General features: G+C 37.6%; 2 protein-coding genes across 3 annotated transcripts; both read right to left on the bottom strand.

The window, feature by feature from the left end:
• Nucleotides 1-10,428: 10,428 nt before the first annotated feature.
• LOC127658574 (cystathionine beta-synthase-like protein) lies at nucleotides 10,429-38,205 on the bottom strand. Of its 2 annotated transcripts, none has more exons than XM_052147938.1 (15): nucleotides 38,067-38,205; nucleotides 29,569-29,914; nucleotides 28,757-28,863; nucleotides 21,989-22,123; nucleotides 21,025-21,104; nucleotides 20,582-20,786; nucleotides 20,332-20,423; nucleotides 18,459-18,584; nucleotides 17,262-17,346; nucleotides 17,065-17,170; nucleotides 15,872-15,949; nucleotides 15,513-15,647; nucleotides 13,294-13,402; nucleotides 12,942-13,026; nucleotides 10,429-11,619 (listed from the first exon to the last, which is right to left on the bottom strand). In XM_052147938.1, exons 2-15 carry the CDS (start codon nucleotides 29,910-29,912, stop codon nucleotides 11,483-11,485), a joined length of 1,824 nt encoding a protein of 607 aa, XP_052003898.1. In that variant the 5' UTR covers nucleotides 29,913-29,914; nucleotides 38,067-38,205; the 3' UTR covers nucleotides 10,429-11,482. The 2 variants fall into 2 exon arrangements, with proteins under 2 accessions (XP_052003898.1, XP_052003899.1); XM_052147939.1 differs by lacking the exon at nucleotides 38,067-38,205 and adding an exon at nucleotides 35,036-35,166.
• Nucleotides 38,206-39,505: 1,300 nt separating this feature from the next.
• On the bottom strand, nucleotides 39,506-49,269 carry LOC127658583 (splicing factor U2AF 35 kDa subunit). The gene is made up of 8 exons (XM_052147950.1): nucleotides 49,163-49,269; nucleotides 48,535-48,622; nucleotides 48,101-48,164; nucleotides 47,936-47,985; nucleotides 44,863-44,961; nucleotides 41,674-41,807; nucleotides 41,305-41,397; nucleotides 39,506-39,831 (listed from the first exon to the last, which is right to left on the bottom strand). The coding sequence occupies exons 1-8, from the start codon at nucleotides 49,204-49,206 to the stop codon at nucleotides 39,705-39,707; spliced, it is 699 nt and encodes a 232-aa protein (XP_052003910.1). The 5' UTR covers nucleotides 49,207-49,269; the 3' UTR covers nucleotides 39,506-39,704.
• Nucleotides 49,270-52,348: the final 3,079 nt, after the last annotated feature.

The raw sequence follows: 52,348 nt of genomic DNA, 5'->3' as shown, positions 1-52,348 counted from the left end.
ATCCTTTCCTTCGCAAAACTTATGGCAATCAAGATGCTTCTGTAAAAGCTGTGGTGAAAGCTTCCTTCAAGTTTCAGACACAATAGCTTTCAGTTCATCTCAGCTCATTCAATCAAGTTTGAGCCTTTAATGGTTACAAATTCAGAGCATTGTCATTGTCTAAAACACTACATCATGTAAAGTAGAGCATGTGGGTCTTAACTCTTGTGAACCTTGAGGCTGAATTGAGACGTAAACAGGTGAGGTGTTAAAGACCTACTGACAGAACACGCTCCCTGCTACAGCAATAGTGTTCTGCCACTCACTTTAAACACTTGTTGTGGCTTTGTCTGTCAACAGAGTTTGAATCATGGAGAGCTGTAATGCTACACTCATAAAACTGGATAGACTGCCAAGAATATGCTCTGGCTTCTTAGGAACAATCTGTGGTCAGCCTAACTCATCATTATGCTCTGAAGTTCCTAGGATGTAGGTTTTTTTTTTTTTACTACTTTAGTTCAGATTTTTCATTGGACATCAAGTGGTGACCCCAAAAAATGCCAAAATGGTGTAAATTTTTTACCATTAATCTCCACTTTCATGTTCAAATTCTTCTTATTTTGTATTTGGTGATTCATATTTGTCATACATATTGCCCCCTTCTGGGCAGGAAGGAGATTTTATAGTAAAAAATGACTTAACGATTGATCTATTTCTCACCCACACCTATCATATCTCTTCTGAATATATGGATTAAACCACTGGAGTCACATGGATTAGGCTACTTTTATGCTGCCTTGATGTGCATGTTGGTATGTATTCACTTGCATTGTATGAACCTAAAGAGATGAAACATAAAAATGTTTATTTGTCTTCAGCAGAAGAAAGTAAGTCACATATCTGGGATGGCATGCGGGTGAGTAAATGATGAGATAATTGTAATTTTTGGGTGAACTATCCCTTTTAATTTTTGTGGCCGCAAAAAGCTTGTTTATCTTTTTTGCAAGTAAACCCATATATCATATTATCTGGCTTCTATTTTCTATAACTTTGTGTGTTTTTACATGGGATTTTAAGGAAGAGGGCATGTCATAAAACCTAATTTGATCAACTTAATTTGAAGTATTTGCACCAAAACACCATATATCACATATGACACACATCAACAAAATGAACAAAAGATACGAGAAGCATTTTCTCCACCCAATTAAAATGATATCTGCTTATTTTGTTATTCTTACTATACACAATGCAAATATATATATATATATATATATATATATATATATATATATATATATATACATACAGTGCTGTGAAAAGTATTTGATATATTTAGCGTGTATCTCATTTAGTATGAGATATACACAAAACCAGAAGAAATCTGGAAGGGGCAAATAATTTTGCACATCTCTATTGTGATAAATAATATTTTACATAATTCTGGCTTTCAAGCACATTTTTCTTGTTTTAAGAATGTTATCGTATTTTTATTTTTTTTGCAGAGCATTGTTACATGGTTATCATTCGCATTAAGCATTGTTTTTCCCTTCTATTTCTGTGGTCAAAATCTAAAATAATATATTGAAAACCACAGATTAGATTGATATAAGCCTGCTGTGTCATACAGGGTTTCATGACTGCACACACCTATCTCTAACCTGGTTATCAACAGTTTAATTGGTCTGGATTGCATTTTTTTTCATCATATTATTTAAATGTAATGTTGTGCTGGCCAGTTCTTCATTAAGGGACAATAACAACAATACTGAAACTTATCCAATCCACTTCACCAGCAGCAATAACTGCTCACCATGAAAACACTGACCTGAACCAACCTTTCAAGCCTGTCCAAAGTTCACCGTTGTCATCACCTAAATCAGTCAAAGCAGCATAAAGTTGGTATTATTCAGAAACAGAATATTGGGAAATATGTACAACCCTTTTAAATAAGAGATGAAAACATAAAAACAAGATTGTAGCTTGTACATTTAAAACAAGTTCTTAAAGATCATTCAAATGGGCAAAATAAATCTAGAAATGAAATAGACCAAGCTATCAGACATCAACCGAATGGAACTAAAGTGACAGCAAAGAAAGTCTCTGATTTTTAGTTAATTGAAGCCATTGAAATATTTTCAACCATTACAACAATCAGACAGACAAAACTTTGATCTATTTAAAATATTTACACGTATTTACAGTACTTTTTTTTATGACATCTGTTCATCAGGAAATTGAACATTCACTTCAAGATCAGCCACAGTTATGTGTGTCCATGCTGTAATGTTGACTGAGTGGGGAGGGTTCCTGTATGACTACAAAGCTGGATTTCCCATAACATGCATAGGCACAGTGCCAGGAAGCTTCAAGGAAACAACTAATGACATTACTGATGGTCAGAAGAGATGGGATGTGGACGCGACTAGAATATGAAAAGTTTCCAAAACAACCTTGACATGCGCTCCTGCAGGCCTGCGCGACATCACACGCTGGCCTCTTTTTCTTATGACTTCATGTTTTCAACCAATGCATTTTCTTTACATTTCAAAGTCAATTTCTGTGGCTTGCTTCCTCCCTGCAAAACAGCACACACCCTATCTGGCCCTGGACAATGTGTGTGCACATGAGACAAAGGGGACTTTGGTCATTAAGAGCCTGGATTAACAGAGGGCACAGAACTAATGAGAAATTAGGAACAAACGTACCAGAAGTGCAAATGGTAATCTTAATAGACTCTCAACATACAAATAAACAAACAAAAAAACAGGTGCCATTAATACAGTAAATAATTTAACTTTGCATAAACATTTAAGTCATACTGTGTAGTAACTAGGACAGCTAATCTCATTTATCACAAGGTGTCAATACTTGAAAGCCATCTATTAAAATATAGAGATTAGCTTAAGGAAATTTAAGATAAAAGTGTTCAGGGTTGATAATGACAGAGATTCAGATACTAAGGTTGTAAAAAAGACATACACTTGTGAGCTGACTGTCATCAATATATTCGTTAACAGTGTGTAATAAAGAGAACTTTACAAAATGTAACTGTGGACTTTTCATACACAAATTGTATTATAATTCTTAAGAATACTTGCAATAAGGTTGTATTCATTAACATTATTTTCTAAATTAGTTAACATGAAATAAACAATATAACTTTTACAACAGGCATCAATCAGTTAATGTAAAATTATTTTAAAGTAAAAACGTTTATATATTAGTTAATGCATTATAAAACATGAAGTAACAATGAATAATGTATGTTTATAAATTAACATTAACCAAGATTAATACATATTGTAATATATATACACTGTATACGGTGTTTCCCACAGGATTTTGTGAGACTATGGGGGGTGGACCTCCGACCCTGAAGGGGGGTCCGGGGGCATGCTCACTCATAAGACATTTTTTTACATTTCAAAGTTAAATACATCCATCTGGTGCACTTTGAGTGCACAATTAAGAGGCTAGTGTTGTGCTCTTGTAAACAGGTTTGTGCTCTTAAAGCTGCAGAAGGCATCTTTGAAATAAATTGTATTGTGAGAAACAGTGCCCCCAATTCTTCCCCATATACATGATGCTCTTCACCCCCAGCCAGGGTTTAATTGACAGCTGTTCACAAACATAGCCAAGGCCTGCCTCGCCAAAAGCGATTGGCTAAAATGAGCTGGATTGAGAGCATGTGAGCGGAAAGGAGCGGTGATAATTCCACGTCGCCACGGAGATGAGGGCCATTCTCATGGATGCAGGGGCGCTTTTGTGGTGCGTTCTGCATCTTCTGGCATCCAGTACAAATTTTTGTGATGTCCTCAATCTGTTTATCAATGGCCACCACACATAACTGCGGGCTAGGCTCTTCATTTTTACCATGCCCAAATGTCCTTCATGTAATGCATCCAACATTCGAGTGCGCAGTTTTGGAGGAATCAGCAATCTTGAGTCGCACATCTGTGTTCCTTGACACACTGACAGTTGCTCTCTCCTTGCTGAGAATTCTGGATACATGGAATCTCCATGTGCTGGCCATCCATTAATCGTAATGCCATAGACTTTTGCCAGTACAGGATCATTGCTTGTTTCCATCACAATGAGTGCATTGGTTACTGGTAGAGTTTAAACAATTGTAGCATGAAACACCTCTGCTGGATCAACTGTTGATACCTTTTCTGAATTCTCCAATGGTAAATGTGACAAACAGTCCACGTTGGCATGCTGTTTTGTGCATTTGTATTCAATGTCGTACAGATGTGCTCCCAAGAATAATGACCACCTCTGCAATCTCTGTGCTGTCATTACCGGAACACCTCTCTTTGGATTGAATATTGCCACGAGAGGTTTATGATCAGTCAGCAGTGTGAATCTTTGTCCATATAGGTAATGGTTAAAATGTTTAACTCCCCACACAAGACTAAGTGTCTCTCGATCAATCTGTGCATAATTGCGATCAGCAGCCGTCAGTGATCTGGAAGCGATCTGGAAGCGAAAGCTACTGGTTTCTCTGTGCCATCTGGGAACTTGTGTGACAACACTGCTCCAATCCCATAATCTGATGCATCGCATGCCAACTTAATGGGCAAGGAAGGGTTGAAATGAGCCAGCACTTCTTTTGAAGTGATTAGTATTTTAGTCTCACAAAATGCTTGTTCACACTTTTCAGTCCATTACCAAGCTGTCCCTTTTCGCAACAAAGCATTCAGGGAATGGAGTACTCTGGATAAGTTTGGCAAGAACTTGTGGTAATAGTTCACTATCCCAAGGTAAAACTTTCAACTTCTCCTTTGTCTTGTGAAAGCCCTTACTGTCTATCACATGTCCACAGTATGAAATTTATTTCTTGAAGAACTCACACTTTTCTTTATTAGCTCGGAGTCCATACTCACTCAGCCATGTCAGCACTTGCTTAAGATTGGAAAGATGCTCTTCATCATTTTTGCCAGTGACAAGTACGTCATCTAAGTAACACTGGGTTCCAGGAATGCCCTGAAGCACTTGGTCCATAGCCCTCTGCCAAATTGCCGGGGCTGAGGCAATATCAATATATAGTCCATTGTGTGTGTTGATCGTCAGATATTTCTTTGATGAATCATCAATCTCCATCTGTATATTGGCTTGAGCTAAGTACATTTTTGTAAAGCGTTTGCCTCCCACCAGGGAAGTGAAAAGGTCCTCAATGCGAGACAAAGGACTGGGAATCTGGGTGTTGCCCATTCACTCCATTCCATCTTGGACAAGGGACCACTTTGTTCCAAGTTGTCAAGTTCCGCCTCTACAGCTGGTCGTATGGAATAAGGTACAGGTCGGGACTTGTGAAATTTTTGGTTTGCATTGTCCTCTACTGTAATGTTCGCCTTGATGCCTTTCAGTTTTCCCAGTCCTTTTTCAAACAATTGTCCTGAGTCCTCCAATATTTTTGATAGTCTCCTACAGGTGTCACTGTTGCCATTCTCTGTTGACGCAACCAATGCATTAACTGCGTACAAGTCCAGATGGATCTTCCTTAGCCACTCATGTCCAAACAATGGCAGTCCACCATTGCTCCTTCTGGGCGCACTAGTTGTCCAGTGTAAGTCTTTAACCATTTCTTTGTCTTCTTTAGTTGTATGTGTGAGTATGACTTTTTGTAATTCTCTGTGGAAAGAGACTGTGTCTAACTCCATTTTGAGTTTCACTCCTGCCACTCCTTGTGGTGAAATCCATATTAATTAATGGTCTTCTGTTCTTTCACATTATGCAGATCAAGGCATGTCGAATCTCTTTCTGAATCTGTGAAACTTTTTTGTTCATCAGAACTCTTTCAATGTGACCTTGACATTTTCTGCTCTCTTTATATTTAAACCAACAGTCATTTGGACCATGGGAAGTTTTCCCACAACGGATACATTTTCTATTTGTTTTCAGTGACATTTTATTCATAGCACTTTAAATAGCTTTTTGGTGAATTTCTGATACCCCCTTTGCTAATGTTTCCATTGATATAGCAACATTCATTGCTTTTTCCAAAGTGAGGTCTTTTTCAGATGGTAACTTATTTTGAGTGCCCTCATTATGCAAGCCACAATCTAGCCTGTCTCTTAATCCGGCTCCAAATTGACAGTGTTTTGATCATTTTCTCAATTTGGCCACATACTCAGAAACGCTTTCACTTTTGCTCTGATTTTGTTTGTGAAATGTAAATCTTTCAGCTACAACCAATGATCTTGGGTTTAGATGCCCCTGTAGAGTTATTTGTCTAAATGTTTTATCCGCTGGCTTTTCGGGGGGTTAATAGACTCCGCAGTAGCCCGTAAGTCTTTGCTCCCATAACACTTAGCAGAAATGTGGCTTTCCACAGTTTTCTTTTTTAACGTTCCACTCTTTTAATATATGTAGCCCAATCTTCAATGTTATCATCAAATGCAGCGATTGTTCCTATCATCGGCATTTTCTACCGTTCCCCTTTACTTATCTGTCTACAAAGTTTCTCTTTGTGCTCAATTACACTGCAGCTCACGCCTCCATTAGCTTGATTGGCGCTGCCCGTCATTGCGAGTGTAGCCTTTAGCTCTGTTTTCTTCTCCAATCCTCCGTGTTTATGCAGTTTTTCAAGAGGTGTGAAACGCAGGTTCACATTAACTTTCCTCATTGCCAATTTGTTGCGTCGGTGGCCTTAACTAACACAACTACATAATAATAAACAAGCAGAGACGGACTTGCTGCTTTTCACAAGTTTTAGTTGAACAGTCGAAACTCTCATTAGAATGCAGACATCACATTGGATATTAATCTGCTACATGACTACATGAGTGTAATAAAGTAGTGTCTTAAATATACATAAATTACAGAAGGTCTGGTAGACCCGATTATCTAACAGCCATTGTAAACCAGTTTCATATACCAAAAAAGCAACAATACAATCACACAATTTCAGATGTGTACATTACTAATCATTTGATCATTTAATAAATGTAGGCCTATAGTCTATATTTCACCCAGAGGGGAACCTCATCCCATGTGGGCAAAGTGGCAGTTGCTTGGGACACTGTAGCGACCCCGTGTGCGTGTTTGGAACCAAGAATACTATAGAGAAATTGAATGTCTGAGCGGGATTTGAGCGAACACTTTTTTACCGGTGAGCGTGAGCGGTACTTGAGCGGAGTGTTCGCTTGGGCCTTGAGCGGCTGAGCGGAGCCCACATGCATGGAGTGGGTTATTGAGCAGTGTAACACTGCTCCACTTCGCTTACATGCTCTGATTGACACTACCCGGCCCACAATTTTCACTCAGAGCTAGAGTCTGTGGTGCTAACTAATCACTAACAGGGCCTCATTTAACTTAGACACCATGTTTATATTGGGGTGTCAGTTTCAGTTTTTATCTTTTAACGTTACCTCAGACTGCTAACAATAACTAGCTAGTGAAGCCATAAGCAGTGTAATGTTATGCCAATTAACCTAGTAACGCTAACGTTAATTTTCATGAATCATCATGATACTACCTTCGGCAGTAATATTATCTGTTTGCTCTTGTACACTGATGGTGATAAATTGTGTGGAGTAGTTTATAAATGCAGTTGATACATTTAAAGTTAGTTAACGTTACTTACCTCAAAGATTTGTCTTCCTCCTTAACCAAATAATGTTAGACGGATCCAGGAATACTCCAGTGCATGTATCTGCGAGTGTGTGTGAGCATGTGAGTTTAGGCGTGAGAGAGCGCAAAACACAAACTTTTTTAATGTTATTATTAGACTGAGAAGTGAAAAAAATATTTTAGATGAGAAGTGCTCATTATGAGACTGTGGCGGGCCGCCAGAGTCTAGTCAATTAATGGGAAACACTGGTATATATATATATATATATATATATATATATATATATATACACACACTATGTATATGCACTCACCTAAAGGATTATTAGGAACACCTGTTCAATTTCTCATTAATGCAATTATCTAATCAACCAATCACATGGCAGTTGCTTCAATGCATTTAGGGGTGTGGTCCTGGTCAAGACAATCTCCTGAACTCCAAACTGAATGTCAGAATGGGAAAGAAAGGTGATTTAAGCAATTTTGAGCGTGGCATGGTTGTTGGTGCCAGACGGGCCGGTCTGAGTATTTCACAATCTGCTCAGTTACTGGGATTTTCACACACAACCATTTCTAGGGTTTACAAAGAATGGTGTGAAAAGGGAAAAACATCCAGTATGCGGCAGTCCTGTGGGCGAAAATGCCTTGTTGATGCTAGAGGTCAGAGGAGAATGGGCCGACTGATTCAAGCTGATAGAAGAGCAACTTTGCCTGAAATAACCACTCGTTACAACTGAGGTATGCAGCAAAGCATTTGTGAAGCCACAACACGCACAACCTTGAGGCGCATGGGCTACAACAGCAGAAGACCCCACTGGGTACCACTCATCTCCACTACAAATAGGAAAAAGAGGCTACAATTTGCAAGAGCTCACCAAAATTGGACAGTTGAAGACTGGAAAAATGTTGCCTGGTCTGATGAGTCTTGATTTCTGTTGAGACATTCAGATGGTAGAGTCAGAATTTGGCGTAAACAGAATGAGAACATGGATCCATCATGCCTTGTTACCACTGTGCAGGCTGGTGGTGGTGGTGTAATGGTGTGGGGGATGTTTTCTTGGCACACTTTAGGCCCCTTAGTGCCAACTGGGCATCGTTTAAATGCCACGGCCTACCTGAGCATTGTTTCTGACCATGTCCATCCCTTTATGGCCACCATGTACCCATCCTCTGATGGCTACTTCCAGCAGGATAATGCACCATGTCACAAAGCTCGAATCATTTCAAATTGGTTTCTTGAACATGACAATGAGTTCACTGTAGTAAAATGGCCCCCACAGTCACCAGATCTCAACCCAATAGAGCATCTTTGGGATGTGGTGGAACGGGTGCTTCGTGCCCTGGATGTGCATCCCACAAATCTCCATCAACTGCAAGATGCTATCCTATCAATATGGGCCAACATTTCTAAAGAATGCTTTCAGCACCTTGTTGAATCAATGCCACGTAGAATTAAGGCAGTTCTGAAGGCGAAAGGGGTCAAACACAATATTAGTATGGTGTTCCTAATAATCCTTTAGGTGAGTGTATATATATATATATATATATATATATATATATATATATATATATATATATATATATATTTCACTGGCGGCCAAAAGTTTGGAATAATGTAGAGGTTTTGATCTTATGGAAAGAAATTGGTACTTTTATTCACCAAAGTGGCATTCAACAGACAATGTATAGTCAGGACATTAATAATGTGAAAAATTACTATTACAATTTGAAAAAAAAAATCTGAACTTCTTAAACTACTTCAAAGATCCTCCAAAAATCCTCCATGTGCAGCAATGACAGCTTTGCAGATCTTTGGCATTCTAGCTGTCAGTTTGTCCAGATACTCAGGTGACATTTCACCCCACACTACATGTGAGGTGTCTATTTCTCAAACTAGAGACTCTGATGTCCTTATCCTGTTGTTTAGTTAAACATCTGGCCTTCCACATCTTTTTCTGTCCTTGTTAGAGCCAGTTTGTCTTTGTAGACTGTAGCATACACCTTTGTATGAAATCTTTTCAAGCATTGTATAGCCTTCATTCCTCAAAACAACTATTGACAGTTTTGTAGTACCAAATTAGCAATTTAGCATAAATACTCAAGGATAAGGTGTTGGAGTGATGGCTGCTGGAAATGGGGCCTGTCTAGATTTGATTTGAATTTGGTGTTGTTTTTTTACAACAGTAATACTTTTCGATCAGCTGAATGCCAATTTGGTGAATTAAAGTACCAATAGTGATGCCTAATGCATTGACTAATGTTGATTAATAGAAACTTATTTTAAGTGTTTCCTTTAGAAGATGGTAATTTAAGATATTTAAAGGTGTAAAGATTTTTTTATTTTTTTTTAATTTAAATTGCAGGTTTGATAATTATAGGATTTCAGATCATGATAATGTTTTAACAGTAGAGTCTGGAGAAATATTGGGAAACTCCTCAGTGGGGTCCAAACTCTGAGATCATATTAAAAACATTTTCTCTCAATTTAAACCAATAAATTGAAGGTTTAAGTATTTTAAAAAATAAATAAATAAAAAAATAAACATTATGACATAAACTAAAGAAATAAAGATTCTGCACTATTTCTAGGTCACTAGTCAAGAATATATGTTATATACAAGTAATAACATCATAAATTGCTCTTAAGAACACACAAATCATGCTGGACAACATGAATCGTCAGTGTTTGAGTCCATACAAACTCAACTACGTGCTGTCATACGTAGTTGACAGTCAAGTGACTAAGAAAATAAATTATTCTTTAACAATTTTCAATATAAATATTTACTTAAATTCTTATGCGGATTAATATAATTTGCAATGAAATCATATTAGGAAAGTATGAACACTAATAGACACATTGTCACTTGTTTCTGCAGTCAAAATCACCTCTCCTTCAGGAAATAAAGCCTTTATTTGTAGCCAGTACTTATTACAGTAACCAGATTCAAGAAAAAAGCTAAATCAACTTATGCTAAACAACATTATGCTAAACAACATAACAGAAGAGACACAGACATTCTGAGGGAGAGACCTCCAGCAGCATGCACTGAAACCGTAAACATGAGCTACCTAATGCACCCTCACTTACATTCATTCAATTCATATATTCCTAGATACATAATCATATTTCTTTACTAAAGAATATTATCCAGTCTCTACAAGTTGCAATTTTTCTTAACAGGAGGTCAGAATGATAGAATTGTTTTTATTTAGCTTAAGCCAGAGCAGTCCGTTTAAACCTCTGTACTGGCCAAGTCCATACAACGCTATTATATATTTACATTCAGCATCAGATCTTTTAAATCTTGTTTCAATACAAGAAACATCACCAAGTCACCCTGCTTGGGTGCAGTTTGGTTTGCAATACTCTCCTTTTATTTGCTTGGTCAGTCATTGTTAATCATGCCTGCAAACTCCCTACACACTCCAGAGATCTCTGTGCTAAGCAGAGCATGAATGGTGAAATTATATCACTGTCTGTTGTAAACAACTGCAGTCACTAGGAGGCAATATAGACCTAGATTAGAAAGGGCCTGAATGCAGCCCCATCAATTACTTCAGCTAAACTAAATCCTGAACTATACTGCATGCAAGATTTTTGAAAGAATGAAATACATTATAATTTAAATATACACATCTTGAGAAAATCAAAGTAATACAAATCTGCAAATAGTGGTTCACTGAATTGTAAGACTACTTCATTATGGCATTTAACAAAAGAATGCACATGAGGACCAAAGAAGAATGAGATCTAGCAAGAGAGACGAAAAAGTACAGAAAGAACAAAATCTGTCAAATGACCTGTAAAACTGTTGATTGGCTCTTGCATAGAAAAGCATTGTTCTTATTTATGATTGAGCATGCTACTTGCAGAACAAAAATAGTATATATAAAGAAAAAGAAACACTCCATGTTTGGTCATTCACAGCTCTTCAGACAGAGAGCACTCGGACAGAGAGCGTTCCCTCCTCTCACGTGTAGCCACGTAGTTCAGCAGGTCAATGGCTGTCACAACCCCAAACACCATCTGCCTCATCTTGGGGGATCCATCACTCATGTCTGTAACACAGGAACTGTAAGTGACACCAGCCACTGCAATGACAACTCAGACAACAATTTACTGCATTTTATCTGCTTGGTATTTTTTCAAAATCCTCATGGTATTCCAAAATGCTGATCGTGAATGCTGCCATTTTTTCAGTTAACAAAAAAGGAACCTTTTAAAGCAACTCTTTCCTACTCAACAATATAGTAAATCACAGTGACAAAAATCTGGCAAGCTTCAAAAATAAAGCACCATAAAAGTAGTCAATACAACTTGTGGACTATATTCCAAGTCTTCTGAAGCAATAGGATAGTTTTAAGTGTGAAATATGATGTAATATTCATTGATAATAATCTCCTCGGTTGCAGTTTTCAAATTAAATATGGCATTTATGGCATTATAGGCACAATATGTGATTTGAGCTCTCGAGTACCAGCGGAGGGCAAGATTTTCAGCGAATAACAATTGTGTTCAGTTCCTCACAAAAAACTTTCAAATGACTTTAAATGTAGTCTATAAGACTCTTCTATTATGCTTTTATATTGTTTTTGTCCTTGAAGCTTTACAGACATGGTCACTACAAAATGTTGCAAGGAAAGAGCTTTGTTTCTTCAAAATTCTCCTTTTGTGTTGCATGGAAACCAAATACCAACATACGTTGAAATTACAAAAGGCTCAAACAGGTATAATCTCGAGAAAGTATTTAAACAAAAAAAATCTTAAGCATTTACAGGCTTGGGAAAGTTCTGAAAGCATTTTTTAAAGGCCTAAAATAAGTACATAGCCTAAATAATGTACTGTTTGTTAAGCTTGGTTCAAAACATCAAAGTTCAGTATGGTGCCATGCAAACAATTGGCAGAGTATGCCACAGTAGGATAAATGTCCTTGAACAGGAACACAATGTTGCAACATTCTGCCAAAAAGAGGGCATGATTATCTGGGATCCAGGAAAGCAAGTGTTCAATGTCAGGACTCTGTACTGTCCTAGAATAAGATCCATGAATCAGACTCTTGTTTTAGAATAATGCTGCTGTTTGTGAGGATAAACTTGACTAATTTTTTACCTGTTATTCAATGTTGTGATTATAGATGATTGCCTTACAATAGAATGCTGTGTGCTACTTCCTTTTCACACCGGAGATTTTGAGAACAGCGCAACATCTTATAAATAGTTTGATTTTATATGCCCACATGTAGCTAAAGACCAGCAATTTCATTTCATACTTTTTATTATTTATCACACATTCTTTGCAGCCCGTTCAACACGTAGGACCAATTTAAGACAAAAAATGTAAAAGGGGAAGATGTGGAAAGTTGAGGCACTTTATTACTTACACTGAATCTGTTCATGCACAACAAGGGCGAAATGGTCTGTCTCAAGGATACGGGAGAGTTTTCCCAGGTTATCAGTTAGACGCACCTAAGAGGAGAGACATTTTTCCAATCAAGTGATCTGATTACCTCTGTACTACAAATGATTCATTAATTCTACATGGAATTATTTGCTTTTCCAAGACCAAGTAGCTAAACCAACAGCTATATTTACTAGAGTGATCCAGCAGTCATTTAGTGCCAGACAAGAAAAGCACACACTGATAAGACTGTCCTTCACATGTTGTGTGAATACTTCTGCATGCTCCTTCTGCTTCATCTACAGTATGACAGAACGTTATGTGTGTGTGCTCACCTGTTTAAACTGTTTGTAGAGAACTTTACTTATAGGATCAGATGGCCTCACTTTCCCAGCCAGAACAGTAGAGAGCATGTTCCCCAACGTGACCATACCCAGAATCTGCCTACAGAGATAAAACCAGACACCACACTTAGACAGGACTTACGCTTCACATCTTATCATTCTGATTCGTTTAGGGTCAATGATGTGACACTCATTTTCCCCCAGGATCGTTAAAATGTCATTAGAAGTTTAATTTATACAGATAATGACTTTCATTGACTTCTTTTATAATAACATGACTGTAAAAATTACAATATAAACAACTTTATAGCACAAATAATAGACGAGTTTTAACAGAAATGAGAAGCTTAGAATTTTATAAAAAGCACTTGCATTAATTCTTCTGTTTAAACCCTCCAAAAACTGTCTAAAAAAACCCCCCCTCCATTCACTTCCATTGAAAGTCCCTCATTTTAACCCAGATTTTAGATTTTTTTAAAGAAAAGGCAAAAAAACAATTTTTGTGGTAATCAATATTATTCCAAAAATGCGGTCAATTGAACTTGTAAGGCTGACATCAAGATGTCGTAAAAGTCAAATAACTCTTCGAGAACCAAGTCATAAAAACTCATACAGAAGAACATTTTCACCTGAGTCAACACATCTGAGCAAGGACCATAAAACACAAATCTCACATCTGACCTCTACCTCACCTCAGGCCAATTTAGGCCCATTCTCGAAAAACTCACAAGACTTCCAAACCTAACCACTCCCAAAATTCCCTTTGGGTATTTAAGGAAATGTGACACATTGTTCATGGTTCTCTGTAGTCAGATGATCTCCCACATAATGAGTGTAATTTTAATAATGGGAATCTGCATTCAGATCTCCCACAACATTGTTGTGTAGTCTCTCTACCAGGTATGCAAACCTTATTTCTTATGTTTTGATAAATTGTTTAAATTTGACTTATTATTGTCTAATTGAATTGATAAATGTATTTTGTCACCTGGTAAATAAATTGTTACATTTGAATTTATTATGATTGATTCTTAAACTATTGTCTTTAGTAGATTCCGTTAAGTCCATGTTTCCGCAAATATTCGACCAGGTTAGCAGCGGACTAAAGCCGGTTTTGAGTGGAGCATAGGGCACACCGACTGAGACTTCATAGCTCCGACTAACTAATAGGCATTATTTCAAGTGTACTTAGTGTGTACAGGCTCGATAGGGAATTTCTGTTTAGTGTCGACCAAGCCTAAATAGGGTGAAGTGTAAACCTCTGGTTATTATAATATTTTCTAGTTAAGTGTACATAGGAAACTATGGCATGATCATAAATCTATTTTAACTTGGGTATGTTGGTCTATCTTTGTAAATTTAGTGGTCATGACCTCTGGGTAGAAATGTTACTCTAATTAAGTGTTTACTATCTAAGGGGACTAAACAAAATACTTGTAGATAAAAGGGCAAGCAGGAGCAGCCATCTAATTAGTATTTAGTCAATTATTGTTGTAATAACCAATACTGGCATATTTGTGACCGTGAGATCCGCGTTCACGGCCCGTGCGAGACTCTCTCTAAGCGACAGGAATCCGAATGAACAAGTACAATATAAAATAGAGTTTAATATGATGATTCAATGTTAAATCAAATGTAATAATAATAAAGATTAGAACATTAATATATCCTTAGAAACTTTTATAATTGGAGTCAGATAAAATAAACGAGGATCTTAAAATGAATAATATATTGATTTAATTGGAATGAAATAAACTGAACGTGCTTGATAAGACAGAACACGCAGGAGACCTTCATCCACGCTGTTGGAAGCCGCCATTGGACCAACAGGTGGACCCCCCTTACAAACTTGACTTGTTTTGAACCCAGAATATTCCTTTAAAAAGGCAAAGAATAGAAAAAAAAAAAAAGTCAAATGGAAAAAAAAAAAAACATCTTGATAATCATGATCCAAAATTATATTTTTTTTTACCTTGAAAAATAGGTTTGAATTTTTTTTTAATGTTTACTTTGTTCCATCACTCAAGTCATCAAGTCATTATGTGTATAGCACTAATATTTCTCTTGAAATGTCCTTGTGTGGCAATAAATACACATTGTGACATTCCATTCATTCAAGTGATTAGTACGGATAAGTGATTTCCTCAAGGACGGATGATTGACAAACTGGTCAAGTTCTGGATTAGCCGGTTTCTGGATGAATAACCTACCCGGCCTCGTTCACCACAGGTGCTTGGTCAAAAGCCTTCACTTTCAGAATCTGAATGGTCTTCTTAATGGACACCGAAGGGAGCACCGTGAGAGGGGCGGAGAGCCGAAGTTCCTGCAGAGTCAAGTTCCACCACCTACAGAGAGAGGGGGCAGGGAGTAAAGCCCATGGTAAAAAGAGACACACATACCGTAGTAATTTATGGGCCTGGTATCCTGCCTCTACATTTAGAAACTTAATTGTAACATAACTGTAGCCTCATGTAATAATAGACTCAGATTTTTATCTGCAGAGAAACTCGTAAATGACAAGGGTGCTTCCACAGAGAGCATGTGTACGTGCATACGAGTATGTGCTCACCATGGCTTGTTGACAACAAGATCCTCCTCTCGCAGGAAGCCCTTTTCACACATCCACTTATCGCTAAGAAATTTGGACCTGGGGGGACAAATGAAGCAATCAGAGAAAGTATAAACACACAAAAATGTACTTTCTGCACAGTACACATTGCATACCATTTCAAATTGGATGATTAAGCATGCAACAATGAATGTTTAAAGCTGTAGTTCTTTGCAGGAGAAGTCCTGTTATCTTGGAAATAAATACAATACTTGTACATGTTTTTAATCCAATTACGAATACAGTACATGTCCTTACTGTTAGCAGCCCAATGACCCAAAAACAAATAAAATAAAAAAAATGTAAATTGCTTCCAGTTCCATTAGTCACTGTCAAAATAAGAGTCATAAATTATGTTTTAATAATTAATTGTTTTAATTAAAATATTTATTTGCGCACTGAGGGCGCACTTTTTTTTATCTAAACTAGAAATTACGTCATCCTTTTATGTAAAGTAATTCAAAATTTTATAAATATATTAACAAATAATCTGAATAATTAGATTTATAATTTTACATTCAATTATTATTATTAATTAGAGAATTTATAACTGATTAAATTAAAGATAAAATGCATACATTTTATGTGATAATACCTATACTTATAATAATACCAATACCTAGAACAAAATATTAAATGAATAGTTCACCCAAAAATGAAAATGCTGTCATCATTTGCTCACCCTCGTGTTGTTATAAACCTGTATGATTTTTTCCCCCAGTATAATTTTCTTGTGAGTTCCATGGAAGATAGAAATTCATATGGGTCTGGAGCAACATGAGAGGTAAATGATGACAGTATATTTATTTTTGGGTGAACTATCCCTTTAAGAAATGTATCAGATTATACAAAATGTAAACAAACATTTTCTTTTTTTTTTTTTTAACCACACCTTTACAGCTGCATTTGTCACTTTCAGTGGCATTTTTAACTCAAGTTCTCAAGAACTTCAAACACTGGTGAAGTCAGTGTGTTTATATACTGCATTCATAGTGGATGAACTATGGTAGCATGCAATTCCTAACATACCAGCCATCTAGGTTGAAGTTTAAAACATCACAGTAGCATTGTGGTAGCTTAATCTACCAGGCAACACAAAACACACATTCACAACACGCTAAGAATATTAGAACCCTGGGAACACTTAAGCGTACATGTAGTTGCGGATGGAGTCAGGCAGGATCACTACACAGCGCTGGCCTTCCTTCAGCTCTTTGGCTACGTGCACCGCTGCAGACATGGCTGTGCCTGAACTGCCTCCTACACAGTGAATGAGATTAGCTATGCGTCTATCATTTCACACACATTAAATGTGAAAGACTACATGTAAATGCAACTTCAAGTCGCATACCTGAGAGAAGCCCCTCCTCTTTGATGAGCATTCGAGACATGGCAAAAGACTCGTCATCATTGGACTTGTACCAACTATCCACCACCTGAGGCAAAGCAAAAGAGCACATACAATAAAAAAAAAGTAGCTTTTCATGCACCACCGACTCTTCGCTAAGCTCCAACACCCTTCAGTTACTGTTGCTCACTTTAACACATTACAAACAGTGTGATTTTAGTCGGTAAAGGCTCGTTTTTAGATATTATTATTAAATGGGCTAAATAAAGTGTGACAATGCAAAGAATGATTCATCAGAAAGGGTTCAATTCCATAACAACGTGATTAAACGCTGTGGAGACTGCATATCATGATCGAGTCAAAAACGATCAGTCAGTTAAAAAGATAAGAGAAAAAGCTTGACTAATAATATCAAGGCGGATGGTAACAGATGCTTAGATGGGATTGATCATGTGGTGCTTAAAGGGTTAGTTCACCCAAAAATTTTAATTCTCTCATAATTTACTCAACCTCATGCCATCCCAGATGTGTATGACTTTCTTCTGCTGAACACAAATCATGAATTTTAAAAGAATATTTCAGCTCTGTAGGTCCATACAATGCAAGTGAATGGGTGCCAAAATTTTGAAGCTCCAAAATCCACATATGGGCAACATAAAAGTACTCCAGACGACACTGGTAGTTAAATCCACGTGTTCTGAAGTGATATGATAGGTGTGGGTGAGAAACAGATCAATGTTTATGTCCTTTTTCCTTCACCTTCTGTTTTTGGCGATTCACATTCTTCATGCATATTGCCCCCTAATGGGCAGAGAGGAGTATTTATGATAAACAATTACTTAAATATTGATCTGTTTCTCACCCACACATAGCATATGGTGCCTGAACACATGAATTAAACCACTGGAGTCATATGGATTACTTTTATGGTCCCTTTATATGCATTTTGGAGCTTCAAATTTTGGCACTCATTCACTTGCATTAAATGGAAATACAGAGCTGAAATATTCTTCCAAAAATATTTTTTTCTACAGAAGACATACATACACATCTGGGATGACAGGAGTGCGAGTAAATCATGAAAGAATTTTAAATTTTTGGGTCAACTATCCCTTTAAGCGAAGGCTCAGTTGCCACCAGTAAACATCAAACAGTCATTTCAAGCATGCATCAAAATCTGATGTGTAAATACACACTTACAGATCGGTCCAGGACAGTGGGGATGAAGTCATAACCGATGCCCTCCACCTCATACTGAGTTTTATCAGTCTTATTAAGCTCCTCTGGCTCAGCAAGAATAGAGCCCTCAGGGTCCACTGCAATAATCTGAAGCACAATGACACAGACATTTATTATCCATTTATGACAGACAGAAGTTGTGGCACAGCAAGTGCATTTTTTCTCAGTATGTGTTGTATGCAGATAAATCTGGAGGGAATAGAGGGAATTCCTCTAGTGTCTACACAATACGTGTGAGTTCATTCAAGGGCAAATTAATGTGGTTGAGCCGCAGGCTTGGAAGTCCTCCTGCTGAACAGACACATACTCTATAAGCTATTTTTGGGTCAATCAATGTGAAATGACAAGGCCTGGGATGATGAAAAGGGAGGAATTCTGTATAAATGTGTATTAACTGTTTTAAAAACAAATTTTATAAAATATTCAGTGTTTCAATTTAATCACTGTAATTGTCAAGTGTTGTAACCAAGTAATAAAATATTTCCTTACACGCTGAATACATGCAAGCGTACACATCTCGATCATATAATTTGACATTTTTATTTTTTTACAAATATCCTCAAGTTTTCATGGGTTTGTTCCTTTTGAAATAAAGGTCAAAATATCTCATATTTCTTGTCACTTAACCACTTTTGACTGGCAGTTAACTGTTCAAATATGAATAATATTTTATTTACAATCATTGAAAATTGTTTTCTTTAATGAGACTTTATCATAGAAGAGGTGTTTTTAAGTCTGATTGTAAAACATTTTTTGCACATAATTGAGTGGTTAAATGCACGATCTTACACCAATCATGCTTAACAAGCACACAATGTGCAAGGTCATGTGAACGCCTTAAACAGTGTTCTTAATTTGTCCATAAACACTGATGGTCAAAAACTGTGAGCAAAAAAACGATCAACACTGAAATGTTTTGCCCACAACCCTGATATCACTCAGCATGTAAACATCTTTACATTTTTATCCAATGTGAGCAAGTGTGCACATGACTGTTTAGATTTTGATGTCAATACAGCAGAAAAAAAAAAACAACGATTTCAAACATGTAACAGTTTTATTGCGTTGTTGGATTCTTTGATTAAGCTGATTTATCGGTGTATAGTTGTGCATGTAACCACTCAATTCTTCCTTTAAAAAGGAAGAATATCTCAGCTCTGTAGGTCCATACAATGCAAGTGAATGGTAGCCAGAACTTTGAAGCTCCAAAAAGCCCATAAAGGCAGCATAAAATCCATTAGACTCCAGTGGTTTAATCCACTTCTTATGAATCTTCCAATCGATTTTGGATGAGAACACACCAAAATATTACTCCTTTTTCACTATAAATCTTGACATCAGCAGTCTTCTTGGTGATCATGATTAAAAGCTCGATTACACTTGCTAGCGCCATCCAGTGCTCTGCACATTTGTCAAGCACTAGGAAGTGTAATCAAGCTTGAAATCATGATCAATTCCTAGAGACTACAATTGCAAGATGTACATTGAAAAAGGGGTTACAGATTGGTCTGTTGTTACTTAAAACTGACTGGATCACTTTAGAAGACATGGATTAAACCACTGGAGTCTTATGGTCTTTTATGCTGAATTTATGTGCTTTTTGAAGCTTCAAAGTTTTGGTCACCATTCAGCTGTATTGTATGGGCCAACAGAGTGGAACATTTCTTCAAAAAAAAAATCTTTATTTGTGGTCAACAGAAGTCAGTCAGTCAAACACATCTGCCATGGCATGAGGGTGAGTAAATAATGAGAGAATTTAAATTTTTGGAGTGCACGTTTCTTTTAAATAGAATTACAATGATATGCAGAATTTATTAATAGATCTGAGGCTTACCTTGATATTAGGGCATTTCTCTTTCAGCTTGCGGGCGATACCAGTAATGGTGCCACCAGTGCCAGCTCCAGCCACCAGCATGTCTATTTTACCTACAGAGAGCAGACACAACACATAGAATCAACAAGTTGTAACTGGAGCATCCAGACATCTGGAAGCAATCGAGCCAAATGACTCATGACGGAGACGGTGTTTATTTTTGACAAAGCACTAAGACACAGAGCTGCACCGGGACAAATATTGTAGTTACCGTCACACTGCTCCAGAATCTCTTCTGCAGTTGTGTCGTAGTGAGCCAGAGGGTTGCTGGGATTGCGGTACTGGTCCAGAATGTGGGCGTTAGGAATTTCATTCTTTAAACGCCAAGCCACACCAACATGAGACTCAGGAGAATCAAAGTGGGCTGAGGTAGGGGTTCGAACAATCTCAGCACCAAGAGCTCGGAGAACATCCACCTGAGAGCATGTAAGGAATCGAAATTAAATTGACCACACCTAACAGGATGCTGAAATGGAATTTTAAATGGAATTTAGTGAACTGGACAATGGATGAATTTCATTAGTCCAACACTACATTCTGTTTACTACAATTAAAATTTAGGAATTTAAAAAAGGCACTCACTTATGAATGGCACAAAACCCAGGTAATGGATGCACAAAAACAGATGCCCACAAACAGAAAAAACAGTCTCACCTTTTCCATACTCATCTTCTCAGGCATGACAATGATGCAACGATAACCTTTGACTGCCGCTGCCAGGGCAAGACCAATACCTGACAACACACATACAAGACAGAGGGCAAGTCGTTTTACAGCACTGTCTGAGATCTAATAAAATAAATGATACATGTATTGAATAACAACATGCAGACTGCATTTTTTGTTGTTCTTTCACATGTACAGTCTGGATGGCACAGAACTGGTTTAACTGCTACTAAAAATGAGTAGAGACAGCTTTTCAGCATTGCACAGTTGAACATAGTCAGTAGTTGATTTAAAGGCCAATAATACACACACACACACACACACACACACACACACTGCATTTTTACATTTTCAATAAAACATTGTTTAGTATGATTTTTAAGCGATTTGAATTATGGGGACACTAGAAATGTCCTCATAAATCACATTTATAGCATAATACCCTTGTAATTACTAATTTGTAACTTACAAAATTGTCCTCGAAATCACAAAACACACACACACACACACACGTTGTGTTTCCATGTTTTATGGGGACTTTCCATAGACATAATGGCTTTTATACTGTACAAACTTTATATTCTATCCTCTAAACCTAACCCTACCCCTAAACCTAACCCTCACAGAAAACTTTCTGCATTTTTACATTTTCAATAAAACATAATTTAGTATGATTTATAAGCTGTTTTCCTCATGGGACCACAAAATGTCCCTACAAGGTCAAAAATTTGGTTTTACTATCCTTATGGGGACATTTGGTCCCCACAAAGTGATAAATACACACACACACACACACACACACACACACACACACACACACACACACACACACACACACACACACACACACACACACACACACACACACACACACACACACACACACACACACACACACACACACACACACACGACAGCCTAAATGGTGGTGCACACATACATACATACACACCTGTGTTTCCTGATGTGGGCTCAATGATGGTGTCTCCAGGTTTAAGTAACCCATCTCTCTCAGCATCCTCTACCATGCGCAGACTGATTCTGTCCTTCACGCTGCCGCCGGCATTGAAGAACTCACATTTAGCCACTGAAATTTCATTCAGAAGATACTGATATGAACAAGTCAGCAAAAAACATTTTGTAAACCACCATTGCCTTTTAGGATTAAAGATGTTCTGGGTCAAATTCAAATTAAGTTCTATCGACAGCATCTATGGCACGTTGTTGATTACCACAGACTATAATTTGACTTGAAATGTAACTAAAATTACATTTACAATGGATGACTTTGGGGCAAGACATTTCAGAGTTGAAAAGTAGAAATGTGCAGCTATGTGCTGTTAAGGCTCTTATATTAATTCTTCTGGTGGAAACAGTGTGTGTGTGTTTTGAGCTGTAAAATGGTCTGAAACCATCCTTTTAGTAGTGAAACAACTGTTCTATGTGGATTACCTTTTGGTAATGTGATAATGACATAATTTACAGTATGTGGGTGAAGTTTTCTCCATGTAAATGTAACTTTGAGAATAGTTACGGCATGTCCTTTTCTGGCATCCTTGATCAGGTCATTAAATTTTTGCAGTCATGATAGGGGTTGAAAGATTGGATTACAACTGCACAGACAAAATTTGTAAAAGGAATATCAGACTAGTCTCATGACAAGCAAAATATTCACTCTCATGGCTAAACTTTAAAAATGTTGTGCATTTTAACATTCATTCCAATGCCCCTTCGGGGAAATTGTATTTATTTTTCTTTTAATTTAAAAGAGAGAACCTGAAATGGTTCCACAAACTAGGAAATGTTCTTGCAGTGGAAACTAAAACATTTCTTTAATGTGGAAAAACTTTTTATGGTGTGAGCACAACAAGCATGTGTCCCCATTTTGCTTTATAGGCCCTTTTCTACTGTCAGTGCTAAAGCCTGTTTTAGGTACTTTTTCCCAGGACTAGTGCTTTTCATTCCTTTCACATCTGAGGAACTATAGTTCCTTGAAGCCGTTTAAGGGGACATTTTTAGCTTCTACTCCGGGGTAAATACTTTTGGTGCATACAGGAACTGTGGAAATATTGGAGGTGCTGCAGCCTGTAATTGGTCAAAAACCTGCATTGAAAAAGGTGAGGAGCTCCACAGCCACCATCAGTATCTGCTAGCCTGCTACTCAGAGGATTGCACTAATTTTACAATTCCCTTAACAGAAATAACATACAACAAACAAAGTATCCAAAGCAAATCACCCGTTTCACGTATGTGTGACTTCATCGGGGGACACGATTTGACTTTATTTCATCTGTACTGTGTGACTAAAGAAAATGGTGATTTCTGAATTACTACATTTACACATTTTCTCATCTCTCCGGCGGCAGCACGGAGCACCGCATGTGCGGATCACAGTCTTCAGGTTATAGTTTAAACTAAGCACATGTTGCATCCAAAAACTGAAAAATGCTGCCTTCGGAGGCTGTATAAAAGGTAGGATGAAATAAAGTGCTTTTTAAACTGTTTAGAGCTCGTGCAAACAATGTCACAAGAAAAATAGTCGATACTAGATGACGTCACTACGGGGGTTACTTTGGTGAATGCGAGTGCAAGAGGGGAAAAGTCTCAGGTGTCCCATTCCTTGTTAAGAGCTCTCATCTAGAAAGTTACTAAGGGAAAAGTACCAGAACTGTGGGTGGGAAAGGATCTTAAAATCTCTTCTCCCCATCTCTCACACACACACACACACACACACACACACACCACACACATGTTGTGTTTCCATGTTTTATGGGGACTTTCCATAGACATAATGGTTTTTATACTGTATAAACTTTATATTCTATCCCCTAAACCTAACCCTACCCCTAAACCTAACCCTCACAGAAAACTTTCTGCATTTTTACATTTTCAAAAAACATAATTTAGTATGATTTATAAGCTGTTTTCCTCATGGGGACCGACAAAATTTCCCCACAAGGGCAAAAATTTCGGGTTTTACTATCCTTATGGGGACATTTGGTCCCCACAAAGTGATAAATACACGCTCACACACACACACACACACACACGTTGTGTTTCCATGTTTTATTGGGACTTTCCATAGACATAATGGTTTTTATACTGTACAAACTTTATATTCTATCCCCTAAACCTAACCCTACCCCTAAACCTAACAGAAAACTTTCTGCATTTTTACATTTTCAAAAAACATAATTTAGTATGATTTATAAGCTGTTTTCCTCATGGGGACCGACAAAATGTCCCCACAAGGTCAAAAATTTCGGGTTTTACTATCCTTATGGGGACATTTGGTCCCCACAAAGTGATAAATACACACACACACACACACACACACACACACACACACACACACACACACACACACACACACACACACACACACACACACACACACACACACACACACACACACACACACACACACACACACACACACACACACACACACACACACACACACACACACACACACACACACACACACCCCTAATTCAAAGTCTCCAATTCCAAAGCCTCTCATCTCAGCTGGCCAAAGAGTAATCCGTTTCACATGAAATCGCTAGATGTATTGAATCCCCATTATAAAGCTTATTAAAGCATTTAGAATCCAAAGGCTTTGACTTCTACACAATAACACTTTCAAACATTGCTTGTTAAACTAAAGAGGGGATTAACTGCAGGCCCAGACACTTTTCACCATGTGGCTAAACTCGTTCACCTTTCACTAAAGGCAAGAATGACTGCAGCCATTTTGTGAGCTCAATTATGGCACGGAACAGACTACAGAATCCTGTTCAAAAAATATTAGATACACTTTTCCCAAGTATGCTTGGGTATAGATCCTGGGAATTGAAAATCCCATAACTCTTGTGACCTTAGCAGTCTTCTCAGCAGGGTGTGAAATTTGCCAAATGCGGGAACTTTTTGTGCAGTGGTAGGTAATATTGCCTAACTACCAGTGCCAGCCAACGTGTCAGGCAACTTGTTAGACATCTTCAATTGAGATTTGACAGGAAATGCAGTTGCTTCATATTCATATTATATATAGTAAGTTCTCTTAGGTTTCAACTGGAAATATATTGAAATGGCTGGAAAAAAAAAAAAAAAAAAAAAGAGAAGAAAATATCCCTCTTAGATTCTGCTAATGAATATAGTCAGTCTGGCAACGTGCACTCTCTCACATCCTCCTCAGTCACAAATGAAACCAAACACCTGCATTCCTCATACCAGTACAGCAACTCCTTACTTCCCATAAACACAGCTACTAAACCTTGCCACATGTGCCGACATGCATTTTAATGGCTGCCTTAAACAAACACATGATCTCTCAGGTCCTCATAGTACATACACTACAAATAATTAAATGCTTGCTTCTTGAAACTTAACACCACACCTATATTTGTGCTTGAGCATTTATTTTCAAAACCATGGACATAATAGAGAGTTAATCATTCCTTAGAGCTTCCACTCTTCAGGAATTTTTTCCACTAGATTTTGAAACATGGCTGTTTGGATTTGCTCCCCTTCAGGCACAAGAGCATCAGTGCCCTCAGGCAATGCTGTTTGGTGATGGGGTCTGGCTCGCTGTCAGGATTACAATTCATCCCAAAGATTTTCAACGGGGTTCAGGTCTGGGCTTTGTGCAGGCCAGTCAAGTTTATGCACCATATGGTAATCATTTTACTGGTGGGATCCAATGACAGTCCCACTTTGAGAATACCAGAGCTCTTTGGAACACCCCATTCTAGGTTTGTCTAAGACTGTATGATCATATGGTTTAAATTTATACTTGGGCTGAATCGACTAGTCGATGTTATTGACAATATAAAAAAAAAAATAGTCGAATAGTCATTTCATCTAATTTAATGCGAGATCACATTAAACTAAATATAACAAGCGAGAGCAGCACTGCAGTTGGTGCCTGACTGAGGAGAGGAAGAATTACACAGCTCACAATCCAGAAGCACTCAAAACTTTTCAAACAGCTTCAGGTGATGTAGATCGCAAAGTATGAGGGAATAATATAAATTAAGTAAATAAAGAAGCACTTTTGTTGTGGAATAAGCGGAGTTGGAGCTGCCGCTCCGCTGATCGTAAAAGCAGTTATATTTAATGCGTTATAGCTTTATTAAAAGTTCAAATAATACAGAAGCTGGTCATATAAATACTACAAACTCTAAAACTGGCATTTCTCTGTGCGGTCAGCGCCTCTTCTACGAGTTGCGCGAATGTCCCGATTTAAGGGGGAAGAGATTGAAACTGCACCCGGCTGAAACATATACATGGGGACGCTCATCCCTCGAGGGCACACGCTTAATGCAGCTAGATTATAATGTGATAGCTCGTGACTTATTGAAATCATATAATATATACTTCACTGTGTGTTTATTATCATGAAGAAAATTGGCAATACGCAGCTTTGTTAATAATAGAGAGTTTGTTTATTTTGTGAGTTAAAGATGGAGAGAAGAGAACAGAAAGATGAGAGAGGTGAAGTCTTCACCCCATTATACAATGCAACAAAAAACGTTTATGATTTGTTTAGGCTTTTTTTCTAACTAAAACTCATTTAAAACGATGTACATTTACTTTAGCAGCTATAATGCAGAAGAAAATAGTTATCTGAGAATGTTGAATATAATATTAAAAATACAAATATTTTAAAATATCTAAAAATTCTTTAACAAAAGATGCATTCACCTGAAAAGTATTACATAAGATATTTAGACTTGCTTTAAGAGAATTGATTGAAAATAAGTAGATTTTGTCTTTACTGCACTAGCAGAAGTATAACCAAGTGAAAAAAATACACATATACAAAATACTCTTAGATTTAAAAGAGCACCTATTGTGCCCCTTTTCACAAGATGTAATACAAGTCTCAGGTGTCCCCAGAATGTGCAGTTTCAGCTCAAAATGCCCTACAGATAATTTATTATACCATGTTGAAAATGAACATTTTTGTGTGGGAATAAAAACTAGCTGTTTTTGTGTATGTGTCTTTAAATGCAAATGAGCTGGTGCTCCCCACTCTGTATCCAGAATAGGGCCGAGTTTTGCAATGATGGATCTCTCTCTCTCACACACACATGTTGTGTTTCCATGTTTTATGGGGACTTTCCATAGACATAATGGTTTTTATACTGTACAAACTTTATATTCTTCCCCTAAACCTAACCCTCACAGAAAACTTTCAGCATTTTTACATTTTCAAAAAACATAATTTAGTATGATTTATAAGCTGTTTTCCTCATGGGGACCAACAAAATGTCCCCACAAGGGCAAAAATTTCGGGTTTTACTATCCTTATGGGGACATTTGGTCCCCACAAAGTGACACGCACACGCGCACGCACGCACACGCACGCACACGCACACACACACGCACACACACACGCACACGCACACGCACACACACACACACACACACACACACATCAGCAGTGTCAGTCGCCAAATAATCGTCCTAAAAGTTGGAGCCCTAATTGATACATATGCTAGTAAAGGGTGTAACTGAAATAGCAAAACCTGTAAAACAAGAACCTATATACACTGCATGCCCGATTATTTGGCAAGTGTGTATTCTGATGTTATCATTAAAGTGACGTCACTTTGTACAGAATCTGCGAACGGCTTGTTCTGAAACAGTGCTTATGATTAATGGGGATTAAAAATAAAAAAGTACCGGGTGGATTTGTATCATTATAGGGTGGTTTTGTACACACTGCCTACACACATTTAAGTTCAAACACCATGTAAAAGTGCATTTTGCATAATAGGTCCCCTTTAAGATACATTCTCATAAAACAAATATCTTACATTTTGCTTCTGAAGTAAATGTATCTATTTTTAAGGATTTTTAGATAATTTTATATGGCTTTATATGGTTTACTGACTTAAACAAAACCTTTGGGGGGCCGGGGTAGCTCAGCGATTAAAGACGCTGACTACCACCCCTGGAGTTCTGAGTTCGAATCGAGGCAGTGTCGAGTGACTCGGGTCCTAAGCAATGAAATTGGCCCAGTTGATAGGGAGGGTAGTCACATGGGGTAACATCCTCGTGGTTGCAATAAAGTGGTTCTCACTCTCTGTGGGGCGTGTGGCGAGTTGTGTGTGGATGCTGCAGAGACTGCGTGAAGCCTCCACATTCACTATGTCTCCAAGGTAACGCGCTCAACAAGTCATGAGATAAGATGCGTGGGTTGAGGGTCTCAGACATGGAGGCAACTGAGATTCATCCTCTGCCACCCAGATTGAGGCAAGTCACTACGCCACCGCAAGGACTTAGTGCATTGGGAACACCAAATTGGGGAGAAATAAAACATGATTTTGTCCTCTAAAGTACAATCTTTATTGTTAGTTAGCATGATTAATACAACCTTTTAAGTAGGGCACAAGGTGAATAATCGGTTAAAAGCTACTGATTAATTGTTGTGATAATCGCCGAATAATCATTCAAATAATCATTAGATTAGTCAATAATTAAAACGAATTGTTAGTTGCAGCCCTAATTGATACATATGCTATTAAAGGGTGTAACTGAAATAGCAAAACCAGTCAATTAATAGACAGTGTCCACACACTTTTGGCCATATAGTGCTTTTGTTTCTGCTTCGGTTGCTTTTTAAATGTTCTTTTAAATATAAATAACTTAACTTGAAGGCTCAACCCAGTGTGAAGACACATTTCCTCTTCACCTTTAACATTCAGATACTCACAGAGCTCACACTTGAGGCCAAATGTTTTGGGAATCTTGTTCATGCGGACCAATGGGGTCCCTCCAATCATACTCAGGATGTTGGGAAGGATCCTGGGAATCTTTTTCCTGGGAGAAGAGGGAAAATATTTTGGTTACATACATGTATGCTACTGCAAACACGCATTGGGGCAATTGTTAACCATCACCAACAACAAACTTTACAAAATGACTGAATTCACAATGACTCTGCAGACTGTGGATTACCACACCTGTCTTTCTCTCTTAATAGTGTCTAGTCATTCATCCTGAGAAAACACTGTTTTTAGCCACTCTGCATGACTAAGCAGATATCTCGTTTATGACACTGACTAGCATGTTATACAAAAAAAAAAAAGCTAACAATTAAATACAACATGGGTGAAGATTTGAATATGGACATTTGCCAAACAAATATAAGAAACTGCTGAATAATCTCAACCAATATATCTAGAAACTGCATATGGGACTGAATGTATTGTGTGTCATGTTTAAATTAATAAAAAGAAAGGGCTTTATTTCCTTTTTATTAAATTAAATTAACAGTTATTCGGTGCACTGTCTAGCATGTGGCTATACACAAGGTAAAACAAGGCTGTCTTGTTCATGCTTGATGCATTCAATCTTGTGTGAATCACTACGAACATGCACACGGTCTAATGCACTATTTTACGAAATGACAGGTAGTTGAAGAAAATATCAGCAGAGCCAGCAAGAAACAGCAACTTTGTTTAAATTTAAACAATCCAGGTACAATAAAAAAGTTAAATTGCCTTTATGGTGCCACTTGCTTACCGTTGGTAATGGATGTGGGGCGACTCTGTGTTTTGGTCACCGAGTTTCCAGGTGCATCTGCTGGGTAAGTCTGGGCGAATCCATTTCCTCTCCGTGGTGACCTCAGGTACATTCTCAATATGCTCTTCATTCATGCTCTTTACATTATGACTATTTGTTTCATTCATATGGGAGCTTTTCATACTCAACATGTGTCCAGTCTTGACATTCAAGATTGCTTCTTCTTTCAGCTTGCCATCACTGTTGATCAGAGGTTTTCCATTGGTGGAGTCCCCATTCTTGTGGACCTTGGCAGCATGTGGGCAGACAGGCTCATTTCCAGCAGTATCCGAACTAGATGGCATGCCTTTTCAACAAGAGCAAAAAGATCAAAGAGTCAGCAACCAGGTTTTCCTTATATTATTCGTAGACATTATGCAACCTACATCCAGCCCCCATTAATGTGGGTGTATTGCTGTAGATTTTCACTCCGATACAGTTGAGTGCAGTAGCCAAATCATTCAAGCTCTTGTGTAACATAAACAGATCGCAACATGCCACAAAGCCAGCTAAACCTGTACCAGTGCCACAAATGTCTCTAATACCCTATAATTCTAATACTCAGACATTCACCGAAAATATACTTGCTCATATAAATTCAACCTCCAATCTTTAACAAGAGAGGTGTGCTTTATGTGGAGAAACTGTAATAGCCTAAAGGCATTAACTAAATGAAGCAGCATCCGTGGCTTAATTTAAAAGCCTTTATAAAGTTTCAGTTTAATCTCTTAATAACATACAACATAAACACAAACACATTTACCAGCCTAATCTGGTCTAGACTCCCAGGACAAGCTGGGAAAACACAGCTTGATCAACTTAAACAACCTAATGTTTAAGACCATTAAACCATCATAGGCTGGTTTTAACCATAATAGTATATTTACCATTAAAATAGCATATCTTAAACCACAAATGTGGACCCAACTGATCTTTTCAGCAAGCACAGAGGATAAACGATAATCTCAATGTATGATAATGTTTTGTCTACTTATCAAAGACACAGAAAGGAAGAAAACAACCCTGTATCATTCAGAATGTGTACAAAAACACTCACTTCATAACGATATTAATCTATTAGATTAGACCCATAATTTGCTCTAATTTCAAGACTGTAAACAAGAATCTACATACACTATGTGCCCAATTATTAGGCATGTGAGTATTCTGATCTTATCATTACTTCCATGCACATTTCCAAACTCCAAACCATATTAACGTGAATGCTTATTGGATTCAATCATTTTCAGGTGGGGTGTCCTGAGGCATACAATATGCCTAATAACTGAGCATGCGGTGTTGTTCATTTTGGGCAGTTGTCCAAACTCACTGCCCCATCTACTCCTGATGAAAGCATGGATAAGCAAAGGTTGATCCCTAATAAAAAAAGCTATTCCTATTGATCAAAACATGAGAATGGAACGCCCTTTGGAGATCCATTGGGTAACCTGCTTTGAAACTGTCAGTTATCTCTGTGAAAAACCACCACAAACATTTCTTTCAGTACACAAACACATCCAGCAGGAGCTGGAGATGACTAGATATCACTTGAGAATCGAATGGCTGTGCTCGACAATGTTCATGACTCGCACATTGGTAGGTTTGCCAGGAAGCAACTCTTACGCAAAAAACTGTGCTGAAACACAACACCAAATAAGCTGTTCCAGAAAATTTACAAATTAGGACACACTGAGCATCTGTAAGGGTTATAAGACCCAATAATTGGGTTTTTGTTCTAGGATATCTATTTTGTTTTGTAACTTTTAACATTGTCAAAGTGTATGTTCGCCATGAAGAAAAAGGGAACTCACACAGTCAGTTCCTGACTTGCAAAACGTCTTCTGCTAAAAAGGTATAACCAGACAACCTCATAAGTTACAACCATACCAACATCATAAACATTCTGAAAAAAGTATTCAGCCAAACATGACACATGACTTCTGCTTTTCATGGACACCCTTCAGTGAACTTGTGATGAGTGAATTTCCACACAACTGAGAGGATGCAAAGCAATGCTAATCCTGTACAAAGTGAATTAGTTTGTCAAACAAAGCAGACACAACAACCCTTGAGTCAATTTCTTAAAGTGTAATGCTTCCCAAAAATGTTCCCAACCTGAGCAAATTGTATCACTAGATAACCAAAGATGTGATAACAATAGGAGAACAAGACTAGAAATGTACAGGCTGGTTATTTGAGATCCCAATCACTTCTGAACAAATAACTGATAAGACAAGTAATCCAAATCATTTATCTAATTGCTATATAGACATGATATACTTTGAAATATAGGCCACATGAAATATACAAAAACTATTTTAAACAGCATTCTGTTGATCTACAGTATGTATAGACTTTATAATTAGCCAATCATTAACAGGTTTCATTATATAATTTTTTTTAACTAAATGGAATATTTATGCTTCACAACATTTTTCAAAATGATGTATAGAAATGGAGAAAAGCTTAAAAGAAATTGTAAAGTTCAAAATAATTGTATTGTTACAGTTATAAGGCAGAAGATACTTTCTCTTATATGTACATATTTATTATGTATATTTAAAAAAAAAAAACTACCCATAGAGAAATATAAAAACCAAGCACTCAAATTAAGTCTCAATATGCAGCGTGTTTGTTGGGCTTTAAAAACAATTGTCCAGACATGTGGCTTAAAGGGATAGTTTCTCATCATTTAATCACCCTAATGCCATCCCAGTTGTGAATTACTTTCTTTCTTCGGCAGAACACAAATGAAGATTTTCAGAAGAATATCTCAGCTCTGTACGTACATACAATGCAAATAAATAGTAACCAAAACTTTGAATCTACAAAAATCCAAAGTCAGGGTAAAAGTAAACGATAAGACTCCAGTGGTTTAATCCATATCTTCTGAAGCAATATGATAAGTGTCAGTGAGAAACAGATCAATATTTATGTCCTTTTTAACCATAAATCTTCACTTCACTTACATTCTTCTTCTGTTTTTTGCCAACTTGCATTCTTCATGCATATCACCACTTACTGGTTGGAGCTTGTTAAAGGTGGAGATTTAAAGAAAATAAAAAAAGGACTTAAATATTGATGTTTCTCACCCACACCTATCATAGCGATTCAGGTGATATGGATTAGACCACTGGAGTCATATGGATTACTTTTATTATGCCTTTATGTGATTTTTGAAGATTCAAATTCCTGGCCACCATTCAATTGTATTGTGAGGACGTACAGAGCGGAGATATTCTTCTAAAAATTTTCATTGGTGTTCCACAGAAGAAAGAAAGGCATACACATCCAAGATTGCATGAGGGTGAGAAAATGATAAGAGGATTGTATGGGTGAACTATCCCTTTAAAAAAGCGTTATACAGTGAGGAAAATAAGTATTTGAACACCCTGCTATTTTGCAAGTTCTCCCACTTAGAAATCATGGAGGGGTCTGAAATTGTCATCGTAGGTGCATGTCCACTGTGAGACACATAATCTAAAAAAAAAAAATCCAGAAATCACAATGTATGATTTTTTAACTATTTATTTGTATGATACAGCTGCAAATAAGTATTTGAACACCTGAGAAAATCAATGTTAATATTTGGTACAGTAGCCTTTGTTTGCAATTACAGAGGTCAAACGTTTCCTGTAGTTTTTCACCAGGTTTGCACACACTGCAGGAGGGATTTTGGCCCACTCCTCCACACAGATCTTCTCTAGATCAGTCAGGTTTCTGGGCTGTCGCTGAGAAACACGGAGTTTGAGCTCCCTCCAAAGATTCTCTATTGGGTTTAGGTCTGGAGACTGGCTAGGCCACGCCAGAACCTTGATATGCTTCTTACAGAGCCACTCCTTGGTTATCCTGGCTGTGTGCTTCGGGTCATTGTCATGTTGGAAGACCCAGCCTCGACCCATCTTCAATGCTCTAACTGAGGGAAGGAAGTTGTTCCCCAAAATCTCGCAATACATGGCCCCGGTCATCCTCTCCTTAATACAGTGCAGTCAGCCCTGTCCCATGTGCAGAAAAACACCCCCAAAGCATGATGCTACCACCCCCATGCTTCACAGTAGGGATGGTGTTCTTGGGATGGTACTCATCATTCTTCTTCCTCCAAACACGGTTAGTGGAATTATGACCAAAAAGTTCTATTTTGGTCTCATCTGACCACATAACTTTCTCCCATGACTCCTCTGGATCATCCAAATGGTCACTGGCAAACTTAAGACGGGCCTTGACATGTGCTGGTTTAAGCAGGGGAACCTTCCGTGCCATGCATGATTTCAAACCATGACGTCTTCGTGTATTACCAACAGTAACCTTGGAAACGGTGGTCCCAGCTCTTTTCAGGTCATTGACCAGCTCCTCCCGTGTAGTTCTGGGCTGATTTCTCACCTTTCTTAGGATCATTGAGACCCCACGAGGTGAGATCTTGCATGGAGCCCCAGTCCGAGGGAGATTGACAGTCATGTTTAGCTTCTTCCATTTTCTAATGATTGCTCCAACAGTGGACCTTTTTTCACCAAGCTGCTTGGCAATTTCCCGTAGCCCTTTCCAGCCTTGTGGAGGTGTACAATTTTGTCTCTAGTGTCTTTGGACAGCTCTTTGGTCTTGGCCATGTTAGTAGTTGGATTCTTACTGATTGTATGGGGTGGACAGGTGTCTTTATGCACCTAACGACCTCAAACAGGTGCATTTAATTTAGGATAATAAATGGAGTGGAGGTGGACATTTTAAAGGCAGACTAACAGGTCTTTGAGGGTCAGAATTCTAGCTGATAAACAGGTGTTCAAATACTTATTTGCAGCTGTATCATACAAATAAATAGTTAAAAAATCATATATTGTGATTTCTGTTTTTTTTTTTTTTAGATTATGTCTCTCACAGTGGACATGCACCTACGATGACAATTTCAGACCCCTCCATGATTTCCAAGTGGGAGAACTTGCAAAATAGCAGGGTGTTCAAATACTTATTTTCCTCACTGTATGAAGATTAGTTCATGATAAATAATACATTACTCCAATTCTACATTAAAATCTCAATCGCAGGTGCATGCATGTTTGTATGAATGGCATGTTAAGCCTCATTTAACATGACATTAATTTTTTTTTTTTTTTTTTAACATGACATTAATGAAAGGACACTAAAACGTAAGATGACGCAATCGCGGCTGCACTAATCGTGATGCTGTGACGCAGGGGGGGCGATTTAATCATGCTCGCACCACACTCAACACTAGCATCGCATTCTCATCATTTACAACGGGCGAACAACATTTCATTAAAATATAAAAACCAAAATAGCTTCAGACCTATTCACCATCTCAATACATTGTATTTTGTGTGGCATGTTGTTCTCCCGTGTCTTTGAGTAGATATTTCTTAAAAAAAATGCTTTAGGGTTAACAGCGGCTTCCATGCAAACGGACAATTGTACTCACCTGCGTATCAGATAGAGTAGAAGTCGAAAGCCGGTGAGGTATGACTGCACAGATGAACAGTCCGTATGTGAAAAGAAGTCGGCTTTCCAGTTCCTCACATGCGTTAGAGGCAAGCAGGCGTCCAATCGTGAAGCAGTATGCCTTGTTCGTGGACCGCTGATTGGCTACGGTAGGGTTGTCCGCGCTCCCCTCTTAACCAATCACATATTGACATTTAGTCGTGCCCTCGACGCGTTTAAAAGCCCCTTTCTGCTGTTCCAGTCTACCCTCATGTAATTTTTTAGCTCAACATCAAGTTCTCTGAAGTATGCACATATTTTAGCTTAAAACGCACAAGTTAAAAAAAAACTCTTAAAGGAATCTTCCGGGTTCAATTCAAGTTAAGCTCAATCGACAGCATTTGTGGCATAATGTTGATTACCACAAAAATATTCTTACTTGCCCCTCGGTTACAGTGAAGCACTTACAATGCAAGTGAATGGGGACCAATTTCGGAACGTTAAAATACTCGCTTTTTCAAATGTATAGCTACAAAACAAACAATATACATGTAAACGTGATTTTAGTGTGATGAAATCACTTACTAACGTTTTCTGTGTAGTTAAAGCCAATTTTACACCTTCATTGCTATGACGATGTAATGTCATCAAACCTTAAAATTACGATTTAAACAACTTTACAGCTCAAATATCTCTGTGAAAAACCACCACAAACATTTCTTTCAGTACACAAACACATCCAGCAGGAGCTGGAGATGACTAGATATCACTTGAGAATCGAATGGCTGTGCTCGACAATGTTCATGACTCGCACATTGGTAGGTTTGCCAGGAAGCAACTCTTACGCAAAAAACTGTGCTGAAACACAACACCAAATAAGCTGTTCCAGAAAATTTACAAATTAGGACACACTGAGCATCTGTAAGGGTTATAAGACCCAATAATTGGGTTTTTGTTCTAGGATATCTATTTTGTTTTGTAACTTTTAACACTGTCAAAGTGTATGTTCGCCATGAAGAAAAAGGGAACTCACACAGTCAGTTCCTGACTTGCAAAACGTCTTCTGCTAAAAAGGTATAACCAGACAACCTCATAAGTTACAACCATACCAACATCATAAACATTCTGAAAAAAGTATTCAGCCAAACATGACACATGACTTCTGCTTTTCATGGACACCCTTCAGTGAACTTGTGATGAGTGAATTTCCACACAACTGAGAGGATGCAAAGCAATGCTAATCCTGTACAAAGTGAATTAGTTTGTCAAACAAAGCAGACACAACAACCCTTGAGTCAATTTCTTAAAGTGTAATGCTTCCCAAAAATGTTCCCAACCTGAGCAAATTGTATCACTAGATAACCAAAGATGTGATAACAATAGGAGAACAAGACTAGAAATGTACAGGCTGGTTATTTGAGATCCCAATCACTTCTGAACAAATAACTGATAAGACAAGTAATCCAAATCATTTATCTAATTGCTATATAGACATGATATACTTTGAAATATAGGCCACATGAAATATACAAAAACTATTTTAAACAGCATTCTGTTGATCTACAGTATGTATAGACTTTATAATTAGCCAATCATTAACAGGTTTCATTATATAATTTTTTTAACTAAATGGAATATTTATGCTTCACAACATTTTTCAAAATGATGTATAAATGGAGAAAAGCTTAAAAGAAATTGTAAAGTTCAAAATAATTGTATTGTTACAGTTATAAGGCAGAAGATACTTTCTCTTATATGTACATATTTATTATGTATATTTAAAAAAAAAAAACTACCCATAGAGAAATATAAAAACCAAGCACTCAAATTAAGTCTCAATATGCAGCGTGTTTGTTGGGCTTTAAAAACAATTGTCCAGACATGTGGCTTAAAGGGATAGTTTCTCATCATTTAATCACCCTAATGCCATCCCAGCTGTGAATTACTTTCTTTCTTCAGCAGAACACAAATGAAGATTTTCAGAAGAATATCTCAGCTCTGTACGTACATACAATGCAAATAAATAGTAACCAAAACTTTGAATCTACAAAAATCCAAAGTCAGGGTAAAAGTAAACGATAAGACTCCAGTGGTTTAATCCATATCTTCTGAAGCAATATGATAAGTGTCAGTGAGAAACAGATCAATATTTATGTCCTTTTTAACCATAAATCTTCACTTCACTTACATTCTTCTTCTGTTTTTGCCAACTTGCATTCTTCATGCATATCACCACTTACTGGTTGGAGCTTGTTAAAGGTGGAGATTTAAAGAAAATAAAAAAAGGACTTAAATATTGATGTTTCTCACCCACACCTATCATAGCGATTCAGGTGATATGGATTAGACCACTGGAGTCATATGGATTACTTTTATTATGCCTTTATGTGATTTTTGAAGATTCAAATTCCTGGCCACCATTCAATTGTATTGTGAGGACGTACAGAGCTGAGATATTCTTCTAAAAATTTTCATTGGTGTTCCACAGAAGAAAGAAAGGCATACACATCCAAGATTGCATGAGGGTGAGAAAATGATAAGAGGATTGTATGGGTGAACTATCCCTTTAAAAAAGCGTTATATGAAGATTAGTTCATGATAAATAATACATTACTCCAATTCTACATTAAAATCTCAATCGCAGGTGCATGCATGCTTGTATGAATGGCATGTTAAGCCTCATTTAACATGACATTAATTTTTTTTTTTTTTTAACATGACATTAATGAAAGGACACTAAAACGTAAGATGACGCAATCGCGGCTGCACTAATCGTGATGCTGTGACGCAGGGGGGCGATTTCATCATGCTCGCACCACACTCAACACTAGCATCGCATTCTCATCATTTACAACGGGCGAACAACATTTCATTAAAATATAAAAACCAAAATAGCTTCAGACCTATTCACCATCTCTATACATTGTATTTTGTGTGGCATGTTGTTCTCCCGTGTCTTTGAGTAGATATTTCTTAAAAAAAATGCGTTAGGGTTAACAGCGGCTTCCATGCAAACGGACAATTGTACTCACCTGCGTATCAGATAGAGTAGAAGTCGAAAGCCGGTGAGGTATGATTGCACAGATGAACAGTCCGTATGTGAAAAGAAGTCGGCTTTCCAGTTCCTCACATGCGTTAGAGGCAAGCAGGCGTCCAATCGTGAAGCAGTATGCCTTGTTCGTGGACCGCTGATTGGCTACGGTAGGGTTGTCCGCGCTCCCCTCTTAACCAATCACATATTGACATTTAGTCGTGCCCTCGACGCGTTTAAAAGCCCCTTTCTGCTGTTCCAGTCTACCCTCATGTAATTTTTTAGCTCAACATCAAGTTCTCTGAAGTATGCACATATTTTAGCTTAAAACGCACAAGTTAAAAAAACTCTTAAAGGAATCTTCCGGGTTCAATTCAAGTTAAGCTCAATCGACAGCATTTGTGGCATAATGTTGATTACCACAAAAATATTCTTACTTGCCCCTCGGTTACAGTGAAGCACTTACAATGCAAGTGAATGGGGACCAATTTCGGAACGTTAAAATACTCGCTTTTTCAAATGTATAGCTACAAAACAAACAATATACATGTAAACGTGATTTTAGTGTGATGAAATCACTTACTAACGTTTTCTGTGTAGTTAAAGCCAATTTTACACCTTCATTGCTATGACGATGTAATGTCATCAAACCTTAAAATTACGATTTAAACAACTTTACAGCTCAAATAATACAGAAGTTTTAACAGAAACATTAATGCTTAATACATTTATAACCTTAACATTTCTGCCTTTAAACCCTACACAAATATGCCCCTATTTATTTCCGTTGTAAGTACCTCATTGTAAACTCAATGTTTGCTTTTTTCAAGGATGGATGAGTCTACATTTTTTTTTTTTGTAGCAATCAACATTATGCCACAAATACTTGAGTGAGCTTAACTTGTATTGAATCCGGGATATTGCTTTAAGTTCAAATTGAGGACTAAATCTCTAGTTTAACATGTTTTCAATCTATTGAAATAATTGTGTAAAAAAAAATCTTCATTCAGAAGCAAATCACTTTGTCCTTAATTGAACTTTGATGTGTTCATAACATTTCTTATCTCTTGAAATGTAGAACTACGGGTTACCACGTTTGTTTTATTGGGTCACTCAGTGAGGGGTGGTTTTGTTACATGCACTTTGATATTTACAGTTTGAACTCCTAACTTACCCACTCCTTTAGCTGTGTGACCTGACACTGTTTGGTAGATGGCCATTGCCCTTCCCTGCCATTAAAGGAGCATTTCAGAGATGTATTATTAGTCACCTCCATCTACTAATCCTTAGTAAAAAGAATTACTACAACTTTGAGAACAGTTTGATAATTTTCATAAAACCCGAAAGGATACAAGCACTGCCTTCATTGTTAGAAGGTAAAATTAAACTCAGAAAAATAAGACACACTGACAGATCACTTCATTAAGACTGCTGATTTGATCCGAGGATTATATACTCATGAAACGAAGTAAAACCACTAAGGTATCTTTTATTGAAAAGCAAACAATTTGTGCATAAAAAGAAGTGGGCAAAGAAATCAGGGTGGGAAATAAATTCATCATCACATCAATTTAATCAAGACTGAGTTGGATAGGGATTCGGGGAATGAAAGTTGGCTTTGGAAACAAGAAAAAAAGGGTTAAAATCGTCCAGAGCGTTCTCTATCTCTCGACTTTCGTTTCTCTCTGTCTTTTCCACCACCACCACCTCTATTGCGGTCCCTAGAACGAGAACGTCGCTCACGTGAACGTGAGCGGGAGCGATGCCTGTGTAAGAGAGAATACATTTTAGTCATGAGGCAAAAACATGCCCATTTAGATATAAAACTTGCCATACAAAAATGTCAGAAGTCAGTTTACAATAATGCATTTGGCAGACGTTTTTCTCCAAAGCAACTTAGTGCATTCAGGGTATACAATTCATCAGTTTGTGCTTTCTTGCGAAGCAAAACCAAGATCATGGGTTTGATAGAACCACGCTATACACTCACCTAAAGGATTATTAGGAACACCATACTAATACTGTGTTTGACCCCCTTTCGCCTTCAGAACTGCCTTAATTCTACGTGGCATTGATTCAACAAGGTGCTGAAAGCATTCTTTAGAAATGTTGGCCCATATTGATAGGATAGCATCTTGCAGTTGATGGAGATTTGTGGGATGCACATCCAGGGCACGAAGCTCCCGTTCCACCACATCCCAAAGATGCTCTATTGGGTTGAGATCTGGTGACTGTGGGGGCCATTTTAGTACAGTGAACTCATTGTCATGTTCAAGAAACCAATTTGAAATGATTCGAGCTTTGTGACATGTTGCATTGTCCTGCTGGAAGTAGCCATCAGAGGATGGGTACATGGTGGCCATAAAGGGATGGACATGGTCAGAAACAATGCTCAGGTAGGCTGTGGCATTTAAACGATGCCCAATTGGCACTAAGGGGCCTAAAGTTTGCCAAGAAAACATCCCCCACACCATTACACCACCACCACCAGCCTGCACAGTGGTAACAAGGCATGATGGATCCATGTTCTCATTCTGTTCACGCCAAATTCTGACTCTACCATCTGAATGTCTCAACAGAAATCGAGACTCATCAGACCAGGCAACATTTTTCCAGTCTTCAACTGTCCAATTTTGGTGAGCTCTTGCAAATTGTAGCCTCTTTTTCCTATTTGTAGTGGAGATGAGTGGTACCCGGTGGGGTCTTCTGCTGTTGTAGCCCATCCGCCTCAAGGTTGTTTATGTTGTGGCTTCACAAATGCTTTGCTGCATACCTCGATTGTAACGAGTGGTTATTTCAGTCAAAGTTGCTCTTCTATCAGCTTGAATCAGTCGGCCCATTCTCCTCTGACCTCTAGCATCAACAAGGCATTTTCGCCCACAGGACTGCCGCATACTGGATGTTTTTCCCTTTTCACACCATTCTTTGTAAACCCTAGAAATGGTTGTGCGTGAAAATCCCCGTAACTGAGCAGATTGTGAAATACTCAGACCGGCCCGTCTGGCACCAACAACCATGCCACGCTCAAAATTGCTTAAATCACCTTTCTTTCCCATTCTGACATTCAGTTTGGAGTTCAGGAGATTGTCTTGACCAGGACCACACCCCTAAATGCATTGAAGCAACTGCCATGTGATTGGTTGATTAGATAATTGCATTAATGAGAAATTGAACAGGTGTTCCTAATAATCCTTTAGGTGAGTGTATAGCCCAATAAAACCAAAGTAAAAAGTACAGACCTTTTCCTTCTGCGGCCATACAGTTCCCTTCTGAGCTCCCTTGAGATTGGCTTCAGGTGCATGAAATTGCAGAAGCCACCTCGAGTGCACTCTCTGCAGGAAGACAAGTACTGCAGTCAGTCAGAGAAAAGTATAACAGGATGTTTGTATAGAATGAAAGAGTGAAACTTTATCACAATACACACCTTCACCTGAACCAACAAATCATGTGCAATGTGACATGTCATGTGGTGAAGGCAACAGATATGGAGAGAGGGTGGAAGTGTAAACATGATTATCTGTGGCAGCGTGTGGGGGCATTTTGTTTTGCGTTCCTGGATGTACATGAGAATGTGTGCAATGCTCTCTGCTGGTGATTTAGTCACTTACCCCATTTCATACTGTCGACAACAGGCCTCTCTGAAGTCAGTGACAGGCGAGAGCTCAGCATGGATGGGCTGGCCATTAAACCAGCGGTTATTCAAATTAATCACTGCTTTCTCTGCATCTTCTTCACGACGGAACTACACACAAAAATACAACAGAGTTTGGTTATTTTTTTAGCACCATTTTACAATAAAGTAATAGGTCAGGGGAGGTTGTGTGTGACAGCTATTTTACAACAGGTAAAGGGTGTTCTTAGACACAAGGTTAAACCATAGTAAACTCACTATTGCAAGTGTCTCAATTGGTTTATTGCTTTTATAAAACAGCAGCAACTGCAATTTGATTAAAAAATATGATTACTGAAGCAATGTACAATAAATAGCATTATACAATACACAACAACAACATATTACCGCCAGGTAATATGATTCATTAGCTTAACTGTAGGCGGTTTATGATTGGCAAACTATGTAGCAACTTGGCACATTAACATGAAACGTGCTGTCAAAAGGTGAGTAAATCAGTATTTTACAATATGAACCAGACGCATCCAATCAGAAATTAGGGTCAGAAATAGAGCTGTTGGAAAATATTTTTTCTGCAATGCATCACGATTCATACTCAGAATCGATTCTGATTCTTTTGAGAATCGATTCAGAATCATTTGAGTTCAGTTTAAATCACGGCAGAGCAGTGGTGCGCGCCAAAGACAGACGTGGAAACAAAGACACGAGTTAAGTGCATACACTAAAGTCAAGTGCACAAACATGACTGTTTGCAGACCAGCTGTATCAAACACATGACCATTTGTGCCCGAATGAAACTACGATCCCGAAATTCTTTCCCAAACCCACGCACATAGCAACGGGAGAGTTTATTCGTGATAAGAAGCCAACAAACAACATGAAAGAAGCTCGTACCCATAATTGCACTAATTCGCACACAACGGTGTAAAACAGAATAATGACGAGGCAGCGGTTTGAGATGTTGGTGATAGGGTTGTGCCGATGGACGATATCATCGTCCATCGTGATGGCTGACCAACATCACGATGTAGAGCCACCATCGTGATGCCACGCCCCCTTTTGCGAGTCTTGCTAGTGTGACTCACTAATCCTAGTCTCTTCTATAGTTAACCTAAAAACTTTGCAGGGATTGCTCTGTAAATTCAATTGAGAATATAACTAATGCATATATGCTATTTTAAATACTGTAGTATATGCCAGAGACGTGACGTGTTAGTCTGTGAAAATACCGTGTCAGGCAGGCTACACAAATATTGATCTTGACATTGTTAGCTTCTTGTCTTTTTTTTTTACATGTCTTACACTGTACATTTAGATTAAAATATTTTATGTTGTAGGCTACAAGAAAATAGCCTTTATTAATTAATTATTAGTAGTTGTAGTGTCTCAGAAAATCTTGCTCATTGTCACATACTCTTGTATACACTGAAGCGGCAGTTTAAGATCAACCCAGACCATGCAGCGAACGTCAAATAACTTTTGTCTGGTTAATATTTTTAAAGAAAAATTTCCTTGGCCATAAATCCATAATGTCAAATCAAATGAAAGAAACAAGGTGAATATGAATAACACACATTTATTAAAACATAGAACAACAACAAATAAAACAAGAAAACGGGACTCAGACCGAAACTCGGCATTAACATTTCACTTATAATTAGCAGCACAATTAACTTCAGCACAGGCTACAAAATAAATTATGTTATTGAAATATTGTAAAGTGGTCATATGAACTACACAAATGAACGTTTAAAAAATAATATGCAAAATCGAATAGCTCCGCAACGGATGGCGAAAAATGCGTAAAGAAGTCAAATATCTTTCACCATAGACCATGTTTAAATTTCGATGTTTCTGGCCAGAAATACCAACATATTCACTTTATCTGGTTTTAATAAGCTGCGGATTGGAGTAACTACACTACCCGCTGTGCTGAAGACACGCTCTGATGGAGTACTGGTAGCACATATGCACAGATATTTCCGTGCTAATCTTGCCATGAACGGAAACCTTTTGTCGTTCGTTTTCCACCAAGTCAGCGGGTCCTCTTCCCCATCAATGGCCATTTCCTGCAGGTACATGGTCATTTCTGCCTCGACCTTTTGCTCATCAGTGAGCGTGGCTGTGGCTGCTCTCTTCGCAAGAAGGCTGCCCAAAGACGACTTTTTTCTTAGGCGCAATATATTAAAAAGCCCGGATGAGTAGGCTACTAATTAGTTGGGCTAGTAAAATAACGAAATAGTTTCAGTAGAAAAACAATATCTATGTAAAGAGATATATTAAAATAAAAAGTGCTTAAAAGTGCACAACTCTTCTTAAGTGGAAGAAATATTTTTCCCCCTTACGTGCAACCTATTGGAAAGCGCGGATGAGTCAGTTGGGATAGTAAAATAACGAAATTATAGTTTTTAAGTGGAAAATAGTAATTATGTAAAGAGATATATTAAAATAAAAAGTGCACAACTCTTCTTAAGTGAAAGCTAAAAAAAAAAATGCTTCACGTGTCGTGCAACCTGCTGATAAAGCGCCGACGAGTCATAAGTTGGGTTAGTAAAATAACGTAATTATAATTTGTCATATAATTTTTGAAAATTATATGAAATTATATAACGCCCCGCCCCACCCCACCGACGATATCATCGTCCGTCGCAATGTTTTACTGTCAACATCGTCAACTGCCAATTTAGGGGACATCGCCCAACCCTAGTTGGTGATGTTTTCATTTTATTATTTTGTTCTCTCACCCCACCTGATGCCTCTCTCTACTTTTGGGCGCTCTCCATTGCATTGGCTTTTGTCATTGCCGGTCACTTGTTTGTCAGGACAGCACGCACACCTGATGATAAAGGTTTTGTCTTCTACTCGCAGAGCAAACAAATGGAACAGTGCACACAGAGTAAAAAATTCTCAAGAAATTGAAAAAAGATATTGAAGGACAAGATGTATCGTGATGCATTGATAATCGTTTTATAATCAAATCGTTACCATTTGAATCGTAATCGAATCGTGAGGTCAGTGAAGATTCGCACCTCTAGTTGGACATTTTTAATTTTAACTGCACTGATATTATTAGTGTGTGCATGTTTAGTTCACTAGACAGGTATTTGGTGATAACTATTTAGTTAACAAAAAATAACTGGACAGCACTGACAGTACAATATCTCACCTTCACATAGACATTTCCCACCAAGTGATCTCCCAAATTATCACAAACATTCATCTCCTCCACCTCTCCATACTTTTCTTCCATTTCAGTGAAGACCTCCTGAAGAGAGTAAAATAAATGTGTTATTTGAGAATAAAATCAGCAATTTGTGATATTTGTCATAGAAATACCAATGATGCAACAAACATGAGGCCTCCTCTTTATATATCCATCATTCTGAAACAATATTCTTTTGGTGAGAATCAGGGTTCCCACACTTATTGATCAAGCAATTCCCATGACCTTTCCAGTCATTTGTGATAACTGGAGAGGGATTTTTAAAAACGAATGAAATCACCAATTCACTGAAAATAGCAACTCAAAAGTACAATATGCTCACAAAGATTAGGGATGCACCTATACCACTTTTCTCTTCCAATCTGATAAAAGAAATCTCAGTGTCAGCCGATACCAGTGGTGTTTTTTTGTTTTTTTTTGGCATAATCAGTTTAAAATATCTTTACATTATTGTATGGAACTAATTGGGGGTACTCTGTAATATGTAAAGAAACACAAAACCCTAACTCAGAGGCTCTCAATTATTTCGGGACACACCCCTTGAAACAATAAATTTTTTATTTAGTTTTTACTGAAAAAAAACTGCTTTTAAAAGATTAAACAAAATTTTCTTTCATCTTCATTCAAAAAAGGTTTTATTTAAAAATACAATGAAAACTGAATGAAAAGTTACACATCACTCCGTAGGGGCGATTGGCTGCTCAGAAAACCAAATCCTCATTTAACTACCAAAAAGTTATACATGTCATTGGAGACAATTGTATGCTAGAAGTTATTTTTTAATAAAAAACTGATTCACACCTATGAATGGAAAGAAGCTTCAGCATTCTCTATAAATAAAAATAAAAAAACATCCTCATCCAGTAATAAAAAATGATTGTGATTGTCGCATCCTAGTCAGCGCTGAAAAAAGTATCACGTGACAGCGTTTACATGCCATTTCGGTAGCGGTCAGGACTTTTGGACAATAATTAACATCTGATTAATGATTATGATAAACTTTCATAAAAACAGACCTTTCTGCCATCATTTACTCACCCTCTTCATTCAAAATCAGTATTAAGGAAAATAAATTGTGCACATTGGGTATTATTTTCACTATTTCTTGTTGAACTTGTGAAAGTGAACGGGATTTGGGGACGGGTCAGACTTCCGCGCCCCCTTGCAAAAACTCATACTGCGATTATTTTGAAAAATATTGCGTTTTGAACTGCGATTATGATGGTAATGTTTTCCACATGTTCAACTGCAAAAAGGCTGCTGGGGTTTTCACACTTGAGCCCTCTTATATAAAAACTAAGACCTGAGACCTTTTTTCAGTTCAACCACAAACAAATAAATATATAAACAGTGAAACAAAGTCTTCATATCCAAATGTTTCCATACACCGTGTACCTGGTTTGTCCATTTTGTGACAGAATCTCATCCCACTAATCATCAACATTAGTTTATGAAACAATGAACTTGAATATTAGGGATGCTCCAATCAGGATTTTAACATCTGATACGATCTCCAATTTTCTTTTCATCTCATCAATCGATGCTGATCATTTAACTTTCACTGTCAACTTTCTGCTCAGTCACTGTTAACTACATTTCCCTGTTGGTAAAACCATAGTTGTTGCCTAGTTTTTCTGTCAAAAATAATGTTGGTTGATTGAATAATGCAATAAACACAAAATCTAATTTGTGTATATATATAAATGTTACTCTTTATTCTAGGCCTTAAAAACAAATGACAGGAGACTGGAGGAAGAGAAGTTTCTGGACTCTGCAGGTGTTACTGTTAATTCTGTTTGCTCAGCAAGCATTTAATAAAGATGTTTGAATTATTCCCCACCTTGTATTCTGCGTTATTATTATGATACCTGTGCCTTGCGGAGACTGAGATCAGAGCCTTGCGGAGACTGAGATGCTGCTTCCGTAGATGATAATAAAAAACGCTTCACGCAGGACACGCCAGTTGAGTGTAAATAAACTGTTTAGAGCACGTAAGCAAACAGAACCAAACTCTGAGAACCAAATTAATTGTGCAGCTCTATTGCACACTGTACAATTTTGGCCATGATTCTGCCGTCTGAGACAAATTTCAGGAATCCTATAGGATTTCTCTCGTCGCAGGGCAAAATCGGCAATCTTACAATGTTCAATGTGACATGTTCACAGACGGCCGATTAATTGCATTTGCGATGATTTTAAGCAGCCGGCGAAATTTGGCCAGTGTCTGAAATGTAGCATCGTAGCCGTACAGTGTGATTGCTATTAGGACGGGATGAGATATTCCGCTCCTCTCTCACACCCTAATTCACTTGGAAAGAAACCTGCTCCGCGTCTGCACCATTTCAACATTTGTGCCAAGTTATCACTCTACTCAAGCACTTTCAATGTTTTTTCAAGTCTTTCAATGTGTATGTGAGAAACAGATCAGTATTTAAGTCATTGAAGATATGGATTTAACCACTGGAGTCTTATTATTTTTTATGCTGCCTTATATGATTTTTGGAGCTTAAAAATGTTGAAGGCACCTTGCATTGTATTGACCTACATAGCTGAAATATTCTTCTAAAAATATTCCTGTGTGTTCAGCAGAAGAAAGTCATACACATATGGGATGGCATGAGTAAATGATTCATTAATTTTTGGGTGAACTATCCCTTTAATACGCAGACAATGTGTATGGTCACGTAAACACATTAAACAGTGTTCCTTTATCGATGTAAGGTCGTAAGTGGCGTGAGACTAAACCGATTGAAGTGTGTACACTTTGGTCCATAACATAGATTTGGTGTTGCATGTAAAAACCCTTACCGGCGTACTTATCAGCTTATCCAATGCACGCATGTGTTGAGCGCAAGCCTCTTCGAGGTTTTATGACAAAATCGGAGAAAAATTTGAATATTTTAAATCTCACTTAAACGTGGTTTTCTTGCTTTATTCAATTTTCTTTAAATAAGCTCATTTTTGGAATTAATCAGCATATTGTGTGCATGTAAACAGGCAAAGACAGGACACCTACCTCAAAGAACTCATCGTAGTGTTCCTGCATCTCAACATCACTAACAGCATCTGATAAAATAATATTAAAAAATTATGTCTTTAGTTATCAAAAGGATACTTTTCATATCTGCGAACATTTAGCCAAACCACCCCCACCCACCCGTGTAGGAGAGTAAAAACTTACTTATGCCATCAGCAGACTGCGCTGTGTTTTGTGGGTTCCGGTAAATGTTCAAGAGAGCAATGGTCTGAAACACATATCAAATGTCAAAAATTTTCAATTTGTTCAATATGGCCAATACAATTTTACTCTGGGAGGAAACATACACTAAGCAGAACTGCATTCAATGAAAATTCATGTACATCCAGGGTTTTCAACTGGGGGTCCCTGAAGGTACTCCAGGGGGTCCTTTGAGAAGATATACAAAACACAGAGTTTTCTTAACTTACTAACTAATGTGAAGTAGCACTGATTTATTATGTTCTTAAAGTAATTGACTATAAAGTGTTAAAAAATAAAACAGCCTTTTTTTGGGCGTTGTTTGACTGGCTGAGTATTCTAGGTGGGGGATCCCTGGGTCTGTATTGGTTGAAACCCTTGTGAAAATAAAGTTGTACCTGGCTGAAAGTGGGTTTGTTGTGGAGTCTTGAGCATCGGTCTCCGTGGCGACATGCTCCAATTTTAAAGTAAAAAGAGCAATTAACCCTGTTCAAAACAAGAGAAAAATGTTTTGGATTTGTTTGTGTTCTCACACACACACACACACACACACACACACACACACACACACACACACACACACACACACACACACACTCTTACTTCCTCCACACGATATTCTAATACACCATATCTGCGACCCAAAGGAAAACTATTAACTGAATTAAACGATAAGGGATTATATGTGGACTCGTTTCTAGTTGAAATTATAAATACAAAAGACCAACAAGCAACGCGTTGAACGAGATCACGCGATTAACTATACAACAACCAAAGCTTAATATAAAATGATATAAATACTTATCAATTAATATGCATATTAAACAACTCTATCGTGTAAAACAAACATTTAAAATTATTATTATGGGGCGCGTGGTAGCAAACAATGTCAGCGGATGACCACGCGAGGCATTGGTTAAAAAGCCAAATATATTATCTTGTGCCGATAAATGGCGGTAAGCAAAAATGCTGGCACTTTTTGGCAAATAATCCAATGCAAGCAACATTTCAAGAATAAGCACTTACTTGTCTTTTTCTGTTCCAAAAATCGACGCCAAATACTCTGCCATCTTGAATAAAGACAGACGGTGGCCGATTGTTCTTCTACCGGTGAATCAGTAGCGGATACTCTGAACACGGACGGCAAGACTGCTGCCACCTTGTGTTAAGGAGCAGAAACAGCAGGGGCGAAACATATCGTCACCTTCCTAAAATAATGCATTAAGTCATTTTTTCAGGTTTTTCAGAAATTTTACCAGAGGTGGCCAACATCATGAGGAGATGATTTAGGCAAAAAAAGTAAAATAAAAAAAAATAAAAAATAAAATTACTTAGGACATTATTTTAGGAAGGTGACGATATTTGTTTTTTCATCAATAAAGTAGCCTATTCTACAATTTTTATAATTGTAAACATTGAACATGAATAAAGTGTGTGTGTGTGTGTGTGTGTGTGTGTGTGTGTGTGTGTGTGTGTGTGTGTGTGTGTGTGTGTGTGTGTGTGTGTGTCTGTGTGTCACCTATATATATATATACATTTTTTTTCTTTTTTTACTTGTATAAACTGAATGAATATAGAAATCTTTACTTATATTCATTCAGTTTATACAAGTAGTATACTTAAGTAGAGTTAAGGTTACTTTAGACAACTACAGCCTTTAGAATGTGAAATTATAATTTTGGTGAATTTAGTGATTATTCCTAAAATAATTACAAATATAATTAGACATTTGTCACAAATATGACCTGTAATAACTCATGCATCCCACCCACTTGGCACCTATACAACCTTTGGAAAGTAAAAAGTATAATTGTGGTGATTATTAGAACATTTTTAGGTGCAATAATTGTAAATGTATACTTAGACATATTGGGGGATTGTAGTGAGTTATGCATCCCACCGTAAACCCACTTCAATATTTAAATTTGAAAATATAATTTTGGGGAACCTGAGTATTTTTTTCTGAAATAACTGAATACAATAATGTGTCTGTATAATTGGAAATGCTGGATAAATCTCTTACATTGTATGTCATCCAACACATTGACAGCCAACTACACCTTTAGATTCAGAAAGTAATACATGTTTTATTTCTTATTTTATTTATTTTTTATAACAGTTTTCATGTTAGAAAGTGCAAGTCAACTGAATTTATTGGTTCACCGTTTCAATGACAAATGTAACCTTCGACGTGTTGACACATTTTGTTGACTTTTGTTTGTGGAATATGCAACAAATATCAAACTTGTAATTCAATTTACACCGCTGCTCAAGCGAGAGTTCAACTTACAGGTGAAACTCGAAAAATTAGAATATCGTGCAAAAGTTCATTAATTTCAGTAATTCAACTTAAAAGGTGAAACTAATATATTATATAGACTCATTACAAGCAAAGTAAGATATTTCAAGCCTTTATTTGATATAATTTTGATGATTATGGCTTACAGCTAATGAAAACCCCAAATTCAGAATCTCAGAAAATTAGAATATTGTGAAAAGGTTCAGTATTGTAGTCTCAAAGTGTCACACTCTAATCAGCTAATCAACACCTGCAAAGGGTTCCTGAGCCTTTAAATGGTCTCTCAGTCTGGTTCAGTTGAATTCACAATCATGGGGAAGACTGCTGACCTGACAGTTGTGCAGAAAACCATCATTGACACCCTCCACAAGGAGGGAAAGCCTCAAAAGGTAATTGCAAAAGAAGTTGGATGTTCTCAAAGTGCTGTATCAAAGCACATTACTAGAAAGTTAAGTGGAAGGGAAAAGTGTGGAAGAAAAAGGTGCACAAGCAGCAGGGATGACTGTAGCCTGGAGAGGATTGTCAGGAAAAGGCCATTCAAATGTGTGGGGAGCTTCACAAGGAGTGGACTGAGGCTGGAGTTACTGCATCAAGAGCCACCACACACAGACGGGTCCTGGACATGGGCTTCAAATGTCAAACGTCTTACCTGGGCTAAAGAAAAAAGAACTGGTCTGTTGCTCAGTGGTCCAAAGTCCTCTTTTCTGATGAGAGCAAATTTTGCATCTCATTTGGAAACCAAGGTCCCAGAGTCTGGAGGAAGAATGGAGAGGCACACAATCCAAGATGCTTGAAGTCCAGTGTGAAGTTTCCACAGTCTGTGTTGGTTTGGGGAGCCATGTCATCGGCTGGTGTTGGTCCACTGTGCTTTATTAAGTCCAGAGTCAACGCAGCCGTCTACCGGGACATTTTAGAGCACTTCATGCTTCCTTCAGCAGACAAGCTTTATGGAGATGCTGACTTCATTTTCCAGCAGGACTTGGCACCTGCCCACACTGCCAAAAGTACCAAAACCTGGTTCAATGACCATGGTATTACTGTGCTTGATTGGCCAGCAAACTCGCTTGACCTGAACCCCATAGAGAATCTATGGGGCATTGCTAAGAGAAAGATGAGAGACATGAGACCAAACAATGCAGAAGAGCTGAAGGCCGCTATTGAAGCATCTTGGTCTTCCATAACACCTCAGCAGTGCCACAGGCTGATAGCATCCATGCCACGCCGCATTGAGGCAGTAATTAATGCAAAAGGGGCCCAAACCAAGTACTGAGTACATATGCATGATTATACTTTTCAGAGGGCCGACATTTCTGTATTTAAAATCCTTTTTTTATTGATTTCATGTAATATTCTAATTTTCTGAGATTCTGAATTTGGGGTTTTCATAAGCTGTAAGCCATAATCATCAAAATTATATCAAAAAAAGGCTTGAAATATCTTACTTTGCTTGTAATGAGTCTATATGATATATTAGTTTCACCTTTTAAGTTGAATTACTGAAATTAATGAACTTTTGCACGATATTCAAATTTTTCGAGTTTCACCTGTAAAGATTGATGAGAGAATATACATTTTTGGCTGAACTATCCCTTTAAGCTCTGATTTAGTTCAGTAAAGTTGGATATATATTCACAGATTCGAACTTCCCGGATCAATAACTCATAAGCGAAACGTTCTTAAAACACAAACAACACCTATTTCAAACAGCAGTAATGTAGACAACGAACTACAACCTCGTTTCCATCAAACCAAGCCTCCATCATAGCTGGACAAATTACATTGATCTCTAAGCGAAGCCGGCTGAGACTCAAGTCCGCAGGGACCATCTGCAAAGTGCAAAACCGAAAAGCGATACTACAAATATATTCAATAACTTCACTGTTACACATTGTAGTGTCACCAAATTCAGTTTA

Source organism: Xyrauchen texanus, chromosome 18 (assembly GCF_025860055.1).
Source record: "Xyrauchen texanus isolate HMW12.3.18 chromosome 18, RBS_HiC_50CHRs, whole genome shotgun sequence".
In the NCBI taxonomy this organism is placed as follows: Eukaryota; Metazoa; Chordata; class Actinopteri; order Cypriniformes; family Catostomidae; genus Xyrauchen; species Xyrauchen texanus.
This window is presented reverse-complemented; position numbering and strand designations above follow the sequence as displayed.

What these genes read in the sequence shown, in the direction of transcription:
- LOC127658574 (XM_052147938.1), bottom strand. Translation starts at nt 29,912, where the DNA reads ATGCCATCTAGTTCGGATACTGCTGGAAATGAGCCTGTCTGCCCACAT. An exon ending in TGGCCTCAAGTGTGAGCTCT is followed by an intron (nt 22,124 to 28,756) that starts GTGAGTATCTGA and finishes ATGAAATTTCAG; the next exon opens with TGGCTAAATGTGAGTTCTTC. An exon ending in AGAAGATGAGTATGGAAAAG is followed by an intron (nt 20,787 to 21,024) that starts GTGAGACTGTTT and finishes ACATGCTCTCAG; the next exon opens with GTGGATGTTCTCCGAGCTCT.
- LOC127658583 (XM_052147950.1), bottom strand. Translation starts at nt 49,206, where the DNA reads ATGGCAGAGTATTTGGCGTCGATTTTTGGAACAGAAAAAGACAA. An exon ending in TTTGGAACAGAAAAAGACAA is followed by an intron (nt 48,623 to 49,162) that starts GTAAGTGCTTAT and finishes TGTTTTGAACAG; the next exon opens with GGTTAATTGCTCTTTTTACT. An exon ending in ACAAACCCACTTTCAGCCAG is followed by an intron (nt 48,165 to 48,534) that starts GTACAACTTTAT and finishes TATGTGTTTCAG; the next exon opens with ACCATTGCTCTCTTGAACAT.